We start from the raw sequence: 66,772 nt of genomic DNA on the forward strand, positions 1-66,772 counted from the left end.
GTTGATGATTTGTGTTTTCTCAGCCCGACTACAAGATGATCATTTTCATCGATTGTGTGAAGGGACCGGCATTGGGTGGGTCGATTTTCTCTGTTATTTTCTCTTTTCTGTTTAATTGATTTCCACTCTGACCCCTGTCACTTCCCTTCTCCTTGCCTGGGGTTCTGTTCGAGCCCCCGTGTTCCGGCGGCCTGGGGCAGTGAGGGTCTCCGAGGCTGCCCCACAGCTGCCCGGGGCTCTGTCCTCTGTGCTCTGTGCTCGGTCTTTTGTTTCACTTCGAGAGCTTTCCGAGAATTCCATCTGCACGGTTCTTCTGCAGTGTCTAACTTGCTGTTAATCCTCTCGGTGTGATTTTCATCCCGGAGACGATAACGTCCACCTGTGGAAGTTGGATGGGGTCTGTTCCACAGTTTCTAAACCTCAGCGGATGCAAACCCCCCTACGCCTTCTTGAACCTGCCGAAATACAGTCACGAAAATAGCGCCCGTGCCCCTGTCCTCTGATGTCACCGCCGGCACCGTTTCTGGGCCTGTTTTGGTTGGTGGGTCTTCCCCCCTCCTCCGCCCGGGGTCTGCTCCGCGAGGGTGCAGTAGCCGGAGACTGGCTGTCACGCGTCGGGGCTTGGGCAGGCAACTCTGCGTCCCATGAACGTGCGCGAGCGGGCCTCGTCCTGGGGCGCGTGTGGCTTCCGGCGCAGAGTCCGGGCTGCGTCGCGCTCCGCCGGGCAGGGCACGCCCGAGTTCCTGGGCCTTCCTGCCGCCCGTGCACCGAGGCGCCTTCCTTCTGGGCGGTGGGGCGCATGCGCCCCAGCACCTGAGGCTTCCTTAACCGTGGGAACGCACAGCACGTCAGACCTGCTTCTGCTCGCCACGCGCACGGCTCAGGCGTGCGAGGCCCGAGCGCGTGGTTGTGTTCCCGTCACCGCCGTCCGTTTCCGGAGCTTTTTCTGCCGTGCAAAGCGGAGGCTCTGCCCCTGTCACTCCGTACGCATCTGGTCTCCGGGCCTCTGGCCCCCACCCCCTGCTTCCTGCCCGGGGGTTCGTTGTCTCCGCAGAGGCCTCCGGTGCGGGGAGTCTCGTACGGTGTCTGCCCTCAGGGCCTGGCTCGCTTCTCTCAGCTGGTGTCCTGAGGTTCCTCCACGCGGTCGCGGGTGTCAGAAGGCCCTTCCTGTTCAAGGCTGAGTCACGTTCCCTGGTGTGGGGGGTCCACGGTTTGTGTGTCCGTCGTCCACTGCGGACACCCGGGTCGCTTCTGCCTCTGGCTGCTGTGGGCGACGCCACCATGGCCCTGGGTGTGCCCGTGCCCGGCAGCGCCCAAAGCAGCCTGAGTTGCTTCCCCCCTTGGGGGCCCCATCGGGAGCATTCTCCCTCCATGTCTACAAGACCTGCACCCAGCTACTGGCCGGGGGCGCCCCTTCGGAGAGGCTCCAGAGCCCTGGCCCAGGGTAGCTCTCCTCTCTCTGGCACTCTGCCCCGCAGCCCCAGGCAGTTTGGTGTCCCTGGGATCCCAGTGTGTCTCCTCTGCCCAGGACACCCGAGAGCGCCCCTGGCACCCCTCCCTGAGCCAGCCTGCGCCTCTCCCCCGGGCGGTGGGCTGGGGCTCGCCATGCCGGTGTCCATGCTCGCAGGGGTCCCGGCCCCGTCCTGCCCACGCTGCAGCCTGGGAACTGCCGGCTCGTGGGTCTTGTCCGGTTTCCACGTTCCGTCGGTGGGAGTGTGGGTCTGGCCCCTGCCGGCCTGGTGTCCATTCTCCACAGTGGACAGTTGAGACTCCCCTGCCACGTTCCCTCCCCGGAGACGTTTCTCGGTGTCCCCGAGGCTCGCCAGTGTTGCTGTCCGCACCCCCCACCCTCTGGCGAGCCCTCACTCAGAGGGTGGCCCAGCCTCCTGGGGGCTCCGAGGGACCGCCGGGCTCGGGGTGGGCGGGTGGGCCTCCCTCTCGGCCCGCCGGGCGTCCAGGGGCAGGACCGGAAGCTCGCAGGGAGGCGGCCGCCTTCGGGAGTGGCTCCTCGGTGACGTCCAAGCGGCAGAGACAGCCCTGTCCCTTCTGAGGGGGCTTTCCCGGCACCCAGCCGCCTTCAGCCCCAGGCCGAATCTGACCCCAAGCCGCTCGCACCCCTGGCGCCCGCGCGGGGTCTCAGGAATGCACCTCCCTCGCGGGCCCGGGCAGCGCTCTGCCGCCCTCTCCGCAGGGTCTGGCTCACGCAGTCCCGCTCCTCCTCGTTCTCTCACAGACGCACAGGCCGGCCTCGCGCCCCTTCGGGCCGCCCTGGCTTCAGACCGCCGGTGCCCACGTGCGCGCCGCGGCGGCTCTCGGGCTTTGCGCTGGGCCTTTCCCCAGGAGTGGGTCCGAGGAGCGTGTTCACTGTCACGTACAGAACGACGCAAACGCCTTCTTTTAACGTGAGACTTGATTGTGCACCCGGTTTCAGAAGTCAGGGAATGACCAGGAAGCTTGCTGAGTGAGAAGCACCGCAGTCTCCGGCCCTGGGTGTTCCCAGCCCAGGTCAGCGCGTGCCGCCACGGCCCCCCTCGGGCCCCGCCCTCTCCGGCCCGCCCTCTCTGGCTCCGCCCTCTCCGGCCCCGCCCCTCTCGGGCCCCGCCCCTCTCTGGCTCGGCGTCTTAATAAAAATAAACTGTTGCCGTGTTGTTGTTGTTTTTTTAAAGATTTCATTTATTTATTTTTAGAGAGGGAAGGGAGGGAGATAGAGAGAGAGAGAGAGAGAGAGAGAGAGAAACATCAATGTGCAGTTGCTGGGGGCCGTGGCCTGCAACCCAGGCATGTGCCCTGACTGGGAATCAAACCTGCGACACGTTGGTTCCCAGCCCGCGCTCAATACACTGAGCTACGCCAGCCAGGGGCGTGTTTTAAAACGTGATAGTTTTCTAACACTTGTGAGTAACTCCACGCTCCTCGAAGGGAGTTCAGATCTCAATGTGTTGAAAGACACAAAGGAGCCCCTCTCCTCCCACTCCTCCCCGAAGGCCCCACCCCATCTGCACCTCCTCAGGGCTTACCTGACACCCCTGAACCTCCGTCCAGCCCCCGCCTGGGACCTGCCCCCAGTCTCCCTCCTGGGCTGGGGCCCCTTTTCTTGGCCCCATGCCCTCTTTGTCCTTGGTCTGTTTCCTTGTTCTGGGGAGCCTGCCTGCCGGGCACTTGGGGAAGGGAACAGGCCTTGCCATCGGTGTGCGCTCCACTCGGACGCTCAGGTGGCGGTCCCGCTGGGCATGGGGCCCTCGCCAGGGGACCAGTGCCCTCGGCCCCGGGGCCTTCGCTCCACTGGCCTCTGTCGCTATAGTGGTTCTGCTCAAGATTGGCGACATCTGCTCTTTGCTTGTCAAGTCACCCCTGAGCAGCAGTGTCTCCTGTTTGCTCCTGGTCTCGGTTTGAAGTTTCACAACGACACTGTTTAAAAACTCCTGCCAGACAGTGACCCTGGCTGGTGTGGCTCACTGGAGTGAGTGCTGACCTGTGACCCAAAGGGTCGCCGGTTCGAATCCCAGTCAGGGCACATGCCTGGGGTTCATGCGTGGTCCCCAGGAGGGGGCGTGTGAGAGGCAGCCACCCACTGAGGTTTCCATCCCCCTCTCCCTTCCCCTCTCTCTAAAAATAAACACGTGAAATCTTTGAAAAACTTTCCAGTGACAGGCACTGAAGATCCCGTCATTACTTGTCGTTATTTATTTTTTTTGTGCACGATTTCCTCACTCACACTTTTTTCACTCTTTCCCCAGAAGTCCTATCATTCCGACATTGAACTTCCCACCCTAACCCTGTAATTCTCTCCGTCTCCCTCTTACTTTCTTTCCCCTCTGCTTTCTGGAAGATTCCCTTGACTTCTTCATCTTTCAACCCTTCTTTATAATTTTATTTTATATTTTCACATTCCAAGTGTTTTTCTTATGGTTCTCTGGATTGCATCAGTACCCGAGATCATAGAACTCAGCATCTTCTGTCCTTTTTCTGTGGGACCTCCATGGCCACGCGCGAGGCGAGAGTGGGCGGGGAGGCCAGCCCCTGCGGGGCCGCGGGGCTGGAGGGGCTGCAGGTGAGCGGCTGCTCCGGGCGTGGTCCGCGGCGCCGCCGGCCCCACCCCCGCAGCCCGTCCTCATTCTTGCGGGGACCCGGCATCACTGGGACCCCTCTCTGCGTGGCGCAGCGGCAATGCTGCGTGAGGAACACTGACACCCAGGGGCACGCGTGCTGATATCCACAAAGCCTCCTGCGCGCCCGGCTTCGGTCTGTGCAGACCCCGAGCTGAGCCGGACCCCGCCCTGCCCTGGAGGGGGGTGGGCGTGTTTTGAGTGGAAACCCGCCCAGAAGGCTCCTTGGGAGGCCCGGAGGCCGTTTCTGGGGCGGTGATGCAGCTGCCCTGAAGGCTTGTCCAGAGGTTCCCGGATCAGCCCTGCAGGCGAGGGGCCGGGGACTCCGCAGCAGGGGCGCCGCGTGCCCTCTGCCCGCTGCAGGCCTGCCCTCAAGCTGGAGGCTGGGCGGGGTCTGGGACGTGAGGGCGCAGCGGGGGCGGCGAGAGAAAGGGGGAAGCAAGCCAGGCCTGTGGGGTGCGCTAGGGAGGCCACCCGGCTGGCAGGGGCCTTTTGGCACTCCCGGGGGTCTAGGGCAAGCCCCGCCCCGCTCAGCACCTCAGTTTCCCTGTCTGCCCCGAGGGAGACTGAGCCAGGTGATCGCAAATACTTTTCCTTTGACCGTGGCCACGGCGCGCCACCTGCTGGCCATAGTTGGAAGTGTCCGCGTTCCAGACCGCTCCCCAGAGTCCTGGCTCACGCGTCTGACCCCAGGCGGTCGGGGAGGAGGGGTCTGCTCCTGCTACCTGCCTGTCCACCCCCCTGCCCGGCCGCCTGGCCGCCTGCCTTCCTTACACGTTCACTGGCACCCAGGGGCGCTCGGCCCGAGCAGGGCTCACAGGACCGGGCCACGTGCGGCAGGACGCGGCTCGGAGCCTTCCCGGAAGGGGCGGCGCCACTCGGACCTGGACTTGGGGAGCTGGCCGGCTGTGGGGGAGGGGTCTAGGCAGGGGGGACACGCCACTTGTAAGGGCTTGGGTGTGGGGGGCCTGGGCAGGAGTTCAGGCAGCGGGACCCTCTCGTGGGAGGGGGCGGGGGGCCGAGTGCCCGGGGAGCAGGGGCGCTCACTGGGGGCCTCATGGGCTGGCTGAGGGGCTGTGGCTTTAGGCTCAGAGGTTCTACTGGGGGCCGGGCCCCGCAGGCTGGACCAGTGAAGGGGTGTGGGGGGAACCCAGGGCCGTGCAGTTTCCTTCTCGGCATCCGGGAAGACACAGAGAAAGCAGGAACACCTCCATGTGGTCCAGGACGTGTCCTCGGGCGGGCCAGCTGCCTGACCTGGGCGGGGCCGGCAGGGCCTGGTCGAGTCACCCCAGGGTCAGGGCCTGGCGTGGTGGCCCTGCCCGGCGGGTGGGAGGGAGGAGCCAGCACAGAGACCTGGGCTGGGAAGGGGTGCAGTCAGGGGGCAGGGGGCAGAGGGCAGGGGCCCCTGCAGTGGGAGCCCACACAGGAGTGTCAGGGACACACGTGCCTGGGTGCACGGTGCCTTTCCTTCTTTGACTAGTGCCCGGGGTGCCTGCCCTGCGTCTGGGGACCAGCTGGTGCTCTGACGGGGTGACCGGCAGCGGACAAGAGGGAGAGGGAGCGTGAGGAGAGTCCCTGAGGGGCCCCAGGGAGGAGGCCGAAAGCCTGAAGTGGGGGTGGGGGGTGGGGAGAGGTCTGGGGACCACTGCAGGGGGTGCGTGGCATGTAGGTAGGGCGGTGGGTTGGCTTCACTGAGGGGGTCTTCGGGAGGAAGAGGAGGGAGCAGACGTCGTGGGTGTCTGGGAGCGGCACCCTGCAGAGGGGCTGCTGGGCAGGTTCAGGGGCACCAAGGAGGCTGCGTGGCCGGAGCCCGGCGAGGCAGGCGGTCAGGCCGCCGTGCCCAGCCTGGGGCTCCCCCTCTCGGGGGCCCCCGCACAGGGCCGGGAAGAGCGGGGGACGGACCTCACTGCCTCCTCAGGTTCCGCCCTGGCTGCAGCTCGGACCCCAGAGTGGGGGCGGGGTGGGGGGTCGACGTTGGAGGCCCGGCTCCCAGGCGGGGCTGCTCCAGGAAGCAGGCTGCTGGCTGAGATGGGTGTGAGCCAAGCAGGCTGTGCAGAGAGCCCGACTCTGGACACACAGCACGAGGCTGGGCACCGGAGGTGCTGATGCATGGAACCGGTGAGGGGGTGGGGGGGTGGTGACAGCGAGCAGGAGCCAGGACGGCTGGCTCCAGGGCGACCGAGCAAGCAAGCAGAGGAAGGACCCTTCCGGGCTTGGTCCCACCAGCTGAGGAGGGAGGGCAGGGGCGCTGGCCGAGGTGCTGAAACCACGGTGCCTGCGGCGCTGGAGAACTCTGGGCCTTGGGGCTGCTCCTGGACTGGGGGTGGGCAGAGGGCAGGAGGGCTGGCTTGGTGACTGGCCCGTGGAGGGACGGTCTGCCCCTTAGCCTCTCTCTCCACTTGACGAGCCCTGACCCCGCTGCTGGCTGTGGGGCCGCTCCGCCCTCTGCAGCAGCGGCCCAGTGGCCAGCCCTGCGGCCGAGGGGGTGGGGACACTGCAGAGCGGAGTGGTCACCAGCACAGACTCGACGCAGATGCCCGGGGTGAATTCTGGCAAGTCACGCCACCCCTCTGTGCCTCAGTTTCCTCATCAGTAAAATGGGGATCATGCAGTACCCCTCCTGGCGTGGTTGTGAGGGTGAAGTGAATTCTGTCCAGTGGGTGAAGCAGAGCCTGGTCCATAGTAAATACTCGTGGTTGCTGCCCTGGCAGATGGGCCCCCGCCCCCAGCAGCAGAGACCCCTGAAGAATGATGGGTGCAGGGGCAGCACCCCCCCCCCCCAGCTGAAGCCTGCCTTCAGAGCCAGGGCAAGGGGGCAGCCAGAGCGAGGGGCACCGCCCGGGATCAGGGGGGGCTTCCCTCCCAGACAGACTGGGCTCCTGGGCGCCCTGCCCCCGCCCAGCCCCAGCCCACCCTGGGAGTGGTGTGACCGGGCGGCCTGAGGACCTGACCAGACCCGAGGAGGTGTGGGCAGCCCCACCCCCAGGAGCTGAGAGCAGGGTCTCGTCCCCTCCCACCCTTGGAGAGGAGGGGACGTCTGCCCCACGCTGGCTGTGGTCCTAGTGGGCAGGCCACTTGGGCACCCCGAGCCTTCCTTACCGCTTATGGGGAGCCCCACAACAGGCAAAGCCACCCGGGAGGATGGGACGCAGAAGTGAAACTCCCCCCTGAGCCCACCCCTCTGCTCCCCAGAGGCGGCAGCCCGCACCTGTCTCCCTGCAGCCCCTCGGAAAGGTCTGGGCCTTCTGGGAACTGCTGTCCCCGGCCTGGTGTCTGGGGAGACTTTCCAGGAGCCCCCCGTTTGTGACCTGGGTCCACCGTCACCGAGGACGGAGTGTGAGGGTTGGTTGTCCATTTCCCTCGTGGCCCACTCTCCGCCCTCACAGCAGTGACCGCTGCCTGGGGCTCACCTCCCACCTGCGCTGTGGCCCATGCTCAGGGCGCCTTCCTGGCTCCCCAGTTTGCTGGCTGGAAGGATGGGCCCCTTCCTGGGGGGGGGGGCTGGCCGGGGCAGGCCCAGGAGGGACTGGACTGTATGTGGGGTGTGCACGCGTGTGGGGTTCCCACTGTCCCCAGCAGGTGGGGGTGACATGGTGTCATAAGGACTCGGGTCTCCCTATGCCTGGGGCAGGGAAGCTGACCACTCCGGCCCAGTGCCCCCCCTCCTGAAACACCACCCCCCACTCTGGGTCTGATTGGAAGCGGAGTCCAGCGATTAATCCTGCCTGAGCCGCACTCGGTGCACGGGCTCTGCGGTGCTCCCTTGGCCTAGATTTCCCCGGGGACAGCACTGACCGCCGCCGTGGGCCTGGAAGATTAAACGTGAAAAAATCTCCACCATGACTTTAATCAACCTGCCGAGACGGCCGGCGGCCTGCACCCAGGAGGGCTTGGTCCGCCTGAGGAAGCCCCTCCCCGACGCTCCGGGGCCTGGGGGAGAGGAGGGAGGGTCAGGACAGAGCTCTAGGGGTGCCTGTGGTGCAGGAGGAGGGCGTGGGGGTCTCCAGGTGCGCCTCCTGGAGCCTAGCTCCTCCCAGTGCGGCCGCGGGGGCCCGGAGGAGAGGGCCGAAAAGGGACAGGGAAAGGGAGGGACTGCGGGGACTCTGGGCTCCCCTTATGGCTTGACTGACCTCTGGCCCAGGCCGGCAGCAGCCACGGGGCAGGGAGGGGCAGTTCCGCTCGGGGTCTCTCCTAACCTGAGGTCTGCGTGGGGACCCTGTGGCCCGCAGACGTGTTTGTTAAGGGGCGGGGGCAGGGGGCAGGTGGGTGGAGACAATTCTTCCTGCAGCCGCTTGGGGGAGTCAGGAGAGGAGCCCGGTGAGTGGGGGCGGGCGGGGAAGTCCCCTGGTCCTTCCCAGGGGACAGAGAGGCGCAGGGCTGGTCCCCACCCTGGCACCCCAGCCAAGCCATCACGTCCTGCCGTCTGCTCACGGCGCCTGCAGCGCTGACCTCCAGGCCGCCCTTCTCCAGTCTTCTCCTCGCCTTGCCGCCTACCTTCTATGGCCCGTTCAAGGCCCCTTTCCCCTGGGCAGTGTTGCCTGACACCCCCTTAACTCCCCAAACCTCCCCCGCAGGACTCGGTTATTTAAGGCGACCCTGACTGTCTGTTCCACTCTCCACAGGCAGGGGGCGCCCGCCAGCACCGGAGACCGGGGGCCGCGCACAGCAGGAGCGCGGGATCCGGGTCTGAGTTTGCATCCGGGAAGAGCGCCCCCGCCCCAGATTCCCACCGAGATTTGGCCGCGCCGGGAGACTAGCCCGAATCCTCCAGCCGCGGGGAGTTACTGGAGCGACCGGAAGGAGTCCGGGGCGGGGGCAGAGAAGGCTGCGAGTGGCGGTAGAATAGGGGTTTTGGAGTGGTGGCGCATAGAGGGGCAGAGGGCCCCTGCGAAGCTCTGGGGTCCTGGCGGGGGGAGGTTTGGGGGTCCATAGGCTGAGGCTGGGGCGTGGGATGGGGGCTAGCGAGGAGCGCCCTGGAGCATGGGCAGAATGTGGAGCTCAAGGTCACTGTGCTCTGTACACGTGTTCAGGGACTGGGACCCCAAAGCTCAGAGTCCCCTGGACCGATTGCAGGGGAGGGGCTGCGATATGGCCCCTGTCCGTAGAGGTTTCTCGGAGTCCAGCTCAGCGGCTCAGCGCCCTCTCCGTGTCTCCGGGCCAGAGCACCAGGCAGAGCAGGCGGGGCAGGGGAGTGCCGACCCGCAGTGAGTGGGGCCCTCGTCCCCTTCCGCCGCACCTCCTCCCCCCCGCGTGTCGGGGTGTCTGGCTCGCCGCCGGAGCGGAGGGGGCGCTGTCGGCGCAGACGGGCGGGGCCGGAGCGCGGGAGCGCGCGGCGCACAGCGAGCGCAGGTGCCGCGGGCACGGGCCGCCGAGGACTGGGGGCCTGGCGGGCAGCCGTGCGGGGCGCGGCGGCGGCGGGCACGCGGCCAGTGAGCGCGCGGGCGGGGAGGCGGCGGTGGCGGCGGAGGAGCTCGGAGCCGCTCCCCGCTCTTCCATGGCGCTGCCCGGGTCGCCCGAGCCGCCCCACGGCGCGCCCCGCAAGGCGCCCAGCCTGCTGGAGATGGGGGCGCTCTGCCTGGATTCGGAGATCATCCTGGGCTTCACCAGCCACCTCCTGCGGCGGCGAGCAAAGGTGAGGGCCGGGCGGCGGGACCCAGCTGGTGGCAGAGGCGCTGTCCCGCGACTTTGCGGCGCGTCTCCTGCAGCTCAGGGTGCCGCGCCGGGAAGGAAGAGCAGGTTCTGAGCAGAGTCCCGCAGCCCAGGCCGTAGACTCTCTGGCTCACTTCACCCAAGCGTGCTGTTCCATCTCCTTCTCCCCTAAAGGCTGCGTCCTGAGCTGGAGGCACTCAGCCTGGGCCGAGAGAGCAGCGCAGAGACCCCGGGTCCCACCGCGCGCCTTGTGGGGTGGGCGAGGCAAGAAGTCGAGGTCTCGTGGCTGAGCCCAAGCCCCTGAGGTGACTCCAGTTCCCGTGCCTGCAGGGCTGTGCCCCGGCCCCCTTTAGGGACCCGGGTGTGTGGTGTGAGCGTGTGCTCTCCGAAGTGTCGCAGTGGTGGGGACTACCTAAGTTTCCGGTGTGGCTGGCCCTGGGCGTAAGACCATGGCTCCGCGCCGCGTTTCTGGGAGTGCATGTGGTAGTGAGTGTGTGTGTGGCAGAGTGCCGCGATCCGGGACCCAGTGTGTGCATGTGTGCGTTCCTGTGTGTGGCCCAAAGCAGTTGAGGGGCTGGGACAAGTGCTGTCTGCAGGCCGTGGGGGGAGGCGGCGTGGGTGGCGTCCCGGGGTACCTAGACCCAGAGTGGGGCTGACACGCCCGTGGTCCTCCCGGAGGCTGCGATGAGACAGGATATGGGAAGTGCTTCCCGCCCTCGTGTGGGGTGGAAAGGGGCTGGAGGCTGGGGGACTGCAGAGTGAGACTGGGGAGCCCTTGCCCACTTTATACCCCTAACCCCGCCACGTCGCCGGTCAGAAACGACTCGGAAAGCCAAGGGCAGACGGTCCACCCCTCTTTTGTGGGGAGCGCGTACATGGGTGGGGAGGACCTTCCAAGTAAAAGGGAGCTGAGCAAAGAAGGTAGTTTGGAGGGGCTCGGGAGGGGCGGGGAGCGATTCGAATCTGTGTGGGGGCCTCGTGTGGGTGCGCGGAGGGAGCCGCAGGTTGCGCTCTCCGCCTGGACCACAGCCCACCAGCGGGTCCTGCTCTGGCTCGGCTCCTTCTGGTCCTCGGGGCGCTCCTCCTCGCCTGGGACGCGTGGCGCCAGCTCTCTCTCCAGGCTCCTGGTGCGCGGTGGCCAGCAGGGGTCGCTCGCGTCACGGGAAGGCGGGCGGCCGCGCCCGCCCAGCCTGACCCCGGTTTCGGGCTGACCGGGAGTAAAGATCCAGAATCACCCGCTGCCTTGGTTAGCTGCGACACTTAGGGCTGGGCTGGAGCGGGAGCAACTGGTCGCCGGAGGGGGGGTGGGGCGACCTCCCAGCCGGAGACAAACAGGCAATTAATTCCGGAGCTAAGTTCCCATCTGCCAGGCCGGCTGACAACAGGTCCCGCGCACACCCCCGGGGCCAGCCGCGCCGGCTTCTCCCGCTTCCTGGGCCCAGAGCGCGCACACCCACCTTCGCGCACACGCGCGGTTGCAGACACTCGTGCCGCCTGCAGACACGCCTAGACACAGATCCACGGCCAGGGGCACTGCACGGTCCCGGGCCAGACCGCGGAGTCGCTCAACAAGCGCGACAGTTATACCCAAAGGGTGGTCAGAGACATGCCGAATGCACTGGATTTGTAGGGAAAAGCGGCTGGGAGTTCGGGGGCTGGGCTTCGGCCCTTCCTCGTCCCCGCCACGTTGTGGGGCGTTGGGCGAGACCTTCCCCGCCGGGGCCTCAGTTTCTCGTCTGTGAAGTGAAAAGTGGATTGGTGCCTCCCAGGAGACGCGCAGACCCCAGTGTCCCGGCACAAGAGCAGGAAGGCGCATGCGCGAGAGCGCACCTTGTTTTAAAGCGGGCCCCCTGCGCCCCTCCCTGGGGCTGTGACTCGCCTAACAAGTTGGGGTCCTTGGAGTGGGAGGGGCCGCGCCGCTGGGCTGGATCCCTTCCCCCAAGCACCGCAGAGAGGAGGGCTGGGGTGGGACGGTCCCCTGGCGCCCCGCCCCCACCGGCCCGGGCCCCGCCCCGCCTCCCGAACGCGCTGGCCGCCGCCTGCGCGCGCTCTGTCACTCGTCCGCTCGCGTCTCCAACTTCGGGGCGGACGGTGGGGCCATGGGGGCGCGCCCGGGCTGTATCACGTAGCCGCAGCGCCCTCGGACCGCCCGTGCGGCCCCAAGCTCCCGCCCGGCCCTTCCTGCGTCTCGGCCATGGGCAGCCACGGCGCCCCCGTGTGCGCGGCGCACCCCGCGGTATGCGCTGTCGGGCCCAGAAAGGGAGCTGGGCGGCGGGAGCCGCGGGACGGGGCCCTGAAGGCCGAGACGGTTGAGGGGTGCGCGGCGCCCCCTAGGGGCCGGGCCTGGGGGGAGCACGGGGGCAGCCGGTCCTCCGGCCGGGAGGGACTTGAGCCGAACCTCCCTGGATTGCAGGAGAGGGCGGGCAGCAGGTCCTCGCCCAGCGCTCCTAACTTTCTGGAGTGCGCCAACTCCGGGGCCGTGACCAGTTGAGGTCTGGAGCCCCCGGTGCTGGGCCTCGGGATGGTGCCGCAGCGGCTTAGGCTCACTGTCCTCTTCTGCACCCACTTCCCGCAGGTGGCCGAGGGCGGCCTGGCCCGGGAGCCGCTGCAGCTCCTGGAGGTACCGCCCCGCAAGAGGCTGCCTGTCGGGCCTGAGCAGGACCCTTGTGGCAGCCGCCCTGCTCCCGAGGGCGCCAGGGCAGGCGCAGAACAGGGCCACTCCGCCGGCGGAGGCAGCTGGTGCCGCCACTGCCACACGAGGCTCGCGGAGCTCAAGCGACAGGCTTGGAAGCTGGTCAGCGGGTCCGGGACACCGCTCCGGGTAAGTGACCTTTCCCCGGGCCGGGCCCTCGGGGCAGGGTCCGTGTTGGGACTCGGCAGACCTTGGGTCCCCGAGGGAGGTGAGGTTTCACTGAGTGGCTTTGGCCAGTCCCTTCGCCTCTCCGGGCCTCAGTTTCCCCACCTGTAACTGTGTATGAGTTGGGGTGGGGTGGGGGGCTGGAGAGAGGTTGGGGGGCGTTTCTGCGCGAGCTGCGGAAGTCCCGCAGCTGGACCCGCGGTCTGTGTTCCGGGGGGGAGGGAGAGAGGGAGGTCCGCGGCGGGGACCCCACCCAGGGCAGGACAGTGCCTGTCCTGCGGGAGGCCAGGGTTACTTGGTCTGTTGTTGCCCTTGGGCCACCTGGGCCTCCAGCCAGGTGTCTGGAAATTGCACTGCTGTGGCAGGAGGGCTCGGAGACCGGAGGGCGGGCCTGCTGCTGTGGGGGAGGTCGTGGCCCCGCCCACCCCCTCCTAGCTTCATGGAGAAGAGCGAGGCACAGCCGGCCCAGATCTGCCACTGCAGGCGGTGGCCACCCAGCTGGGGGTTGCGCGGCGGGGACCCTGGGCTCCCCTGGCTTCCCTCCCAGCCTCCAAGGTGTTCGCCAGGGCGGGGGCCCTGCAGCCCCGGGCTGGCCCGGGCCTGGGGAGGAGCCGGGGCCATTGTTGAGGGAACAATGTGCCTGGAAGCCGGGAGGCCAGGGGGGCGGGGTCTGCAGAGGAAGCCCTTCCCGCCCGACCTCCAGCCTTTCTGCAATGTTCCTGGAAGTCCGAGTGATCCCCACGGGATCTAAATATAGCTCTCCAGGGAGGCCCTGCGGCCTGAGCGTGTGGGGGACCCTGGACTCCGGGGTCCCACCGCTCCCCGCCTGGAGCAGGAGGGCTGGCGGGAGTCTGGTTTCTGCCCTGGGCACTCCTGGGGGCAAAGGGAGGGGACCCGGGCCTGTCCTGGGGTGTGGCTGGACCCTCCTGCCCTGCCCACTGTCCACCCAGCCCTGCCCCCACCCACCCACCCAGGTCTGGTCCAGGAGACACCAGGCCCTCGGGCCCTCAGGAGGGTGTGCCTGGGGACGGACTCTCCGGGGCCTGTCAGCTGCAGGCCGTCCGGCTGCCCCACCGGGCGGGACTGAGGTCAGAGAGAGGAGGGACTCGGGTGGCTGAGCTGGGCTCCGCCTGGTGGCGCCGGGCAGTGTGGCCGGCCGGGTGCAGGGGGCAGGGGATCCCGATGGAGGAGAGAGCTGCAGGTCACACCAGTCGCTGGTGAATTCCAGGGTCCCTCCAGGGGGGTCTGGCAGGCTCTTGCTGCAGACAGCTCATCAGGGAAGCCGGGGACCACTCCCCTCCCTCCTCCCCTGGCCACTCCTGAGTCTGACCCTGGGCATCCGCTTCCCCTGCCTCCCCTGGCGCCCCGGGGCCGAGCAGCCCAGCAGGCCTGGGGTCCCCGGCGGGGTCCCCGCTTCGCAGCCCCTCCCCCGCTGCTTCCACCTTCCGCGGGCGTGGCCGCTGGGGCTGGGCCGGGGCGCTGTCCAGGCTGCAGGGCGCTGTGCCGGGGAGGGAGGCCCACACACACTGTCTGTCTCAGGAGGTGGAAACAGAGCCGTGGGGACTCGGGGGGTTGGACCCGCCACCCCGGGACCTTGGCAGGCGTCCTGGCCGGCCTGCGGCCTGCCCCTGAGCTGCCTTCTGGGAGGCAGGGAGGCAGCGTCGGGCCTCACGCAGCTGCTGCTTCTGCCTTTGGCTTGGGAGGGGGGAGGGGGGAGGGCTCCATGGGGCAGCGGGGGTGGGGCTGCTGTTCTGGGGGCTCCCTCGGGGTCTTGTCCTGTTCTCGTCAGGAGGTGAGTTTCGGGAGGGCAGGCACCTCACGGTTCGTAGGGAAGAGTGCCTGCGTTTTCTCCCTTGGACCCGGGGGCTCGCTGGGCGCGGAGGCTGGGGTGGGGGTGGAGCTGGGGCCTCCTGCCAGCAGACAGGGTCCCTGCAGCGGGGCCCTGGGCAGGCCCGCTGAGAGCCAGGCCTCAGGGGCCACGGCTGTAACAGTCCTTCGGTGGCCGAGGGCAGGGCGGGGCGGGGCGGGGGGCTGTCCAGTGGCCTGCATGCGAGGCCACGCCACCCTGCGCCCGCCCCTCCCTGCCTCGGTCTCCCCTCTGGGCAGCGCGGGCGACCGAGGTCCCAGCCCAGGGCCCGGTTCACATCGGGGTCGTGCCCTCCCCCTTTCTGAGCCCTGCTGCCCTGGCGTGGGGGCAGGGGCCTGTACTCTCCCCCCACCCCCAGTGTGGGGTCTGGGACACCAGTCCTTCCTGAGCTGAGCAGGACAGTGAGCGCGGAGGGGACACCCAGGCTGAGGGCCCCCCCGGGGCCGCCCACTGTGCCACCCTCTGCCCTTGCCAGGGTCCAGCGACTGACTTAGGGCCCCCGTAAGGGCTGCAGCCAGGCCCCCTTGACCAGCCTCTCGTGGCCTCCACGGGCCGCCGCTGTGGGTCCTGCAGCAGACACCCGCCCCCCTGGAGCCCCGGCCACTGGGGGCGATGCTGCCGGTGCCTGCCCTCAGCTCTCCACACCTCTGGCAAATCTCTGCCGGTCCGTGCGGGGGCCAGAGCCAGGCCTTCCCCTTCAGCCGCACCTGAGCGCCCAGCTTAGCTCCTCCCCTGCCCTGCAGAGCCAGCAGACCCTCTCACGGAGCCCCGGCCCGGCCCCTGGCCCCGCCCCGCCCCGCTGGCTCAAGGGCCCCGTTCTCTCCCCTTTTCCTGTGACGGTACTTCATCACAGGTGCCCCTTTCGCAGGCGCCCAGGCCCCTGACCCTTCCATGCGCATCTGGCAGGACCTCGGCCCGGGCCAGCTGGTGCCCAGCGCGCTGGCGCCTGTGCGGCTGACCACGGCGGGGGGGGCGCAGGCCCCGCTGACCTGCCGCACCACGAGTTCTCAGCACAGGGCTCCGACGGCGCCCACCTCTTCCAGGGTGCCCGCCCTCCCTCCCATCCCACCCCGACCCCCTTCGGGCGGCCCTTCCCGGCCGTTTTCACTGGCCTCGGCCACTGCGTGGGGTCGGCGTCCAGTGTCCTGCCCCCACCGACGTTTGTGGGCGACGCACTGCCCAGGCTTCCCCTCCCGGGCCCGCTGTGTCCCCCGGGCCGCTGCGCTGATCCCAGCTCCCCCGCCCTCAGAGGGGGTAGCCTCGAGGAGAATGGCCGTCCCTGCTCCCTGGCAGCAGTGGGGGAGGGGTTCCTGCTGGGGGTCTGGTCCAGCGGCCACCGGGTGTGTCCACTTCCCCAGAGACCCGTGACACTGTGACATTCGACTTTCTTCCGAGGCGTCAATACAGGTGCTGAATTGATTAGCTGCCCTCCCTCCACCCGGGGGCGGGGGGAAGTGATCAATTCTCATCTGGCTCTTGCAGACCTCTGGCCCCCACACAGGGTCTTGTCCTCCCCGCCCCTTCGACGGCCCCGCCCACCGTGAGGCCCAAGCATTTGCTCCCAGGCCCCACCCCGTGGGACAAGGCAGTGGGGCCTTGTCCAGTGCACGCGGCGATGTGGCCAGCCCTGGGGCTGGAGGCCTGCGGGCCCTCTGCCTGCCTCTGGGGCCTGGCTGGGGGGTGGCGGTCCCCCAGGGAGCCTTCCCGGCCCTCAGTGTCCACAGCTCTGGGGTGTGCTGGTCCTGGCTCCGTCTCGTGGCCCAGGCTGGCGGGGCTCAGCACAGCTGGTGGGGCCGTGTGTGGCCTGGGGCCCGAGTCCCTGGGGCCCGAGCGCCACCAGCTCCGGGGACCCCCACCCCGGCGGCAGGGCCAGGGCGGCTGGCCGCCTTGGAGCTCCTCAGCCGTCCCCCAGCTGGGCCAGGTGCAAAGGCAGCCAGGGAGGTGTGACTGGGGCGGGCACGCCCTGGGGCTGGCTGCTGGGCAGCCTCCCAGCTGGCAGGGGCCCCGATGACTCAGCTGGGAAGGGACCTGTCACCTGCTGGGCTTCCAGGCTCCTGGCCGCTCCGGGCACCAAACCCAGCTGGGGAGAGAGGCGGCCCCTCGTGGCCGGGCCTCCCCCTCAACCTCGGGGGCCTCAGCCGGCCCTCCCCCGCCTCCCGAGGTGGGCGAGGTGGGCGAGGTGGGCGAGGTGGACGGCAGACTAGCCAGCGCCCTTTGTCCCCTGCGTCTAGTGATGGAGTGACGGCCTCTCGGGCTCACCTGACGTCTGTGCCGTTCCGGTTCCAGGCCTGGGAGCGGGGGGTGGGGGGTGGGACCCAGCAGGAGGGGCCTCTGGGCCTGGTCCAAGCAGAGCGGGGCGTGAGGGCCGCCCGCTGGTGCCGTAGCAGCTCCTGTTCTGGCTGCAGGAGCCCTGAGCAGGGCGGGGCCCGCGCTGTGACCCACTGGCCTCGCTGCCCCTCGGTGGAGAGGCGGGGGCCAGGGAGCGGGGGCGGGGGGCGAGGGGGTGGGGGGTTGAGGGCGTTGGCCTGGGCCCCTCTCAGGCCTGTCCCCAGTCGCCCCCCCCCCCCGCCCGCCAGTGTCCTGCAAGGGCCCCACACTCAGGAGCCTTTTCTGAAATAGCGAAGCCTCGTCCCCAGTGTCCTCCGCCGGCCGGTGGGCAGGCTCGAGGCTCCCTGCTCCTCCGGGTGCGTGGGTCTTCCTCTCACGTCTCTGAGCACCCGGCTCTGTCTTCGGTTCACGCTGTGCGTTCCCGGGAGCCCCCGAGCCGGCTCTGGGCGGGGAGGGCGGGCATCGGTCTGTGAGCGGGGTGGGAAGCGGCCGTGGGGCCCCCGTCGGCGCATCTGGCCATGAGCTCCTCTCCCGGCAGGGCAAGGCCGTGGCCGTCGGGGCTGGGCCGCCCCTTGTCAGGCTCCGGGCACAGTAGGGCTGCATGGCCGAGCTCCCGTGGGCCCCTGAGTGCCCTGCGATCGAGGGTCCCCCCTCCCCTGCAGGTGACCGAGTGGCTGGTGAGAGGATCCCCCTGGGCTCAGGGGTGGTGCCTGGCCGCCGCCCCGAGGCCCGGCCCCTCCTCCTCGGGGCCTCGAGCCCCCCATCTGTGAGCAGGGACCTCCGGCTGACCCAGCCGCTTCCCTGCTCCCCCGGGGCAGGGGCACTCCCCCTGCAGGCCTCACGTGCTGTGACTGGGCCCCACGGGGTGGGGGGCCAGGCGGCCTGAGGGCCGTCCTCGGGCTCCTGGTGCTCCGTGCCCGCTCTCAGGTGGCTGGCCTTGCACTGCCGCTCCAGTGCACCTCTGACCCTGGCCTCCAGGTGGAGCGCCTTGCGCCAGGCGCTGGCCCGGGCTCATGTCCTGCTGGGGCCGGCCCTTCCCTAAATGTCCTGCCCTGGGCCGCCGTGTTCCAGTCCTCCCCTCCCCCCGCCTCCCGAACCCCTCGCCAGCCCCCTAAACTCGGCCCGTTCCAAACCCGAGGGACTGCTGGGCAGCCATCTTGGCTTGGCCGGCTCCGTGGCTGCCCTGGTCTGTCCCTGGAGCCCCCTCTGCTCAGCGTCCCCCGTGCCTGTGCCTTCCCCACTTGGAGCCCCGGCTCTGCTGCCCGTGCTGTGCGGCCTGAGCCCAGCGCCTCTGCCTCTCTGAGCCTCCGTCTGGGAGGTGGGCAGGCTCACGGCAGCCAGCACGTGAGGTGGCCCCGTGGTGGGGGGGGGCGTCTGTGGCGGCGGTGGCCCTGGCACTCTGAGGGGCTTGTCCAGCCAGCCCAGGGCCCGCCGGTGCCTGGGGGTGCCTGGCAGTGGCGAGTCTGGGTGTCGGGTCTGGGGTGGTGCCAGGGGCCCATCCTGCCCAGCGTCTGTCTTCTCTGCTGGGTGACCGGTGTCCTCCCACCCTGGCGGGGGGGCCTGCTGTAGCCCATAGTCCCATGAGGAGGCTGAGGTCCCCCCTGGGGGGCCGCAGCCCACACCCGTGGAGCTGGACTGAAGTGTGTCTGGGTGAGTCCCAGCCCCCTGAAGCGAGCCCAGCCCCCTCTGAGTGGTGGGTGCCCTGTTGGAGCCTCCTCCCTGCCACCCCCTCCCAGCCAGGGCCGTCCTGCGGGCTGGCCTTTGGTCCCCCCGGGGGCCCTCCAGGGGCACTGGGCCCAGGACAGGGAGGCCATTGAGGAGAGGAGGTCTCAGGGAGCTGGTGTCTGCCCCGAGCTGCCCAGCTGGCTGGCTGGCGCCTGGCACGGGCCCTGGGGGCCGGCGCTGGTCGGTGCCGGGTGGGCTGTGCCCGCACCCCCCACCCCCTCCACCGACAGAGGGGGGGCCCGAGTCAGTGGGAGCCCTCAGGCCCGAGGGGCCGGAATGGTCTCCAGGGCTCCGGCTGGTGGACGAGGGGCTCTGACCGCGGGTCCTAAGGTCCTCCTGTGCGACCAGAGGGCCCGGGAGGGGGTGGGGCCTTGGGCTGGGTGTCCAGGCCCCGGCAGCCGAGGGGCCCGCCACAGCCTGGCGGTTTCCAGGCTGGAAAACTGTGCCCTGACCCCCGGCCTCCCCGACCCACCGCCCCGTCCCGCCAGGCCGCACGCGACAGCACTGAGCGTCCCCGGTCCCGACGGCAGAGCCGGGGGGCGGCGCCCGGGGCCCTTCCGGGACCTGTTGCCGACTCCGGAAGCAGCGGCCGCTCAGGGTCACCGCCTGCATGCTCCGTGGGGGGGGGGGGGGGGGGGGAGGGAGCCCTGGGCTCGGGCATCCCCACCCAATGGCACCCCCAGTGGTGCCCGAGCCTCTCTCTAAAGACGGACTGACGGGGGCCCAGGGAGGGTCGTCTCAGCCCTCAGTCTTGGGGCTTCCCTAGAAGTTGGGGAGCAGACTGGTCCTGGCCCTCCTGCAGTGGCCGCCCCTGGGGGGGTCTGGTCCGCTCCTGTCCGGCCGCAGGGCCGGGCCCAGGGGGCCTGGGCTGGGGGAGGGTCTCCGGGCGGAGCTGCCAGGCGGCTGGTCCTGGTAAAGCCCTTTGGGGCCCCCAGCTCGGGGACAATGGAAGGGCTGGTTAAGGCAGCTTGGAGACCCCAGAAACGCCATGAAGAACGGGGCGCCGCTTTCAGGGTGGGGGCTGGCTGAAACCCGGGGGGCGTGCCGGGCGGCGGCGGGCAGTACTGAATTGAACCAAATTAAGAAAAACGTTTTCCAAGTGCGAGTCAAATATCTGTTCAATTGGCCCATGAAGAAGAGATTAAAAGTAACATTTTGCAGCCGTGTAGTTACTGTCTTTCGAAGGTGCTGGGCTGGGGGGGGGGGCAGAGGTGGGCAACTGGGCCAGGTGGGGCTGGGCTCTCAGGACCCACTGTAGCTGAGGCCAGGCCTGTGACCCCAGGGGGCCGGGACTTGTGCACTGCCCCTCCCCCCACCGTGGCTGGGAGGGACCAGGCCCCCTGCCTCCCCAGTGGGCCGTGCCGGGGCCCAGAGAGCCCGTGGGTGGTGTGGGAGACGCCGTCTGCCCCTCGCCCACCCTAGGTGGGGCCAGTGCCAGCCCCTGGGAGAAAGTCCCCCGCCCTGGGGCCCCGGGAGCTGGGCCGGGGTGCTGGGCGGAGAGCCCCACTCCAGGTCTGTCCAGCCCACAGGTTGCTGGTGCCCCGGCTGGTGGCTCGGAGAGACCCCTGTGCAGTGAGGACCCCGTGCCACCCGGGGGCCTGCTCCGGCCGTGCTGCCGGCCTGCTGAGGGCCCAGGTGGGGCTCTCCGTCTCACTGGGGTCTCGGGCAGGCCCCTCCTCTCTGGCCCCTGCTGTGTTGGGTGTGTGGGGGGGGTTCTCCCAGAGTGGGGCCTCCTGCGGCCTGTGGAGCAGGACCCAGTGCCCGGGGGGCTGGCTGTCAGGGAGGAGGGCGGGGGGCTGCGAGCACGGAGCCGGAGCGGTGGCTCCTGGAGCAGGTGACCGGGCAGCCCTGGGCTCGTCTTTCCTCAACAGGGAGCTGGGGGGCTTGGATGATCAGTGCCCCAGGCCCGGGTGGCCGGGCCTCCCTGGCAGCTGCTGTCTGGATTCCTGAGGACACAGCTGGGGGCGGGGGGGCTGCACTGGTTTCCTGCCCCTCCCCGCAGCCCCTGAGCCCACGGCTGTGCTGGGTGCCGGGGTCTGGTGCGCCCCGGGCCGGCCCCTCCTCCCGCCCCCTCCGGTGCGGCCCTGCTGGGGGCCGGGGCGCCCCAGAGGTCTGCGGTCCCCAGAGGCGTGCAGAGGCCCCAGAACAATGGGCCGTGGGGGCTGGGGCCCGGCGGGGGCAGGGTCCCCGCCCTCTGAGCGGTGGCTCTGGCGGACACTTCCTTCCCGGCGCGGGCGGGCCACCATGCACGGCCTCCCGCTGAGTGGAAACTCCGGAGTAATCAGAGCTGGGGCCTGGAAACGGGGCGGGCGGGAGGACGGGCGTCTGGACTCCATCTGCAGCCTGCCTGCCGGCCCCGTGGGGGTTCCCGGGGCCCTTCCAGGGCCTGCCCCCCCACCCCCACCCCGTAGGCCCACCGAGAGAGGGGGTGTTTGCTGACCGGGGCCAGGCCGCTGGGCTCGGCAGAGACACAGGGTAGGGTGTGGGGGGTGCGGGGGTGGTCCAGCCCTCGCCTGAGGAAGCCCAGGCCTCCCCCGGAGAGGCCCCCATCGTCTGCCTGGCCTGCCTGGATGTGGATGGGGGGTGGGGCAGGCCCTCGGCTCGTGCTGCCCGGAGCGTGGGGCCGTGCTGGGGCCGTGGGCACGAGAGGGACCGCCAGCCCAAGCCTGGCCGACGGTGGCCCCTCGCAGCAAGGCCGCCCTGCCGCAGCGGTCACCCACGTGCACCTTCCCAGGCACCTGTGGCCCCTGGTCGGCTGCCCCCGGGCCGGCCTGGGGAACCGGGGTGGGTGCCTGAGATCCGCCTCCTCCTCCGAGAAGTGGCTGTGTAGGGGGCTTGGGGGGCCCTGGGCCCTCGGTGGGCAGCTGGGCAGCTGGACCCCAGCAGGCCGACTCTTGGGTGGTACGTCCAGTGGTGAGCAGGCGGCCGGGGGGAGGGGGAGGGAGGGCCTGGCTCTGCTCATCTGCCTCGGGTTCAGGCTGGGGGCAGGGGCGGTGGGGGGGCGGCCAGGCGGCCAGCTGGCTGGCATGCAGGCGCAGGCCTGCATGTGTGGTCAGCTCTGCTGGGGTCCCCAGCGAGTCCCGGGTGGTCGGGGCTGCAGCCTGCTGGGCCGGTGACCCTCCAGGGCGCCTCTGGCCGCTGCGGGGCTGCCCTGGCGGGCGGCCAAGGGAGGGGCAGGGGACGGGCCCTGCAGTGAGGCTCCTGCTGAGCCGTGGCTGCCCCCCCTTCCAGGGCCGTCCCTTCCTCCGGGAAGCCCCCTCTGCCTTCGGGGCCAGGCGGGGCCTCCTCCAGGCTCCCAGCTCCTGCTCTCGCCCTCTCCGGACACCAGGCTCCCAGGTGGGGAGCCCTGGGGTCCCCCAGAGCAGGGCGGGCGCCGGGCCGCAGGGGCAGCCACCTGTCAGCGCGGCCCCTGCGCCCTGTCCGGGCCTGAGGTTGGTGGAGTGTGGGGGGCCCCGAGCCGAGCCTCCCGCCTCTGGTGGCCCGGGGCCTGCCCGGTCACACGGCAGAGTCCAGGCACAGGCGCTGACCGCAGCTTCTCAGAGGGAGGGCCAGGGTCTCCTGCCGCCCAGCCCGCCTCAGCCGGGCGCCCGGGGCGGCTCTCCTCTGGGGCCCTGGGGTGCTGGGCGGACCCACCCGGTGGGAGGCGGGATCTGGCTCTGCTCCTCAGCTGCCCCACCCCAGTCCTCCGGTCCCCCAACCCCCCGAGCACCCCGCCTCCCACCAGCCCCCAACACCAGCCTCACTGTGTGCGGCCTGGCTGTCGGGCAGCGCGCGGCTGTCTGGTCGGCCGGAGCGAGCGCGGCGATGGCGGCGGGGAGGTGGGCGGAGTTGGGGTCGCAGTGGCCCCGCCGTCAGCTCCGAGAACCGCTCTCCTGCCTGGCACGTGCGGATGGGACCTCGGGGGCCCCTGAATCCGGGCCGTGCGGCTCTGGTGCGGGTGGGGAGGAGTGGGCGGCGGGTCCCGGCGTCCAGGCTCTGACCGCCTCTGTCCCTTGCTCCCCCAGGACCCCTGCCTGTCCTCGCTGCTGCTGGACCAGCTCCCGGCGTCCGGCCCTGCACCCTCCTGCCGCCCGGAGGGTGAGCGCCGCTGCGAGGTCTGCGCGGCCCACCTGCACCGGCTCACGCGGGAGGCCCTGCGGCTGCTGCAGGCGCCCGCCGGCCGGGAAGACCCCGACGCCCGGCCTGGAGGCCCCGGGGCCCCGGAGAGCCCGCGGGACGTGCCGGTGGAGCTGGGCCCAGGCCGGGAGGCAGCCGGGCCAGGTGGCGCCGGATGGGCGGAAGGTGCTGGCCTGGCCCTCGGGGCCCAGCGTCCAGGTGTCGGTGGCGCCCGCCGGCCTGGGCGGGGTGCTGAGCACGGTCACCATCCAGGCCCAGCAGTGCCTGGAGGGCGTGTGGAGCGTCTCCAGGGTTGGCGGCCTCCTGCCCGCCTCCTGCCTGGTGAGTGCCCTGGGTGGGCTGGCCGGGGCCCCTGGACGCCCGGGTGGGGTGTGGGCGGCTGTCCGAGCGGGTCCCCTCCTGGGGGTGCGTGTCCGCCTCTCACCGGCCGTGTGGGGGCTGTGGGCAGTGGGGGGAGCCCCCAGAGGGTCCTCAGGCCCACGCCCAGTTCTCTGCAAGGTCGCTGGTGGGCCGTGTCCTCTCGTGTCTCCCGGGGCACCGTGCCCACCCCAGGGCCACCCAGCGCCAGCAGCTGTGGTCGGGTGGGGTGGTCTCTCCCATTTCCTGGGCCACTCGTGGCAGTGGGGTCCCGTGGGCTCCTGGGACAAGGTCAGGTCTTTGTCCTGGGGAGGTGGGGGCAAGGGGAGCACTTCCTGGTGAGGAGGATCCCGGTGGCCCCTCCCCCTCCGAGCTCTCCTGCCCGCTGGGCCGGGCTGCCCCCCAGGGGGACCCAGGCTGCCCTGCCTGCAGAGTGCTCCCCCGCCGAGGCCCCCCCGGCCCAGCAGATGGTGACCACAGCATGGCCTCTGTGGGGCCAGCCCTGGGCACCAGTGGGTGCTCTGGGTGCTGTGGGTACCACGGGCCAGGGCCCTGAGCCGGCCTCAGCCCCACCGTCCAGGGCGAAGCCAGCTCCGGAGGGGGAGCTTTTGCTTGTGGGGGCCTCTCCCCAGTGTCTGCTGTGTTTCCCCGTCTGCCATCTAGGAGGAGGGGTGCCAGGATGGGTGTCAGGGGAGGGGCTTTCCTGGGACCCTGGGACGATATGGTGGGGAGACAGCTCGGAAGAGCTGGACGGCTCCCTGGAGGAGGCGGTACGGACCTGGACCCGCAGGGAGGTGGCGGGGATGGTGTGCCTGGGCGGGGCACAGTGGGGACGGCGGAGGCCCCTGGAGAGAGGCTGAGGCTCCCAGCCTGGGGCGGGGCCACGGGCACGTCTTGCAGGGCCTCGAATGCCAGGTGGGAAGGGGCGGGGGGGGGTACACGGGGGGCAGGCCGTTGGCCGGGTGGCCCTGCAGGGGACCCCCACGCTGTAACACCGGGGGGGTTAAGGCTGCCTCTCCGTTTTGTGGGCGGCTGACGGTGTTCGAGTGGCCGGGAATGGATTTGTAATTAGGCAGCAGCCCTGGAGATCGATGGGGAGATTATTAGAGCCGTGAGCAGAACGCCAGACTCAGGCGATGATTTCCCCCGGACCAGCGCACCGATCGTTAGCGGCCGCCCTGGAGTGTCAGAACGGTGGGCGTCTCAGGCCGCAGAATCAAACATGCTGCAGGGACGCGCCGCGAGTCTCCGACGGCCCACCAGCGGCCCTGGGCCCGTGGTCTCCGGGCTACTGGGGGCCTGGGCCTTGGCGGCCCGCCTGGTCCAGGTCAGGGAGAGGAGGGGCGGGAGGGGCAGGGGCGCCGCGGGAGGGCGCTGCCCTGCCTGGGAGGTGGCCTGCGGAGGCGAGACCCGGATCCCAGTGCCTGGTGGGGTCCGCCCCTGCAGCAGCTGGGAGTCGGCGCTGTGGCCTGCCGGCGTCGTGCTGCGGGCTGGCCATGGGGTGGGGCAGCCCTCGGCCAGCCCCGGCCCTGGTCGAGATGCAGCCCGGTTCCCGAGACGCAGAGGGCGGCCCTTCCGGGGCATTCCACATCCCGAGCACCCCGGGAGCCCTCCCGGCTGTGGGGCCGCCCAGCAGGACAGCCGGGCCCTGCCCTCCAGACTAGGTCAGGTGCCGGCAGGAGCCGGGCTCCGGCCTGCAGCCCACAGGGCTGCCCTGGGGGCACCGGGCAGTGGCCATGGGACCCCCGCAGGTCCCCTGCCTGGTCCGTTTCCCTGGGACATGGCCCTGAGCCGCAGCGTGCCTCTCCCACGCCAACAGAGGGCCAGTCTGATGCTCATTTGACGCCCAGATGTCCGGGGATCGGGGCCCTGGCCTCCTGGCCCCACAGTGGGCTGGAGGGGCTCAGGCTGGGGCGTCTGGTGTGGGGCCGGTGACAGCCTTCCCTGCGAGTCCTGCGGGCACAGGCCTGGCCCTGCCTGGAAGGGAAGGGGGGAGGGCTTCCTGGAGGGGGTGCTGCCTGCCACCTTGACATGCACAGTGGGAGGCGAGGTCCTTTTGGTGGGGGCCCAAGGCTCTTTCCTCTGTCCTGAGGTCCGGTGGCGCAGGCTTGGGGGTGCTGCTCCCGCTGTCCCCTCCCCGTGAGCCTGGGCAGTGCCCCCGGTGGGTGCCCACCCTGCCTCAGGAGCGTGGCTGGGGTGGTGGGGGATGGGTGGTGCTGTGCTTGGGTTCTGGCCGTGTCTCTAACTCGACCCATGGCTGCCGCCCCCTGCGGGCCTCAGTTTACCCACCGTGGAGTGGAGTGGGGACAGGATGGCCCCCCTCCGGGGTGAGGCTGCAGCAGAGCTGCTTCTGTGATGGGGTGGGGTGGGGCACCTGCAGGGGGCAGGGCCTCCCCAGCTGGGGGCCTCCGGGTGGCCAGGGGGTGCTCGGAGGGGCGGCCGGCTCTGCCTCCCTGGGCCCTGGGGCCTGGCACATGCCTGCCCGGCACTGCCATCCGGGCCCCCCGGGGGGCTGAGGCTGCGTCTGCAAGAGGCCACCGGGCTGCCCCCTTGCCCCTTCCCCTCTGCTTCCCCTGCCCCCATCCTGGCACAAAATAGTCCCTCGCAGTGTCTGTCCTGATTTGCGCTGATTCTCGCTGCCCCTCCTGCCCCAGAATCCGGCCCCCGGGGACTGCAGGCCTGGAGGGTCCCTAGGAGATGGGTGGCTGTGCTGTGGCCCCCCTCCACCCCTGCTGTGGGCACCCGTGCGACTGGGGGCGTGGGCCCAGCAGACACCTCTGCCAGGCAGGCCCCCCGGAATGCCCCTCACGCTCTCCTCTCGCTTTTCTTTCGTTGCTGCCCCGGCACCTCCATCCCATTTTCTGTTTGGCCACCTGCCCGCCGCTCACCCCCGTCTCCCGTCCCCATGTCGTGGTCATCCCCCCGCTGCTGCCCCCACCCTCGGCTTCTTCTGGCGCGGGTCTGCTTCTGGCAGGAGTGCGCAGCGGCCGTCCCGGTGGCCGGAGCCGCGGCTCGGCAGCGCGTGGGACGGCGGAGCCGAGGCGCGTGCGGGACGCCCAGCACAGGTCAGTGTGGGGGCTCAGCCGCAGGCTCCCGGGGCGGCCGGCGCTGCCGCCGCTGCAGGCGGAGGTGCCCGCCGGAGCTGGCGGGCGGCGGGGCCCGGCGGGGCGCGGGGCCGTGGGTGGGGCGCAGCCCTCCCCGCCGGCAGCAGGCCTGGCCGGACGCGGATCCGCTGGCCCTGCTGCCCCGGGGCTGGTCGGGGCCGGCGTGGGCGGTGGGCTGCGCGCAGCGGGTCTCAGCCACGCCCCGTGCTGCTCCGCAGTGCAGGCCCCGGCGGTGACGTCGACGTGACGTCACTGGAAGTTCCCCCTGCTCCGCTCCGCGGGACGGAGGGGCGGAGGACGTCGCAGGGAGCGCGTGTTGGGTGTGAAAAGGGGACTCGCTTCCGGGTCTCGTTGCCCAGGTCTAGGCCGGGCTGACCCTCCTTCCAGAACGTTCCCCGCGAGCTGTGCCCCGCTCTGCTCCCTCAGCGCCACGCCCCTCGGTGCGGGGCCCACCTCCCGGCCCGGCTGGCTCTGTCTCGGGCCTGTGCACCCCCCCCCAGGCCCCGTGCCCCCGCGGGCATGTTTACGGGACACCGGCGTGTGCCGGGCTCGGGGACCCTGCCCCACCCTGCCCTCGGCGCCGGAGAAGGCGGGTGGAACGGGCGACGCGGGGCGGGGGGGGGGGGCTGATGCGTCGAGCACGTTGCTCTGGGTGAAACGGGGGAGCCACGAGGGGCCAGAGGGCCCAGGGGAGAGGGGCCCCGGGCAGGGCTCCTGGGGCCAGTTCCGGGCAGGCCTGCAGGAGGGGGCGGGGCTCCAGGGTCCCCACCCTGTGGGCGGAGGCCAGGCCGGGTGCTCCCAGTGAGGGCCTGGGCTGCTACCTGCCTTCCCGAAGCCTGGAGGGCCCCCCGGTGCCCTGGGGGGCCCGGTGGGGGTGCTTGGCTTCCACCCAGCCGAAGGTTAGGGGGGTGTCTGTGAATAGTCCTTCGCAGACATGTGTTATCTGTGTCTCGGGAGGGGTCTGGAAGCAGATGCTGACCACAGGCTGGGGGGGGGGCCTGCACCACGGTGAGGAGTGGTGCTGCCCTGAGGTGCAGGGCCTACTTCCGGAACATTCCTCCTGGGGCCTGTGTGTCGTAACCTGAGGAAGTGCCCCTGGGCCATGCCACGGGGCCAGCCCGGAGGAGGCCGGACCCTCCAGGGCGGGGCTGCCCCCTGGGCTCCTCACTGAGGGCATCCGGGGTGGTGGTTGTCGCCAGTACCGGGGGCCGGCCCGTGGTGCCTGGGGAGGTGGGGAGGCTGGGCCCAGGGCCCTTCGGAGCGGGCACGGGGCTGGGCGTGGCCGGGGGGGGCCTGGGGTCCGAGGCCCAGACGGGGGCCGTGCGGCGGCCGGCCTGCGGCTCGCTGGCGCCATCCAGAGCGTATAATCGCATTTGCGCTGCATCACCAGGCCGCCCTCCTCTCTGGGGTTCACTTTAGCTGATTAGTGGGAGATGCCGGCGTAGCGTTCCAGACGCGGGAACATCATACGTTACCATACGCGGGGCAGTCAGCGCTCGTGACAAGTATTTATGGTGGTTTCTTCCCCTGATTATGTCTCTGGTCCTCCCGGAGGGACGGCCCGGGGCCGGGGGGCAAGGGGTCCCTGTCCATCTGTCCTGACCAGCCACTGCGTTGCTGGAACTGGAGGGGGGCTGGGGATGCAGAGTCCCCCCGAGCAGGCATTCCTTCCCCCCAGGGCAGAGCGCCCTGCCCCCAGCTGCAGGGTCCTCTGCGCACACGGCCCCCGAGGGGGGGGGTGTGCTGGGCTGGGGGGCACAGCGGGTGCCTGTGCGTCCCTCACGTGGCTCCCTCCCCACTGCAGGCAGAAGCGGCGGTGGCTGCGGTGGCGGTGGCCGACACGGTGCCGAGATGGCCCTCCCGCCCTGGGCCCCGACGGCGTGTCCAAGATGTGGGGCCGCGGCGGGGCCTGCACGGCGGCCCTGGTCTCCCCGGCCCCGGGCTCCTCGGCCGGGGGCTCCCCCGGCCCGTCGGCCGCAGCCTCCTTCTTCATCAGGTACGTGTCCCCGGGCCTCCGAGCAGGGCCCTGCGCCGGGTTGGGCGCAGCCTGGCGAGAACGACTGGTGGGGGGGCACCTGGCTCCTGGCCCTGTGGCACCCCCCCCCCGCCCGAGAGCCATGACCTTGCTGCCGCCGAGTGGGTAGAAGGAGGGCTGTGGGGGCCGTGCCGGGCTCCAGGGCACCCCGCTGACGGCAGGATGGATCCAGCAGAGGCCTCGCGCCCCAAGAGTGGTGTGCGGCCTGAGAGACTGGGTTCACGCTGAGTTTTTGCCCCTTTCAACAAGCTGTGCAGCCTTGGGCAGGTCTCACAACCTCTCTGTTCCGGCCTCGGTCCCCTCGAGTGTCCGGTAGCGCTCTCCTGAGAACCGCTGTGAGGTGCTGACGCCTGCGGCCCCGAGAGCAGGCTGGACAGCCTGAGGAGGCTCAGCTGGGGTGTCCTGGGGCCTGTCCTGGGGTCTGTCCTGGGCCAGCTGCAGCTGCAGCCATGGAGGGAGGCTGGCCACGGAGGGAGGCGGCCACGGGCCTGGGCGGCTCCCCGCAGTTGGGTGGGGGAGGGGTGGGGGTGGAGCAGGGGGCATCCTGAGGGCAGGCCACGCTCAGGCCCCACCGCCGCCCTCCCCACCCAGCCGGTGCTGGCCCCTTGCACGGCCCGCCAGCAGCAGAGCGGGGTCCCAGCGCCAGGCCCGGGCTCTGGGGGTGAGGGGTGACCGGAGTCCAGGGTCTGCTCTCTGGGTCCCCAGGACGTTGGGCTGTGGCCCTGCAGGCACCAGGTCCTCGGGATGTCAGCTGGGGAGGTCGTTCGGGGTGGGGGGGGCACTGTGTGAGCCGGGGCTTGGCGGTGGCGGCCAGCGTCCTGCCCGAGGACCGCAGGGCAGCGTGGCACTACGAAGCTGAGACGGCGGCCCAGCCCCTGGGCGCCGACAGGTTTGTCTGAGAACCGTGCCCGGCGGCCGGGCTGGCGCCCTGCAGGGGCCAGGGGGCCTCGTGGCCTGACCGGGGGTGATGGGTGGGGCGTGTGCGGGGGCGTCGTCGGGTGCAGGGGCGTCGTCGGGTGCAGGGCTGGTGAGCGGGGTGCAGGCAGGGCCGCTGCCCCCAGTGGGTGCTGCGGTTCTGGCTGGGATCTGGTTTCGGGGCCGGGGCAGGGCCTGTCTGGGCGGCCTCGGAGCCCGGTGCTAGGGGTGGGGGGGGCGGCAAGGCCGAGGCTGCCCGACTGTCCCCACCTGAGACCCTCTGCAAGCCCAGTGTGCGGGGGCCCCAGGCTCGGGGGGGGGGGGGCCGCCCCGCCTCGGCGGCAGCCCTGTGGCCCCGCAGGGCAAGCACGCCTTTTGTCTGGAGCCCGGCAAGGCTGCGCTGGCCTTGGGAAGTTGCCATAGAAACGGGCACGCGGGCCAGGCCTGGGAGGCAGGTTCCCCGGGAGTCCGCCGGGAGGGCGATGCCGGCTGCTGTTCCTTCCAGCCTGTTGGACGCCCCGAGTCTCAGCCGCTTCTCCAAGGGCCGTGGGCCCAGTGCGGGGAAGGGGGGGGGAAGGGGGGCAGGGGTGCCCAGCCAGGAATGCCGTGGGGCCCCAGCCCCCGCCTGACATGGGCCCTGGGCCGACGGGTGACATGGGGTGCTCTGCAGCTGCCCCTTCCCGTGTTCCGGGGGGGGCTGTGGCTCCGAGAGGAAACGGGATTGTCCAGAGCCCCCAGGAGACCTGGGGCTGTGGGGACCCCCCGGAGTGCCCCGAGGCACCCCCCCCCGTTGTGCTCGGTGACCCCCTGGTGGGGGAGGGGGCTGGGGAGGGGGCTGCCGGCTGCGGGCGGGGCCGTGAAGCAAGTGCTGCCCTTGGTGCTGGGCTCCACGAGGTGGGCTCTGAGGGGTGAGTAGGAGTCTGCCGGGGGTGGCAGAGCGGTGTGCGGTTAGGCGTTCGGGTTCCCTGCTGGCCCTCCCCGCGGGGATGCCAAGGAGGGGAGTGTTCCCTGGGTGCCTCCGCACTGGGGGCCTCACGGGCACCCTCGGGGGCCAGAGCCCAGGAGGGGGGCGGCACCCCGTGTGCACCCGTCGGCCGGGTCTGGCCGGGAGCCCTGTGCTCGGCGGCCACAGACACGCCTGAGGGTGCGGTGCTCCGGCCCCGAGCAGAGTCCTGGAGGGGACGGCCCGGTGGGCCAGGAGGCGGAGACTGCATTTTCTCCAGAGGCCCTGGGGACCTTGACCTCCCCTTTCCTGGCTCCCCCTGCCCCCACCACCCACCATCTGGGTGTTTCCTGCTCGTGCAGCCAGCCGCACCTCCTCCCAGATGCCTCCCTTAGCGCGCACTGCCGCCTGCCCGCCCCTCTGGGCCTTTCTGGGGGTCCTCGCCCTGTGCCTGGACGCCCTAGCAGGTGTGGGGGTGGGGGTGGGAGTCTTTTGGGGCACCGGGGCACCAGCTGTTTTTGTAGGCCCCCTCCTTGCCTCAGCGCAGCCTCAGCGCAGCCTCAGCGGGCCCCTCCCCGGGGTCCGCCTGGACGCCCAGCCCTCGGACGCAGGCCTGGCCCCCAGCCGAGGTCCAGAGCCGGGGTGGGTGCTGCCCAGAGGCGCGTGGGCAGCTCTGGCTGGGCACCCAGGGCAGGAGGCACCCCTCCCCTGTGAGGTGGGGCTGAGGGTGCCCCCTGCCTCTGGGTGACACGGGAAATGCCAGTGGTGGTGAGCCCCGGCTCAGGGATGCTGGGGCCCAGTCCCCGGCTTCAGGGGTCCGTGGCCCCCTAGCGACTCCGAAGCCCCGAGTCCCCTGAGGCTGTCAGGGCCGGGGTGGCAGCCCCGGGTGGACCCAGGAGGGTGTGTCGGGCAGGCCGGGCCCACCAGCCTCGTTGCCGCGGGGTTCGGGAGCCCTGGCCCAGCCCCGCGGAGCCCACGAGTCTGAACAGGCCCGTGTCTGCTCGGGGCCATCAGGGCCGGCGCCTGGACGCCCCGTCTGGTTCTGGGACAGGCCGTGTCTCTGTGTGTGAAGAGTCAAACGCGTCTTTTTCCATCTCCACGAATCAGAGCCCGGGAACGGCCGCTGGGATTGATGAGAAGCGCCGGGGGGCGGCCTGGGAGCCTGCTTGGGCGGTCACCCGCAGTCCCGTCTTCCCGGTCCCGTCTTGCCTGGCTGGGCAAGCTCCTGTCCTCCAGAGTCCCTGCTGGGGCAGGGGGGCAGTTCAGGGGGTCCGGGGAGGGGGGGCGGGGCCGTGTGAACCAGGGCCTCAGGGCGGTGGGGGGGCCACGGGGTCTGGGGAAGCCCCGCGTGGGGCATCAGGGCAGGCTTCCTGGAGGAGGTGTTCTCTGAGAGCGAGGAGGGCTCTGTGTGCAGGTGAGCCCCTGCTTTTCCGCCTGTTCTCTTCGGAGGCAGACCCTCAGGCCAGCGGGTGCTCCACCTGCGTGTCTCTCCTCCCGGCACGCCGCACCCCTGCAGGTCCCGCCTCGGACCCGCCTCCCCAGCACACAGTGGGCATCCGGGGGCCCCAGAATAGCACTGTGTGGCCTTTTGGTTTCTGGGAGGCCTGGTGTCGGTGCCACCTCCACCCCCACCCCCACTGCTCAGAAACCGGGTCTGTGCCCCCAGGAGGCTGGGGCCCTCTAGGGCAGCACCGGCCTGCCCACCCCAGGTTCCCCAGAAGCCCCACCAGGCCGGGCCGGAAACTCAGAGGCCGCACGGCGCCAGGAGGCTGGTGGGTCTGCCCCAGCGCCCAGGGGCCTGGGTTCCGCCGTCACAGGGCACAGTGCCGGTGCTGGGCCTGCGAACCTGGGGTCGTGCCTATGAGTCACGCCCGTTGGGCGAGCCCGTGGGAGTGGGGACCCGGGGGCTGGCCTGGCCGGCCTCCTGGGCTGGGTGCACGTCGGGACAGGGCTGGGAGCAGAGGGCACCCGGAGTTAGAACGTCAGACCTCGGGGCGGAGACTCCTGGCCGGTGACATCCCAGGCCCTGGGGCCAGCCTGACCTCAGAGGACTGGGCCGGAGTCTGCCCGGGCGCGACCTGGGCGTGCCCAGCGCCCTCCGAGGCCTCCCCTGCGCTCCCGGGGCGTGGCCCGCCCTCTGGTCTTGGCCTCTGCAGAAAGGAGGCTCCAAACGGTGACACTTGGCACCCTCCCCCTGCCGCCCCGAGCCCCCCCATCATCCCTGGCCCCTGTGCCCTGAGGCTTGGGGGTGTGGGTTCAGGATGCTTCGCCTTCCACAGCCTTGGGGTCCCTGTCTGACCCTGTGCGGCTTGGGGGGCAGGAAGCCGGCTTTGGGGCTGGGGGCACACCTCCACCGTGGCCGCTGCTGACTCCTCCTGCAGACCCGAGGCTGAGCCGACCGCCGCCCCCCAGCTCCGGCTGGGCGCCCCCAAACCCCGGGACCAGGCCCTGCTTCTGGCTCGCAGGCGGGGCTCCTCGACCTTTGCAGGCCAAGGTCAGGCCCAGGCCCCTCCCCCTTCCCCAGCCGCCCCACCCCATCCAGGGAGGCGCCCCCCACCCTGCCCTGCCAGCTCGCCTGCTCTGGTGTCCCCTGAGCGGAGCCCCGCAGGGCGGCCCCTCCGCCATCCTCCAAGTCTGGCCGTGCCCCTCCCCCCGGGGATCGGCGGGAGGCTCGGTGAAGCCCACGGTGGCGGCGGGGGGGCCCGGGCAGGCTCTGAGACCACGGCCTGGCCTCCTCCGTCCCGCCCCGCCCTGCCCTGCTGGCTGCCCCCACCCCCGCTGTCACACATTACACATCACACGTCATAGGTCACACGTCATACCAAGGCCGAGTCCGGCCCTGCCCATCTCGTCCCGGAGCTGGCCATGCCAGGGCGTGGCCCCCGCTGCAGAGTGGGCAGCAGAGGGGGACGGGTGGGGACAAGGGGCTCTTCTGCGCGGGGGGCGCAGGCAGGCACCGGGCGGGCATCTGCTCGTGGCTGAGGGTGCCCCGTGTTGTCTGGGCCCCTCCTGGGTGCTGGCTTGTGGGGTTCGCTCCGGGGACCGCGCCCCACCTGTCTGCCCGGCCCCAGCGGTGCCGCCACTGTGGTTCTGTTAGGGTCCGCTCCAGGCCGTAGATTACATTTATTCTCCACGGCGACGCCTCACCAGGGGGAGAGCCGCCGTCCCTGGGGTCCCGTAAAGGACGCGGACCGTTAAGGATGAGAGGAGTTACATAAAACACGGCAGTAGATCTCCCCGTGTGGCGGGCCAGCCCTCCCGTGGCCCTGGCAGGGGGCAGTGTGGGCGCAGGACTGGGCGGCGGGCCCTTCGAGGGGTGCAGGGGACATGGGGGACCCGGCCAGCAGGTTCTCTTCCCCCTCCCCCGGGCTGAGCTCCCTTCCTCCAGCCCTCCTGTGGCGGGGTTGGGGGGCTGCCCCCGTGTGGAGGTGCTTTGCAGGCACTGGCCTGTCGCGGCCACGCCGGGGCCTCTGGTGGTCACCTCAGTCAGCCCGTGTCCCGGGCGGGGACGTGGTGGCACCGAGTGAGCATGCCCGGGTCCTACAGCCTGTGAGAGGCTGCCCTGTCCTGCTCCCCACAGGGGCTGCGGGGTTGGGGACCCGAGGGAGGCGCTCGGTGCCTGTCTGTCCCCCAGCCGCCACCGCTGGGGCCCCCTCCTCCTCCCCGGGGGAGGCAGGACTCTGGGGACAGGGGCAGGGACAGCGCTGAGCCCCCGTCCGCCCTCCCCCCGCCCCCTCCCCAGGGCCGTCCAGAAGCTCAGCCTGGCCTCCAAGCGCAAGAAGCCCCCCCCGCCGCCGGCCCCTGCCGGCCGGGGCACCTCCACCTACCCCACGGACTTCAGCGGGGCCCTGCAGCTGTGGCCGCCCCCCGGGCCCCCCTGCCTGCTCAGGGCCGCCTCCAAGGCCAAGGATAACCCCGGCGGTGTTGCAAAGGTAGGCCTGGCCCTGACTGGGGGACGGCCCCTCCGGGGTGGGGGGACGAGGCCAGGGTGTTTGAGCAGGTGCAGGGAGGGGGTGCACGAGACAGAAGACCCCTGCTCCCTTCCCCGGGTCGGGCGAGGTGGTCAGCGGGGGTGCAGGTGGGGAGACTGGGCCCAGCCAACCGTGGTGGCTCAAGGTGGCCTCGGGGAGCCTGGGAGCCTGGGGTGGGGGTCCCGGGGCTGTGTGCTGGTCTCAGTGAGGGCAGGACAGCCAGGGGGCTTCCTGGGACCAGGGGTTGGGGTCTGACCCCAGAACCCCGCTCTGCCCCACCTCTGTTGGCACGCCGCCCTCAGGCGGGGCCAGGGGCAGGGGTGGGACCCTCAGCTCTCGGGAGAGCAGGCAGACCCCAGCCCAGGCCGCCGCGGGAAGAGGGGGAACGGGTGTCGGTTCAGATGGGGACACCGAGGCCCACAGGGACGGAGGGCCTCGCCCAGTCCGGGGACAGACTGGCTGGGCCCCGGCCACCCTGGCTCTGGCCCTCGCCCCTGCAGCCTGTGGCTGAGGCTGAGCTTTATCCTCGCCCCCGACTGGGCGCTGGTATCGGCGCCGAAACCCGGGTCAGGGCCCTGGGTGGGTGCGGCCCACGATGGCTTCTTGGTGGTGCCCCCGGGAGCTTGCTGCGGGGGAACCTCCCCTGGGCCCGGGCCAGAGGGGGAAGCTGCCCACTGGACAGGGCAGCTGGCTCTGGGGAGCGGCCGTCAGCAGCTCCGGGCCTGGCTTTGACCTTGGCCCGGTCCCTTGGCCTGTCGGGGGCGTCGGGGCTCTACCTGCAGGCGGGTGGGGGCAGGGGTGGGCTGGTGCCTGGGGCGGGCGGCCGGGGGGCTCTGCCCTGTGGCCCACATGCGGGGTCTTTCTCCTCCTGGGGCCGGGCCCCCACCCGGGGCGGGTGCTGCCTTCTCTGTGGGTGGCTCTCCCTCCACCCGGGGCGCCCACCCAGGGCCCCGCCCTGCCTGCGGCGGGCGCCGACCTCACGGGCAGGACGCCTCCCGAGAGGCGTGTTGTGTGGTCGCAGAGAGGACGCGAGGTCACGCCCGGTTTCTGACGCGAAGGTGCTGCCCGGGGTAATTCCTCGTCCATCCTGGCGTCTTCAAAGACCCCCGTGCAGGGGGCCGGGCGCCCCTCCCCCCATGCCTGGGCCACCCTGTGGGAGTGGAAGCCCTTTTCTCATGCAAAGTATGTCTCTTCCTAACCAGCAGCTGTTCAGTGGGGCTTTGTGGCATCTGCACATGAATGGGGGGGCGGGGGGGGGGGGGGGGGGGGGTTGGGCTGCGCTGAGATCGTCTCGTTCAAAGACGCTCGTCTCCCCGAGGCCACGGCAGGACCCTCCCGGACAAGGGTCTGTGCGTTCAGCAGGCAGGGCCACAAGTGGCGCACGGGTGGGCCGGCTGGTGACATTCCCGCGGCGCCCCCGCTGCCCCCGCCCACCCAGGGCAGCGGCTCTCCCTGCCAGCAGCTCCCAGTCTGGCGTCTGCAGGGGCCCCTCGGCCGCTCAAGGGGCCGAGCGTTCGTGCTGAAAACAGTCGCCCCGAATGAGTGGCCAGCACGCTCACCGTGAGCTCGGCCACGGTGTTTGGAAGTGGAGTGGTTTGGCTGGGGCGTCGGGGAGAAGAGGATGCATTCTGGGTGGGGGGAGCCGGCCGGGTGGGGGGCACGGTCGGGAAGTGCCCTGTGGCCCCCCCCCCCCCAGGACGGACAGGCCCCTGCCTCGCAGGCCACCCGGTGGGGGGCGGATGCGCCCCGTGGCACGCTGCCCACGGTGAACCCGTCCTGCGGGTGTGATGTTCCTGCCACTCACAACTCAGTCTGTGAGACCCCACGGCTCCCAGCCAGGTCACGGGGTTCACAGGGTCGTGGAGGAGTCGGGGCCGGACAGAGGGACCGAGCCCAGAGCCGCTGCTGCCCCCGGAGGGGCCCTGGCTCGGGGTTCTCCTGGTGCAGCTTTGGGGCATCTGGGTTCCCGGGGCCCACCCGCTGCCTCCTGTCCTCTCGGCCGCAGGCAGCGGGGCTGGACTGGCCTCCAGGAAGCTGAATCTGAGGCGGGGGGTGGGGGGGAGACAGGTTTCTGGGCCTGTGTCTGTGTTTCGTGGGAGTGGGAGCAGAGGCTGCCCGGCCACCTGCCAGCGGAGCTCAGACCCGCCTCCTGCCGGGCTCCGCCTCTCCCCGCACCCCTGCCCGGCCTCCCAGTCCCCGCACCCCGGCCCTGCCCACCGGACGCCGCAGGCTCCTCCCCTCCAGCAGGACTGAGTTCCCTTGTCCCCCTCAGCGTGTGGTTCTGGTCCCTGCAGCCCAGGGCCCGCCGGCACTAGGGGTTGGGGAGGCTCTGTCCTGGGGTGCCAGGCCCCGGCCTGGTCCCCTCTGGGGCCTCCGTTTCCAGGGCCCCTGCCGCCCCCCGCTCCCGCCCCCGAGCCGGGCTGCATGCGGTGGCGGCTGCACTGTGGCCCTGAGCACCCCTCTACCACTGGGGGTCCGGTCCCAGCCCCAGTCCGGGGCCGCCCCTCCCCCAGCCCAGCTGCACTGGGTTCCCTGCCCTGGAGGGGCCCAGGGTGGGCAGGGGGGCCTTCCTTTGGGGGTCTGGCTGCACCCTCTGTTGGCCTCGCGCCCCTCCTCGCCCTGCCGCCGGGTTTGGGTGTGGGGCTTCAGGAGACCGCTCCAGCTGGGCGGCCCCAGCAGGACGGTCGACCCCTCTGACCGCATTTCCTGGGGGCAGTGGACCTGGGGGAGGGGTGGCCGTGTGGCCGCTCCACCTGGGAAGCTGGCAGAGCTGTGACTGCTCTGGAATGTTCCATGCCTCTGGTGTCCACTCCCTGTGGGGTCTCCCAGCTCTGCATCAGAGCCAGCGAGGGGATGTGGCCGAGCCCCACCCGAGGGCAGGTGGGGACACTCAGGTGAGGTCCCCACGCCCCCGTCCGCTGGGCGTCCAGAGTCTGCCTGACCCCCGCCGGCCTGGCCTGGCCTGTCCGGTGCTGACCCGCCCTGCACCGGACGCCTTTCCTCCTGGCTCCCCGTCTGCCGGCCCTGCCGACCTCACAGGGGGGCCCTCTGGCCTGGAGCAGGGGCGTGGGCGGCCGCGTCCCCTCAGGTGGACGCCCAGCCCAGGCCCGGCCTGCTGCCCCGGCCCCCGCTCAGACGCCTGCCCCCGCCCGCCTCCAGGTGAAGGTCATGCTGCGCGTCTGGCCCGCCCAGGGGGCCCCGCGCTCGGCCGAATCGTCACCGTCCTTCCTGAAGGTGGACCCACGGAAGAAGCAGGTGACCCTGTACGACCCGGCCACGGGGCCCCCGGGCAGCGCAGGTTCCCGGCTTGCGGCCGCCGCCGCGGTCCCGAGGACGTTTGCCTTCGACGCCGTCTTCCCCCCGGACTCGGAGCAGGTGAGGGTGCGGGGCCCTGGGGGCAGTGGGGGGGCCTGGGGGCAGTGGGGGGCCCTGGGGGCAGTGGGGGGGCCCTGGGGGCAGTGGGGGGGCTGGGGCGGTGCAGCCCTGGGGCGGGGGGGCAGGGAGAGCGCGCCTGGGAGTCTCCCCCCCCCCCCCGCATCCTCCTCCGCCCCACCCGTGGGGAGACTGCTCGGGCCCCAGCCTGGTTCTCAGGTCGCGTCTGGGGGGGCAGAGGGGCTCCCCGCCCCAGGGCTGCGCTGGCTCCGGGAGGCTCCCGGGGTCTCGTGGAAGCGGGGCCCCCGCGGGTGCCGTGCTCTAGGCCCCGCGGCATCTGTGACGGCAGTGTGACTCGTGTGTGCGCTGCACGTGCCTGTCCACGTGTGTCTGGCTGGTTCATGCGTGTGTTGGGCCCATCCGTGTCCTGCCCGCATGTGTTCCATGTGCATGTAGAGGTCTCTGTGTCCTTGGTCCTGGCCACCCTGTGAGCTGACCTGGTCACCCCTCCTTGACCCTGGTGCCGCCCGGCTCTGCCCCTCCCCCAGGCCGAGGTCTGCTCGGGGACGGTGGCCGATGTCCTGCAGTCGGTGGTCAGTGGGGCTGACGGCTGCATTTTCTCCTTCGGCCCCACGAGCCTTGGTGAGTGCCCCCCGTGGTCCGCTCTGCAGCTCCTGGGCCCCGAGTCTGGGTGGGCAGGGGACGTGGGCGAGTCCCCCCCCACCCCGGGCAGTGGGTGGGCAGCGGAAGCCCTGCCGGCCGTGGGCCGGGGCCAGGAGCAGGTTGGAGCAGGCCACCGGGGTCTCAGTGGCCCCGGGGTGGCCCTGAGCGCCCTGGGCAGGGCCAGCAAGGCGGCTGCCGGGTCAGGGGCTCTGCCGCCGGGTGTGGGGAGCGCGGGGGCCTGACGCCCCGCGGCCCCCAGGGAAGTCGCACACCATGATCGGGAAGGACGGCTCGCCCCAGAGCCTGGGCGTTGTGCCCTGCGCCATCTCCTGGCTCTTCCGGCTCATCGGGCAGCTCCGGGACCGGACCGGCGCCCGCTTCTCCGTGCGCGTCTCGGCCGTGGAGGCGTGCGGCCGGGACCAGCCCCTGCGAGACCTGCTGGCCGAGGTGGCCGCCGCCGGCCTCCAGGACGCCCGGTCTCCCGGGGTGTACCTGCGGGAGGACCCCGTCTGTGGGACGCAGGTATGCCCACACCTCCGCCAGGCCACCCCGTGGGGAGAGCGGGGGCTGACGCATCGGGGGCTGGCGTGTCCAGGGGCTGGCGTGTCGGGGGCTGGCGTGTCCAGGGGCTGGCGTGTCCAGGGGCTGGCGTGTCCGGGGGCTGGCGTGTCCGGGGCTGCGTGGTGGCTGGGGCGGCGGCGGGGGCTGCGTCTCGGCCCCGAGCACCGAGCCGCCGCTGTCCCCTCGGGTCTGTGCCCGGCTGCAGGCCCAGAGCGAGCTGCGGGCGCCCACGGCCGAGAGGGCGGCCTTGTACCTGGACGCGGCCCTGGCGGCCCGCAGCGCCGGCCGGGCCGGCTGCCCCGAGGACGCCCGGGGCGGCTCCCACATGCTCTTCACGCTGCACGTGTACCAGTACCGCGTGGAGAAGTGCGGCAAGGGGGGAAGTAGGTGTCCTGGGGCCCGCGGGGCGGGGGCGGGGCCGGGGTCCGGGGGCGAAGCCTCACCCGCCGGCCCTGCGCTTCCAGTGTCCGGAGGCCGCAGCCGCCTGCACCTCCTGGACCTGGGCGGCTGCGAGGGGGCGCCCGGCGGCCCCCCGGGCCTGTCCCTGCCGGCCTTGGGCAGTGTCATCCTGGCCCTGCTCAGCGGAGCCAAGCACGTGCCCCACAGGTGAGCGGCGGGCTCCTCCGTGGGCCGGGTGGTCTCGGGGGAACCGGCAGGTGCGGGTCGGCCAGGTCCCGTGTCCCCCCCCCCCACCAGCTCTTCCTTCCCCCCTCCCCCGCCACCTGCGGGGCCTGGCCGAGGGTGAGGCGGGGGCTGGGTCTGGGGCGGGGCCTGCTGCCGCCCTGCAGCCCAGCCTCCCACCCCGGCCCCGCCCCCAGGGACCACGGGCTCACCCTGCTGCTGCGGGAGGCCCTGGCCGGCGCCGCCTGCCACGCCACCATGATCGCCCACGTCTCCGACGCGCCCGCCCGCCACGCCGAGACGCTCAGCACCCTGCAGCTGGCCGCCCGGGTGCACCGCCTGTGCAGGAAGAAGGCCAAGGTGGGTCCCCTCCTCCGCCGGGGGCCCAGGGGCTCGTGGCCTCCCGGGCCTCTGCCCCGTGTGTGTGTGTGGGCGGGGGGGGCGCCTGGACTCCCGGGGCCCTGCGCCCACCGGGCCCCGCCCAGAGCAAGCGGGCAGCCGTGTCCCGAGGCTGCCCGCTGACCCAGCAGGACTGGAGCGGCTCACGGGGGCCTCTCGGTGGCCTGGCCCCCTGGGTGGGGGGTCAGGGCAGCTTGGTGGGGCCCCCGGGGCCGGCCGTGTCCGCGGAAGCTGCTGAGCGCGTCCGGCTGGCTGTGCTTTTGTGCCTGCGACCTCTGGTCTCGCCCCAGCGCTCGGTGGGACCGGGCTGGGGGCTGGGGCTGGGGGCCGCGGACATGTCGACCTCCGCTGGGGTGTGGGTGCAGCTGAGGGTGCTGGGGGGGCGGGCGGGGCAGCGGGCGGGACCGGCACTCACCCCCCTCCCCCGCCTGCCCCCCCGCCAGTGCGCCTCCAGCTCCTCCGGCGGCGACAGCTCCTGCGAGGAAGGCCGTGCCCGCCCCGCCGCCGCCCTGCCGCCCTTCCACCCCCGCTCCGGGGCCCGCCTGGCCCCTCGCGCGCCCCGAGACCCCGACTACTCGTCCAGCAGCGAGCAGTCCTGCGACACGGTCGTCTACGTGGGGCCCGGCGGCGCGGCGCTGTCCGACCGCGAGCTCACGGACGGCGAGGGCCCGCCCGAGTCCGTGCCCATCGTGCCCGCGCTGAGCCGCCGCCGGCCCTCGGGGGGCCCGCGGGACGCGGACCACTTCCGCTGCAGCACCTTCGCGGAGCTGCAGGAGCGGCTGGACTGCATCGACGGCAGCGAGGGCCCCCCGGGGCCCCGGCCGGCCCCGCCCGCGGCGGCAGGAGGCCCTCGCCGCCCGAGGCCACGGCCCCCAGGGTGGCCACGGACGCCCCGCTGGCTGTCGGCACCTTTCACGGCGGCCCCGGCCCAGACGCCCACCGTGGCGCCCCGGAGCCGGACAGCGGCACGGGACCCGAGCTGCTGGGGCCCAACAAGGCCCCCGGGGGCGGCGGCAGGAGGCCGCTGCCCAGCCCAGCCCCTCCGCCCCCCGGGCAGCTGGATGGGGGTCGAGCCCCCGCTGAGCCTGGGGGCGGGGGTGACGACGGTGTGGTCCGGACGCCCCTGGCGGGCACGAGCGGGCAGGGGGGCCGCCCTCGGGTGTCGGCGAGGGGCCGTCTGGAGCGGGGCCTGCTGACCACCACGGTGACGCTGCAGCAGCCGGTGGAGCTGAACGGCGAGGACGAGCTGGTGTTCACAGTGGTGGAGGAGCTGGCCCTGGGGGCGCGCCCCGCCAGCCTGGGCAGCCTGGGCAGCCTGGGCAGCGACTGCTCGCTGCGGGCCCTGGCCTCGGGCTCTCGGCCCGTGAGCATCATCAGCAGCATCAACGACGAGTTCGACGCCTACACCTGCCCGGCCGCCGGCCCCTCCCCAGGCCCCGGGCTCCACGAGGTCGGCGTCTGTTCCGCCGACGGCCTTGGCCCCACGCCGCAGCCATGCCCACGGGCCAGCCCGGACCCTTGCCACCCTGGCTCCCCCGCAGGGCCCAGCCCTCCAGGGCCCCCCGATCCTGGACAGCTCCCCGGGGCACGACCCACCGGGCAGCCCTGGCCCCGAGGCTGCGGCAGCCACCGCCCGAGTGGACAGGGAGCCCCCGGCCCCGCCCCGCGCGGCGCAGCCCCCGTGCAGACGATCCACTCCAGCCTCCCCCGGAAACCCCGGACTACCCCGGCGGCTGGCGGCTCGGGCGGTCCCCGCCTGGCCCTGAGCCCGCCTGGCCCCGGGGGGCAGTTCGAGGACCCCTGGCTGCTCCGGGCAGATGGCCGCGGCCCCCTCCAGGTGCCCTCTGGCAGCAGGACCGCCAGCCCCGCCCCGATGCTGGCCTGTGCCCGGAGGGTGGTGGACGGCTGTGAGGTGGCAGCCAGGGCAGCCCACCGGCCGGAGGCTGTGGCTCAGATCCCGCCGCTGCGGAGGGGGGCCACCACACTGGGGGTGACCACGTTGGCCGCACCCTGCGGGGACGTCCCCAGCGGAGCCGGGGGCCTGCGTGGGCAGCCCGAAGGCCGCCCCAGCGGCAAGAGGGGTGTGGTTCCCAGGGGGGCTCTGTTCCTGAGGCCCGGCGGGTCGGCGCCCCCGGCCCCGCCCGTGCGCAAGTCCAGCTTGGAGCACAAGGCCAGCCCGGCGGTGCCCGCGCCTCCCCCGGCCGGGGGTCCAGCCTGGCCTGGGGCTGCTGCCCTCTTCCCCGGGGAGGAGGAGGCCAGGCCCAGCGGCCGGGCCGACCACTCTGTCTCCAAGGCCACGTCCAGCCTGAAGGCCCGAGCTGGCAAGGCAGAGGCCGCGTGCCGGCCCTGCCACCCAGGGGTCTCTGGAGCGGTGCGAGGGGCCGGCCCACGGCAGGGCAGGGCCAGGGATGCTGCTGCTGGGAGGCCTGTCCGGGCTGTGCCTCGGTTGGGTGTGCCCCCCTCCAGCCCTGCACCCGGGCCCGCTCCTGCCTGCCGGGGCAGCCCCGCCAGGGCCGTGGGGGCCCCCAAGCCCCCAGCCGGTGGGGGCAAGGGCCGCAGCCTGGCGGGCGGTGGGTCAAGGGCTCCAGGGGCTTCTGCAAAGCCTCCGGCCCCCGTGGCAGGCCGGACCCCAGGCGGCCCCGCGGCTGGTCCCAGGGCGGCGCCGCGGGCCAGCCCTGGCGTCGGGGCCAAGGTCAGCCGGGGCACCATCATGGGCACCAAGCAGGCGCTGCGGGCCGCCCACAGCCGCGTGCACGAGCTGGCGGCCGGGGGCGCCCCGGGCAGAGGCGGCCCCTCCTGGGGCTCGGCCGACTCGGACAGCGGCAACGACAGTGGCGTGACCACGGGCGCCCCGCTGCCCTCGCCCTACAGCAAGGTGACGGCCCCGCGGCGCCCCCAGCGCTGCAGCAGCGGCCACGGCAGCGACAACAGCAGCGTGCTGAGCGGGGAGCTGCCCCCGGCCATGGGCCGCACGGCGCTGTTCTACCACAGCGGCGGCAGCAGCGGCTACGAGAGCCTGATGCGCGACAGCGAGGCCACCGGCAGCACCTCCTCCGCCCCCGACTCCATGAGCGACAGCGGGGCCGCCTCCCCGGGCTCCCGCTGCCCGCAGCCTCAAGTCCCCCAAGAGGAGGGCCGCAGGTGGGTGGGGCCGCAGGTGCCTGGCGGCTGGGCGTGACCTCGGTCGGCGCTGGGTGTGCGCACCCCTCCAGGGCTCACGACGCCCTTGGTGCACCCCTCTCTGCCCGAGAGGCTGGTCCTCGTCCCCTCAGTGGGGGCTGGTCGGGGCCGGCTGCTCCTGTCACCCCAGCAGGCCTGGGGACCCGAGAGAGGGCCTGGGTTAGGGGCCGGGGCCGGCTGCCTGGAGGCCCCCTGACTTCATCCCCTGGACCCCCGTCTCTGGGGACCGGGGTGGGTGGGCTCGTCCCTCATGCTGTGCATGGTTGTGGTGGGGGGACCCGGCCATCGGCTGATGTGCAGGAGGGGCCGGCACGCTCTGGGGGTGGGACGGCGGGCGGGGAGATGGGGGCCCCGCCGAGGAGTCTGCCCCGGGGCCTCGGGAGCCCAGCAGGGGGCAGTGAGTGAGGACGCAGGGCGGCCGCCAGGGGCTGGACGTGGGGGTCCGTGGGCTCTCCCCCGTCGGGACCCTGTCACCCAGCGCCCGGCTCTGCCCAGGTCTTCAGCGGAGACGGCTGATCCCAGCCCCACTGCCCGACGCGGCCGCGCTGGGCCGCAAGCCCGGCCTCCCCGGGCAGTGGGTGGACCTGCCCCCGCCGCCGGGGGCCTCGCTGAAGGAGCCCTTCGAGATCAAGGTGTACGAGATCGACGACGTGCAGCGGCTGCAGCGGCTCCGCCTGCCGCCCCGGGGGGAGCTGGAGGTCAGGGGCGGGGCCCGAGGTGGGGGGGGCCCCGGCAGGGCAGGGGGTGCCCAGGGAGGTGGCCGAGCAGACCCCGAGCTCACCCTCCCCTCTCGTCCACAGCCCCCCCAGGACGTGGAGAAGGTAGGGACTGGCCCCGCCCCCGCGGTGACCTGGTGCCCTCCTTGGGCAGGGAGTGGGTGGCTGGGGAGGTCCCGGGGCCACCCCTGTTCCCTGTTCCCTGGGGTCCCACTGGGGGGAGTTCCCACCACCGTGCCCACCCATCGGGGCCCTGGCAGGGAGGTCGGGAGTACCTCCTGGCGCAGCAGCCGCCTGTGGGGCCCCGGGGCCCGCTCCTGCCCACCTTCGAGCCCCCCTGAGTGCCTGCCCAGGCCTGGAGGGCGGAGGGGCTCCCGGGCAAGGCCAGGGGTGGCGGGAGCCGCTGGGAGCCCACCTGCCGTCCCCCGCCCCAGGGCCTGGTGTGTGCCAGCGTGAAGGTGCGGCTGGCGGAGCGCCGGCAGCAGAAGCTGCGGGACGTGTGGGCCAAGCGGGAGCTCCTCTGCGCGGAGCTGGCCGCCACGCAGGGCCGGCTGATGCTGGAGCCGGGCCGCTGGGCGGCGCAGTGTGAGTGCCCCGCCCGCAGGCCCCCGCCCCACCCCCTCGCCCGCCGTGCGCCCCAAGCCCTGGCTCCAGGCCGCCGGGCCTGACCGGCGGCCTCTGTCCCTCCCCAGTCGAGGTGGACCCCGCGCTGGAGCCCGAGTCCGCGGAGTACCTGGCAGCCCTGGAGCAGGCGACGGCCGCCCTGGAGCAGCACGTGAACCTGTGCAAGGCCCACGTCATGATGGTCACCTGCTTCGACATCAGCGCGGCCACCCCGGCCGCCGCCCCGGGGCCGCAGGAGGTGGACGTCTGAGGCCCGGCCCAGGACTCGGGGCGGGGGTGTGTGGGGCGTGAGGGCGGCGTGTGGGATGGACGGCGGATGTGTTGGGGGCTGGAGTAACGTGGGCGCAGAGGCCCCGGCGGAGGGCGGGCGCCGGGAGTCGGTGGGACAGGAGGGAGCAGCGTGGACGCGGGGTGAGTGCGCGGGAGGCGAGGCGACGGCCCCCACCCGGAGAGCGACGCAAGTGCCTTTGACCTGGACGAGGACGCCTCTTCCTTGTAGTTTGGTGCTGAGAACTCGAGCCACCAGCAGCCAGAGGCCCGGAGCCCTGGCCTGGGGGCGGCCGCAGCCGTGGGGGAGGGGCCGGCTGCGTTTCGTGGGGTCCGGTCGTCTTTACAGCAGGTCCCAGCAGCTGCGGCCGGGCCCCCCGCCCCTTCCCGCATCCAGGATGGTTTTCCTGGGCGCTGGGTCCCCCTGGCGGGGCCGCCCAAACGGTCTCCGAACCCGCGCTCCGCAGCGCTGCCCGCGGCAGAGCGTGCAGGCGGGTCCTGGACCTGCTGGGCCCCCGAGGACACGGGAGGGCGGAGCCCGGGGCGGGGCCAAGCCTCACGGCGGCTCCCTCCGCGGCGGGAACTCTTACCAAAACCACAAGCAGGAAACAGAAACCGACACACACAGAGGGGGGAGGGCTTTTTTGCAGGTCCCGCGGGGTTTGTATTTTTGTACTATTTTGCCTACGAGCGCGGCGTTTGCAGCGGGAGTTTGAAGACAGACGATCTATGTTTTTACGGTTTTCTACGGAAGGCGTCCCTCAGGCCGGGCTCTTTCTGGGGGACTCCCGGGGCGGGGCGGGCGGGGACGGGCCGAGGATGCCGGTGCGCGGCGTTCCCGTCACGGCGGGCTGTTTTCCGGCCGCTGTGCGTTTTTCGGGGCGCGTCTGCGTGTTTGTACACACGTGCGGGCGACATCTCGTTTGTGAATAAACGGTGCAAAGACTGTTGAGTGGCTCCGAGTGGCCTGGCGCTCTGCCCTCCTCCGAGGGTCCTGGGGGAGGGGCGGGTCCGTGCGCCCTCGGGGACCCTCGGCCCCCCCTGCGCCCCCGACTGCCCTTGCAGGAGGTGGGTGCGCGCACGCTGCAGACACATCAGGCTTCGGACCCCAGAGCCAGCAGGAGCCCACCCCGCACAGCTGGCCCCTGCTGGGGGCGGGGGCCCTGTTCTGCGTCCACTGCGGAGTCTCCGGGCCCTTCGGCCGGCCCGCTGGGGCCACCGTCCCTGGTGTCCCTCACCTGGCGTGGGGGCGGCCTCCCGGTCTCTGATGGCTGCTGCGGGCCCTGGTGCTCGGCGGGACCCGGTGGCACCGCTCGGCTTCTCCGAAAGTCCGAGTCTCTGCCCCCTGCCCCACCCGGGCACCCTCCCTGCCCTGCCGTCCCCCGGCCTCAAGCTGCTCTGACCGTGGGCCTGGCCCTGGGCACCCCGGTGCTGCCCACACCCTGTCTGGGTCCTGGCCCCCGGGCTCCAGGCACCTCAGGCACCCCCAGCCCCTGTGCCTGGGACTCCCCTTCCAGGCAGTGAGGGTGGGAACACCCTTTGGTGGTCCTGCAGTCCCTCCACCTGGCATGCCACGCCCTTCGTGGTCGAGCCCATCCCCCACCTCGAGGGGGCGCCGGGGGGTGGGGCGAGGTCTGAGTTGGCACTGCACCCCCATGTGGGGCGCAGGGCTGGGTCCAGCGGTGGCTTCAGTGCAGAAGGAGGAAGGGAGGAAGGAAGTAGGAAGGGAGGGAGGAGGGAGGGAAGGGGAGAGGGACCGAGTCTCTCCAGGGGGCTCCCAGCCTGGGGCGGAAGCAGCTCCGAGACCCACTGCGCCCAGCCTTCACACGTCCTCCCTGGACGCTCCCTGTGGCCTCAGATGGGCCTGGTGGCCCTGGGTCCCTGGGGCTCAGGCCACGGACCCACCAGTGCCGTGCCGTCCGCCCCAGGCTGCCACCTCCCTCTGCCACCGATGGTGCTGGGGCCCCCGGTCTGTGGGGCACGGCAGCTCATCTCTGGCCAGACCCTCACGCCCCCAGCTGCCCCCCCTTGCCGTTCTGAGGCCGGACGCCACCCCTGCCACCGGACGTGGGAGTTGGGTGGGTGGGTGGGGCTCGGGGTGGGATGGGGAGACGGACCCTATCCCAGGGGCCAGGGGAAGGGGACCCGGCCTCTGCGGGGAGGGCGTGGGGAGCCCACGTGGTCCCGCCGGCTGGGACCCAGGAGCTGCTCTGTCCCGGCCCAGGGCTCCCCCACCACCTGCTCCGTCCTCGGGCACCGGGGGTGCAGGGGCCCGGCTGGGGCCGTGCAGGAGGCTGTGGAGGCCCGCCGTGAGCCCGGCTCCGCTGTGAGGGCTGCAACCTGGCTCCCAGCGAGCCTGCACCGCCTCACTGGGCCGCGTGGGGGGTGGCGTGGGGGCCAGCTGGGTGGTCTCTTCCTTCACAGGGAACACCCCCTGCCCCCTCCTGGGCCCCTCAATCAGTCCCTGACGGGACCCAGAGCCTGCCCCTGCTGGGGGGCCCTCTTCAGCGCTGTCCTAGCCGGGCCGCTCCCGGCAGACGCCGGCGGATCCCGGCCAGACCAGTGGAGCTCACTCCCCGCCGATCCTGGGAGGCTGGGGGGAGGGGCGGCGTCGTGCCTGCTTTCCTGGACGGGAGCCCTGGGCCGCAGTGGTGGCCAGGAGCCTTGCTGCCTTTTGTCTGGGACATCAAAGCCCTCAGCCCCATGGGGCTGGGGCCCCTCGGGGAGCAGCTCGGAAGGCCCAGGACCTGGGCACCTGGGCCTTGGATGGGAGGTGCCGGAGCCCAGCTGTGGGCTGGGAGGGACCCGGCTGTCCCACGTGGGGCCTCCCGCTGGCGAGGGTCTGCGGGAAGAGACCCAGAGCGGCTCTGTGGGGCCCCTTCTCCTTGGAGGATGGGCAGACTCAGAGCTCCTGGGGGTCCCGCTGGGGGCCAGGGTCAGCCCAGGCCCGGGGGCAGGAGCGGGAGCCAGGGCCTGGGAGCCAGTGGGAGGAGGCTGGGGTGCCTTCCCAGGGCGGTGCAGGGACGGGGTCCACCCTGGCTCAGGCAGTGTCTCTCTCAGCCGGCCTGCTCCTCGGCAAGGTGCCCCCCCGACTCAGTCTGCGGGCCTGGCCGCCCCTGCCCTGCGCCCTGGGAGGCCTTGTGGGGAGGTAGGGCCCGGCGGGGGTCAGGCTGGGCAGGGTGAGCGGGGACAGGGCACATGGGGCCCAGCAGGCGGCTAGGAACAGGCAGGCCTAGAGTGGCCCCACCGGCCGGCTCCCAGGGGCCCACCCCTCCTGGGTCCCGAGTCCCGGCTGCTCCTTCCCTGGCCGTCTCGGGGTGAAGGGACCTGGTGACCTCCCCCCCCCCCGCCTGGGATGTCAGGGCCCTGGGGAGCAGCATGGAGCTCTCTGAGTAGGTGGTGGGGCCCGCCCCTCCGGAGGTCACTGCCAGGCAGGCGGCGGAGGGGCCTGCAGCCACGAGCGTGGAGGGTGACGTTCGTGCAGTGTGGAGACCCTGGTGTCGGAGCCCGGGCACAGAGCGGGTGGGCCTGGCAGGCAGCCTGGGGCCCCCGGGGCCTGGTCCACGCCGGCTCCCTCCGGCGCCGGCCTGGCGAAGCCGGCGCGGGCCTTGTCCTCTCCTGACCCCTGACTCCTAGGAAGTGGGCCCAGGTCCCATCAGCTCCTCCCTGGGGCTCCCCGGGCCTGAGCCCCGCAGGTGTGGGGGGAGGGGCGGCCTGGGGAGGCCCAGGTGAAGGGTCCTAAACAGACAGAGGGGCCAGCACCAGTGCCCACCCGCCCTGCCCCCCCCCCCCCCCCCCCCCGCCCAGGACCCCTGGCATTTCCTTGAGGTCTGGGGCAGGGGACCTAGGGGGGCAGGGGCCTCGTTCCCTCCTCTGTCCCAGCCCCAGTCCCCCCCCCCCCCGCCCGTGCCCCTGGGAGTGCTGTCCTGCTGTCCCAGGGCCCCTGCCCCACTGGCCCCAGGGGAGTCTGGGGCCCTCCGTGGGACCTCCCTGCGGCCCTGGGGCAGGGGTGGGGGAGCGCTGGATCAGGGCTGGAGACCCCGCTCCTGGACGAAGCCCCTGACCCCACCCTGCCCTGGCGTGGGCCCCAGGGGCCCTGGAGCAGGGCTGGGCCCCGGAGCCCGCGCCCAGCAAACAGGAAGCTGGAGGGGGACTGCTCCTCCAGACATTGTGCGGCCCGCCGGGACCCGGGCCCTGCTTCCACACAGGAAGGGGCGGGCGGGGCCCCCTGGCCGGCCAGGAAGCGCTTCCTCTGGCTGGGCCGGCCGAGGGGGGTGGGGTGGGGGTCTGGCAGCCCTGGAGTCCCTGCACCCCCACTCTGTGTCGTGGCTGGGGACACTGAGGCCCAGGCGGGGGACAGTCTCCGCACCAGACGGGACGGGGCCGCCGTGTGTCCCCTCCCCAGAGTCCCTTGTGGTCTGGCGCCGGGGCGAGCGGGAGCACGGGGTCGGGTGAGGTCTCCGGGCGGGGCCTGCTGGGAGGGGCGGGGGCAGAGGTGGGAGCCCGTGGGGAGGGGGCCAGCAGAGGGTCCCCCGCCAGCGCCCTCCTGACCAGGCTGAGCCCACCCGGGCCCTCCAGGGCCTTCTCCACACAGGCCGGCTCCTGGAGTGGCTCTCGGAGCCCTGGGGCACTCGTCCTGTTCCCCCTCCCCTCCCCCCCCCCCCCCCGCCTTCCGAGACGCCCCCACCCAGAGAAAAGCGGAATCTCGGCCCCAGGCAGCCATTCCTCAGAGCCTCTGGAGAGCCACCGACGGTTCAGGTGGACGGGAAGCGTGTGAATGCCGTGCGGGGGGTCCCCGAGCACCGGCAGCCGGTGCCCCGGCCGCAGTCTCCCGTGAGTGTGGGCCTCGGCCTGTGGTGGGTCGGAGAGCCAGTGTCGCCCAGGCTGTGTCCCCGTGTCCCCTCGGCCTGGCCGCTGGCCGGGGTCTCGCCCGGGCCGGCCCCGCCTCCCATGGCCACTGTCCCCGACGCAGGCACGGACTCCTGGGCGGCGGCGGCAGCGGCTCTGCAGCGGGCTGCACTCTGAACCCCGGGGCTGCGTTGCTGTGGCCGCGGGGGACCCTTGCCGCTGGCTGGAGCCCAGCTACAGCCCTCGTCCGGCACGGAGGTGCCCACCCAGGGCGGCCCAGCCCAGCAGGGGCACCCTCCTCCCAGCCCGCGGCAGCCCTGATCCTGCCGGCCTGGCCCAGCCTCTCTGCGGGCTGTGTCCGCGGCTGCTCCCCGTCCTCCGGGCTCCCACTGGACATCGCACTGGACATCGCACCGCCCCGAGCCTGGGCCTTCAGCCCTGGCGAGTGTGGCCTGAGGGCAGCCGGCCTGGCCTGTCCTGGGCCCCCTGAGCCTGGGGGGCCCCTGGGATGGGGACTCCTCCCACCTCTGAGCATCCCCCCCCGGAGGCTGGGGGACTGAGGCCGAGGGGGTCCCCTCGTGGTCACAGGACCTCATGCTGACTGCGGGGTGGTGTGTGTGCCGGGGAGGTGGCCGCAGTCCTGACAATGTCTCAGTCGCTGCCAGCACTGACCGGGCGGCCTGGCCCAGCCCCGGGGCCGGAGGAGCGGTGGTGACATCTGTCCCAAGAAGCCGAGGGGCGGCTCCACAGTGAGGTCACCCCGTGCCTGCCTCCACGTTGCCGTCACTTGGGAGACGTTAGGTCAGCTGGGGCGTGCCACCTGCCCCCGAGGGCAGCTGGGCCCCCTCCTGTACTCCCCGCCGCCCGGCTGTCTCCAGGGACTGGCCGTCCGCCCCAGCCCCAGCGGCTCCCGCTTTCCCCCGCCAGCCGGGAAGACACGGCCCAGGTTAATAACGTGCTTCACCTGCCTCTGGAGCAGTGCCCCCTCCTGCTCAGGGAGCCCTGCGAAGCTGGGGGCGGGGACCAGGGTTCCAGGGGCAGGGGGCCGGGCTGGACCCCTGGGGGTGGGTCCTGTGCCTGGTTCCCCACCCCCGCTGCGGACGGAGGCTCAGCCTGGCTGCCTCCGCCTGGGCCCCAGACCTGGGGCCGGGCCACTCTGGTCCTGAGTAAATCTCTCCTGCTCCCCGCACGGCGCCGAGGCCGGGCCGTATTTCTTGCTGCCTCCGTGGCAGGGGCAGAGCGGCCCTCCTGGCAGAGGGGGATGACGCTCTAAATCCAGCGCCAGCACTGATTTGTGGGCCTGCCCGTGCCGGCGCCGGGCTTGCTGGCATCTTTATGACGCCGGCTGCGCCTCGGCCGCTCCCGGCATGGGCTGGGAGTGATGATCTACGGCCGGCCCACCTGCCCGCCCGCCCGCCCGGCCCACTGCCGCTGGGAGCCAGGCCCGACTCAGGACAGGGCTTCTGTTGCTCCGGGAGCCTTGAGGTGTATGTGGCTTCAGGGGGGAGCTTTCACGGGACACAGTCATCGTGAGGGCTTCCCGAACCCCGTGTCCAGTGCTGGGCTGGGCTTGGCCTGAGGGGCACAGGTGAGGGAGAGCCAGGCTTCCTGAGTGTGGGCAGGTGACGCCTGTCGGCTGCAGCAGGCGGGCTCCGGGGCGCTGGCCTGTGGGCGTCCCACACTGTGCTGTTTTTTTCTTTTTCAAATGTTTAGGGAGGGAGGAAGAGAGGGAGAGAAACACCAATGTGTGGTTGCCTCTCTCACGCCCCCTACTGGGGACCTGGCCTGAGACCCAGGCCTGTGCCCTGACTGGGAATTGAACCGGCAACCCTTTGGTTTGCAGGCTGGCACTCAATCCACTGAGCCACACCAGCCAGGGCTCACACTGTGCTTCTGAAAGCAGCTGCTTGGCTCCGGCTCCGGACTGCCTAGGTTCGAATCCCGGCTCTGCCCTCTCACTCGGGAAGGTGTGGCGCCGAGGTGCCTGGGCGGGCTTGGCCTCCGCTCCAGCTCAGGGCTGCCTCACGCCCCTGCCCCTGCCGGGCGTGCAGGCGCCTGAATGCTGAGGGTCAAGGCTCAGCCAGTCCCAGGGCGGCCCGGGTCAGGAGTCAGGGGTCAGGGCCCGGTGTGGCCAGAGGGCCGGGCGGGAGGATGGCGCACCGGGGCTAATTTACTGTGCACGACGTTGGTCTGCGGGAGGCTCAGTCCCGGGGAAGATGGGAGCCAGGCCTGCGGCTTGCTGACTGAACCACGGAGGACAGACCTCGGCAGGAAGTACGCCTCCCCCAGAAGGCCAGGCTCCTGACTCGGGGCACACTTGCACACACACATGCACACACACCATGCACACCCCCACATTAATGTGTGTTCACACATGCACACACGTGTCCTGGCCCTGTGTCCCCAGGGCAGCTCCGTACCTGAAGCTGGGCCGGCCAGAGCACCTGGGCCCTGGGTCAGGGAGCCACTGGGGCTGCAGCCTGAGATGCAGGGGGGCCAGGTGCAGGGGGGCAGGAAGGGGGAGAGGCGGGGGGAGAGAGCTCCCCCCGCCCCTCCCCCTCCAGGAAATCCCCTGGGCCCCAGTCTGGCCTAGGCCCCTGCCCCACCCTCCTGCCTGACTCTGGGGCTGCCCTGGGTGTCTCCCAGGGCCTGGAGAGGGCTGGGACCACCTCCTGTGCTGTGAGGAGCGTGAGGGGGGCCCCCACTTGTGAGCTCAGAGATGGCAGCTCGCCCAGATGTCAGGCTCTTGGTGCCAATGTATGGGGCGTGAAGGTGGCGTGGGGGCAGGGCGCTTAGATGTGCAAATGGGCCCGCAGCCCCCCGCCCCGTGCCAGGCTGCAGGGTGGCCCAGCCCCCCCCACACACACACTGAGGAAATGGCGGACTGGGGTGCTGTCCCCACTGCAGGGAGGGTGGCCCCCTGCTGCCCCTCCTGGAGTCTGGGACCCGCCCCTCTCCCTTCTCCTGTCCGGGAGTCCCTCAGCGCCCCACCCCCACCCCAGGTGTCCCTGTTCTGTCCCTTCGGTGGCCCTCTTCCCTCCACACTCTCCCTCAGGACCGCCTCCTTCCTGCTGGTGATTCAGGCCCACTCGGGACGCTGGGGCTCCCACACCCCAGATCTGTGGCTCCATTGGCACCTCCTTCAGGCCTGTGGACTCCCCAGGCCTGTGGGGTCAAAGCCAGGGCCCCCTCCTTCCTGCACACCCTCCTCTCACTGTGAGGTCCTCCCCCACGATCCCCCTCCCCCCACCGACTGGGCCCCGCCCCCAGGCGCTCAACCTCTCTGTCCTGGGGAGGGGAGAGTGGGAGGGGCGTCTCTTCCCTCCCCAGACCCCACCTGCTCTTTCCCGCTGGTTTTGGGCCAGCGCTGTCTGCTGAGCTGCGTCCTGACCTGGGCCAGCACGATGCCGTGGCAACGGCCGTGTCTCTGTGTCTCCCACGGGCCACCCTGTGTGGTGTGGACCCCCCACCCGTGGACGGGCCTGGCCACAGCCCAGACCGGCGTCCAGGGCAGGAGGAGCCCAGCTTCGGAGGCTGGCGAATCAGGAGGCTGGACCGTGGGGCCGCCAGCCGAGTTCGGGGCCTTGCGTGGACTGAGGGGCTTCTGGTGGCCCAGGGGACACGGGCGGCTGGAGGTGGACACTGTGGGCGGGGCCAGGGAATCTGTCCTTCACTCGGCTGGCCGGGAGGTGTGCAGGCGGGGGCTGTGCCGGGAGCCGCCCCTCCCGGCCCCCAAGCGCTAGTGGCCCAGCTTGCGGGGGCTCCCGGGGGCTGTTGTGAAGCACGTTTGTCCTGAAATGCCGCACGGGCAGCCCCCTTCCGCCCCCTTCCGGGCGCGACAGGCCGAGGGGGCCCCGCCCGAGGTGCTTGCTGGAGGGGTGTCTGACCAGTGAGTAAAACTGCCCTCGTTTGCCCCAGGGTGAGAGACGGTGCATCAGTGGCCCGGACTCCATCTTCTTCTGTCCAGCTTCCGGGATGGCGGCCGCGGTGTGGGCGGCGGACCCTCCGGGGCGGGCCTGCAGGGGCCCAGGGCGCTGGGGAGTCCCCGGGGCGGAGGGAGCCTGGGGTGTGCTCCAGTGTGACGTGTGTGCGAGCCCTTGGCAGCGGCGAGTTTATGGCAGACCGTGTGTTTGTGTGTGTGTGGTTCCCTCCAGGCCGTCTCTGCCCATCCCTTGTCCTTTGGCGTGACGGGGGCAGCCCCCAGGGCCCCTTTATGGGCACCCGACCCGGACAGGCTGCCTGCCCCCCCAGCCTGCCTTTGCCCGTCCCCACGAGGCCAGGGGCCCCCGCCGGGCACCCTGGGAGGGGTGGGCGTCTGGCGAGAGCGTCCTCTGTGCAGCTGTGAGGGGCGTGTCATGGGGGGTGGACAGCACCCATGGCTCTGACTCCCGGGGTCACACAGGCCCCCGCCTGCCCGGAGTCGGGTACCTGGAGGGCGAGCAAGGTGGGGGAGATGTCCTGCTGCCGCCGACCCCAGGGGCGTGGGGCACCAAGGGGAACCAGAGCCACAGGAGGGGGCAGGGCCGCGCCAGGGGCGGCTGCAGGCGTGGCCACCCCCGCCCTGGCCGGGCCTCCCTGTCCAGGCGGACGGCTCGGGCTGGGGCGCTGGCCGGGCGGCCTGGTTCGGCTCTGCCTCCACCGCGCTGGGAGGGCCTTGGGCCTCCCGTCCTCCCAAGGCGGAGGGAGAGCGGGGCCGCTGTCCCCAGGGCTGCCTGCCACCTGTTGGTTCGTTCGTTCCCGCGCTCGACCCCGGAACCAGCACGGGCGTGACCCTTGCCCCCCTGGGGCCACGCCCCCGCCCCGGGCCCCGCCCACCCAGCCGCCCTCGCGTCCTCTCGCCGCGTCTGCCGACACCCAGCCGGACTCGATTGCTGCCTCCACGCCCGGCTCTGCGCCCTGCACTCTGCCGCCCACTCTCCTCTCCCCACCTGTCCGTGCAGCCCTTGGCTCAGGAGCCTTCCGTCCTCCCGTCCTTCTGTCCTTCCGTCCTCCCGTCACCCACCTGCCGACTCACTCCCCCGTCCGCGTATTCATCCACCCGTTCACCCCGCACCCCGCTCCCGTCTTACCCGACGGCACTTAGGGCTACTTGGCGCTGGGGTCGGACTCGGGGCTGGGCTGGGCTCGGGTGCCAGGCGTCCCGGCCCCTGGAGCCCCTCAGCCCGCGGGAGGAGCGTCTGTGGGGAGGGTGCTCGCGGGGTCCGCGTGGACCGCAAGGTGCTCGGGCCTCCGGTCCTCACGGAGCGGGGCTGGGCTCCGCCCCCGCCCCCACCCCCGCACGGCAGGGGGGAGCAGGCAGGGGTGAGTCCCCAGCGGGCGGTGACTGTGGCTTCCCGTGCCGTCGGCTGAGGCTGCATTTGAGGGGGTCCCGGCTTGCATCCCACCCCGCCGCCCGGCAGGGAGGGTTCGGAGAGGCCCTTAGGAGCCGGGAGTCGAGCGGAGAGGGATGACGGTGCCGGAGCACACTCAGGGAGCCGGGCCGGGCGCCACCCTCCGCCCAGAAGGCCAGGAGCCGGCTGCCACTTTCCGTTCAGAGCAGATGTCCCTGGTCCCCGAAGGAGCCTGTCGCGGTGGCTGAGGGCCGGGCTCCCCGCCAGGCCTCCAGGGCCTGGCACCGTTTGAGCCTCCCGTGCGTGGAGGCCGGGTGCTCGCAGCGGCCGGGTCAGTGGCGGAGGGGGCACCGGCGAGGGCAGCCCTGGGCCCGGCCCTGCCGCCTGGTGTGTGACCTGGGAGGGTCCCCCCGCCTCCCTGAGCCCCGCCCCCCGTTTGCTCACCCCTCCCGTGGGTGGGGGGCGACCCCGAGTTTGCGTGCACACAGACCCGGGCTCCCCGGAGCCGACTCTGTGCATGTGTGTGTGTGGGGGGGGGTCCCCGGGGGCTCAGGGGCACTCCAGAGGTGAGGCTCAGAGAGCTGTACTGGGGCCTCAGGCGCTGGCGGCCGCCCTCCGGCCTGCGGGACCGGACTGCGTGGGCGGGGCCGGCCAGGGCCAGGCGTCCGGGTGCGGGGCGGTGGGGCGCAGTGGCCTGGCCCAGGCTGAGCTGGCTGGGGCGCCGGCCGCCCGCGCGGCCCTGCGGAGGAGGGGCGGGAGCCCGGCGCCATCTGTCTCCCGGTGATTTGTTAGGGAGCCGCTGCCGTGTAACGGGTCCTGAATCACGTCCGGGTGTCACGCGCGCGCCGTGAACAGACTTCTTCCTAAATCATCTTCTGTGATCGCCAGCGGCTCGGCGGTGGGGGCCTGTGCCCACCCCCAGCGGCCGCGGTGTGTGGCGGCGGCGCCGCGTCCATTATCCGGGCGCGGCCCACCTCCGCGCCGCCCCCCGCGGACACCCACGGCCCGGCCCCTCGGCAAACATTGATTTTGACCCAAATTGATGTCTCCCCCTTAACGCTATTATAATGAGGGATAAAAATCCAATTGCCTCCACCGAAACACAATCGTTCTTCGGCGCGTCCCTCATCGATCTTTCTGTCCCCAGGTTTTACCATAAATTATTCTATTCAATTAAGTAAACTCGCACATAATGGCATTTCGCAAACTGAATAATTTATTGACTGTGTTTGGCAAAAGGCTGGTTTGGGGTGGGCTGGGGGAGGGGGATTTGTCTGCGCAGAGGCGGGGGGGGGGGGGGGGGGGGGTTGCCTCTGTCTCTGCTCCCCCTCCCCCAGGGGCTCCAGGGGGGTGGGGGGCGGAGCATGGAGCACGGAGGGGGAGGAGGCTTTGCGGGGGTGGGTTTCTGGAGGTGGGGGGGCAGTGGGGGGGAGGGGCAGTTTGGGCCCAGGGCCTGGGGCGGGGTCCTGGCCTGTCCGCCTCGCTGGATGGTGCCCAGACCGGCCAGCTCAGAGGGCAGATGGGTGCGCCATGTGCCGGAGGCTGGGAGTCGGGGATCGTGGTGCCGGCAGGGTGGGCCGTCCCCGTGCCTCTGTCCGTGGCCTGTGCACATGGCCCCGGCGTCTCTCCGTCCAAACCTCCTCTCCTCAGGCGGCCTGCCCAGGGGCTGGGGTCCCAGCTCTGCTGGCCCCCGGGGCTGTCTCCGCCTACTCCCCTCCTTGAGATGGAATTAGGGTCCCCCCTCGAGAGCACAATCCAGAGGAGGGTGTGGAAGGGCCCTGAGGTGCAGAAAGTGCTGGAAGGCATGGAGGAAGGGTGTGGTGGGGGGCAGCACCCCCATGTGGTTGGTGGGTGGGGGGTGGGGCTGGTTGGGGGTGCATAGAGGGAGGGGCAGGGTGGTGCCGTGGCCCTTCTGGGGGGTGCCTTCCCTGCCCCCCTTTTCTACCAGGAGAGTCCAGCCCCACGAGACAGGCCACCTGAGGCCAGAGCGGACAGGGACCTGCTGAACCCGGGTCTTGGACCAGGTCCCCGCCGCAGCCGGTCCTGCAGCCCTGCCTTTGTCCTCCTGGGTGGGGGATCGTTAGGGTTAATTGCCTCTGGACCAGCCCTGCCCAGGTCCTCCGCGAGGCTGCTGGTGCTGATTACAGACATGATGTGCCTGGGCTGGTGGGCTTTGGTGAGGAGGGGGCTGCCCTCGGCCGCCCCACACAGATGGAGCCCCCGCAGTGAGCAGTGTGCTGGGGGGACCTGCCGCCCATGGGAGGGGCGAATGGGCCGAGTGAGTGCGTGCGTGACGCGGCATGCCCTGGGGGGAGATCCCACCTGGGTTGTGGGCGGGGGGTGGGGGAGAGAGGGCGGCCTCCCGTGTCCGGTCTCAGCATCTTGCGGGGCACTGGCCTCAAGGTCCCGAGCACCGAGAACCCTGAATGCGCTGGGAGTCCTCGGCCCTTGGGACGTTTGGTGGTGGGGGGAGGGGCAGCTCCAGCCCTGGACCCCGTGCGCCCCGTGCCCAGGCGGCCGAGGGCTGGGGGAGTCGGCGAGCTCCCCGAGTGCACGTGCGGGAGGCACACTGCGCGCCATAGGCCGCTCGGGCTGACAGATGTTGGTGAGACGCTGATTACGCAAACACTGGGCCCCGGGAGCCGTGCTTCTCCCAGCCGCAAACAAGTGCCGGGAGTGAGGCTGCCCCCTGGGGCCTGCGCACCGCCCGCTGCCCCGCCCCCCGCTGTTCCCAGACACGCCGGCCCCCGAGGGGCGGGGGGGGCAGGTGGCCCTTCCGGGCCTGTGTGTGGCCCCAGCCAGAAGGGCCCCGCCCTGTCTTTCCTGTCGTCCACCTGCTGCAGGGAGAGACGCCCCCGTGGCCCCCGGCTCTGCTGCGGGGCCGCCCGGGGCCGGGCGAGGGCCCACGTCTCACTGCGTGAGGACGCAGCCTGGGTCCTGGGAGGCAGGACCACAGGGGGCTCAGGGGCCCAGGACGCGGACCGTCTGCCGCCTCTTCTGTGTTGGTTGGGTTTTCCGCAAGGGCCTCGAGCTGTGCAGAAGCAGACAAACACAACGTAAAATGTCCAAGTGTGAGGAGTCGCACCCCAGTATTGGGTTTGCAGACGCTTCTGTCTCTGACGCCCAGGAACACGGCCGCAGGTGCAGGGCCGGCGGGGAGGCCCCCAGGCCCCAGTGGGGAGCCGCGGCCCCAAGCCCCACCCCCGGCCTCTGGCCCGGAGCCGCAGGTGGGCGACGGATGGGCATGGGGCGTCATGAGGGGCAGGGCAGTGACAGGGCTGGAAGGGGCATCTGCTGACCCTCGGGGCGCTCTGCCCCCCGGCCCTGCTGACCCTCAGGTCGGCTCGGGGACACCGTGCTGGGACGGCGTGTCTGCGATGGTGCATGAGCAGAACGGTGGGCCCGGATGCCTGCCACCCGGTGCTGAGCTCTGGTCCTGGCTGAGCCGGGCGAGTGCTGCTGCCACTGAGGCAGCCGCCCGGCCCTCCCTTTGTGGACTCGGTCACGCGGCCGCCACGGCCCCACGGATGCGGCTCCCGGCAGGCTGGGCTGGTCCCAAGGGCTTTGCAAGCGCAGACACGCCCCGTGTCCCCGGTGCAGGGGCGCAGGGACAAAGCTCAGGCTGCTCAGGGGTGGGGGACGCTCCCCGCACCCCACCTTCTGCCCTCCTCCAGGTACTGGCTGCGGGGGCAGACTCTTGGGGAGTGTTTGTTCGAGGTGGACAGAGTCTGCCTGGGGTGGAGCAGCCCTGGGTGGGGGTCACCTAGCCGGACCTGTCCCGGTGATGGTGAGGTGGGGGGAGCTAAGAGACACTCCTGGTTCTGAGCTGGCCTGGGTGCAAGGCCAGGGCCCAGCCTGGAGACCAGGGCTCAGGGAGGGGGCTCTGGGCAGGGACACCGGTGGAGGCAGAGGCCTGGGGGCAGTGGGCTTTGCGGGGTGATGACCTGGGAGTCAGGGGTCCGAGTCAGGCAGGGGCGGGGGGTTCGGGGAGCCCAGCCCGTGGGCAGAGCAAGGAGCCACAGATTCTGGGATTCTGTGTCCTCCCTCTGCAGCTCAGGAGAAGGGGCTCAGGGACCAGGGGCCAGACTGCAGCCGCCAGCTGGGGTGGGGCGGGCAGGCGGGCGTCAGCCGGGGCTACCTGGGGCAACAGGCACAGGGGCAGGTGGGGGCTGGCCCCCATGTCACAGACCCCCTGGGGGTGTGGCCAGCCCCCAGGTCCCCGTGCCAGCCTCCACACCCCAGCGGGCTTCGGCAGCGTTCCCAGCCGGTCGCTCTGGGCCTGGGGCTTGGGGGGCGGTCTCCAGAGAACCCCAGGATGGACTTCCAGGGCGAAAGATTAAGTCGTTCGCGGCCACCCAGCCCTGGCAAAGCCGTTAAGTGAATTTAACCGGGGGATCAATTGCCTAATAGCTTCCGGGCTGGCTGGTGGCGGGCGGCTCCTCTCCCCACACCCCCGCAGGGGCCCCTGGCTCCGTGTGGCTTTTGTTCCACGGGGGGGGGTGTCCCGGGGGGCAGAGCCCAGGAGGGGATTCGGGAGACCTCCTGGCCGGAAAGATCATTAGAGAAAAATGGGTCTTGGGACATCTTTTGGTTTTTCCATTAAATCCTGTTGGTTTCCATTTCACGAAATGGCTTTCTAATCCCATTTGACAGGCCTGTGAGCCCCAGATAACACCGGGACATTTGCATGGGGTGGGGGGGGCCGGGGGAGAACAGTGTGGAGCCGCAGGCCCCCCCCCCCCCAGCAAAGACAACGCTGGGCTCCGACGGCTCCCTTGCTCCCGGGTCTCCCTTCTCGTGCGGCGGCTTGAGTAGTCGCGAGGCCACGTGGGGCTGCCCTCCCCGCGGCACGCCCAGACGACTGCGGTGAGGGAGACGGCTGTGTCGGGCTGTCGCGGCCCTGCGAGAGGATCAGTCAAGCGTGCGGAGGGGGCCGGGCGGCCTTTGTCTGGCCGCGCGGGGCGTCGGGGCAGCAGCGGACGCAATTAACAGGTTAACGTCTCACGCTCTGCCCTCGGCGCCGGCCGCCCATAGCTCAGGGGCACCGTGTTTGGGGGTGTGTGGGCGACACGGCCCACCCAGCCTCCGGGCAGGGCAGGGGGCGCGGGGTCCCATCCTCCCCCACCCCATCCTGTCCCACCCCATCCTCCCCCTGCCCGTGGGGGGGGCCCTGCCGGGGGTGGGGGGTGGGGACACGTGCAGGCCTCACGGAGGGTCGGGGGAGGGGGCCGGCCCAGGGTGTGGACCCCGGGCCCTGTCTCATGTGCGCCCTGGAAGGCGGGGCGTCGACGGGGTGTTCTCAGAGGCCAAGCTGGTGGCCCCGAACTGGTGGTGGCATCTGCTGGCAGGTGGGGTGGGGAGCCCCCACGCTCCCCAGCTGCGCCCAGGCCTCGGGTAGCCGCGCCCTGCGCCCGCTGTGGGTCCCAGCCGCTGGTCCGCGCCTGGTCTGCACCCGCCTCGCCCTCCCCCTGGCGTCCTGGGGGCCCCATGTGGAGGCAGGTTGTCTGTTCCTGCTGGGGCTGGGCGCGGGGGCCTGGGACGGAGCTCCCACGGAGGGTCGGAGAAGGTTCTAGAAACAGGAAGGACGACGAGGGAAGAAGGCGCTTGGCAGAGAAGGTGCGCGTGAGCCCAGGGTCTCCTGCTCTCGGTTCCCTTCCCGGCCCCTCGGCAGCGGCTGGGACTCCTCCCCTCAGGGGCCCCCCGCGCCCCGAGCCCCGCCCACAGAGGGTCACCCAGGGGCCAGCGGTGCTGCGGCTGCAAGGGGCCCGGCTGGCCGGGTGCCTGGACCCACAGCAACCGCAGCGGGTCCGGGCGCTGGGTGCCCTGGGGGCCCTGGGGACACCGGGGGTGCTGGGGGCAGGGCTCTCCTCGGCCCCCAAAGAGGCTGCTGGGGCCACGGGACTCGGCAGGGGAAGCAGGTTCAGGGTCGGCTGGTGGCTGAACGGGCGGTGGGGCCGCGCCTGCCTCGGTTTCCCGGTCCCCCCTGTGAGGCCCGTGCGGGCGTCGCCCTGGGCGCTGGGCTGGCCCTCCGTGTCCAGGGTCAGAGAGCCCTCTGTCCGCGTCTGCCGGGCGCGTGTGGGGGCCCAGCCTGCTCCGTGGGGGGCCGGTGGGGGGCTGTGGGCAGTGGCGGTCCCGCCGGGTCAGGGGGCGGAGACTCTGAAGCCCAGCCCTCCCCAGCCCGGTGCCACCCCCTCGGAGGCCTAGGCGGGGCCCGGGGGGCGGGGCAGTGAGGCTGGAACTCCGTACCCTGTCCCCTGGAGAGCCGACCCGCCCAGCAGCCCGCCTGCCCGCCCCAGCCCGGTGGGGCCCCTGCCGGCCGCCCCCTCCCCCGTCCACGGCCCCACAGAGATGGGGGGGCCGCGAGCCTCCCGCGCCGACTGCAGCGATCTCCATAGAAACCCAACGAGGTCTAATTAGACACAAGCAAGCGCCTCCCGAGTGCACGTTAATTACCGCCCTGCCGAAACGGGTGTCAGGCCGGGGCTCCAGGGCTGCGGGCGCCTCTGCCTCCCAGCGGCCCCTGCGTCCCTGGCGCTGGCTGGCGCTGGCCCCGGCAGGACCTCAGACGCTCCCGGGGAGGGGCCCCCTTCTGCCCACAGGGGGAGGGCGAGCAGGGGTGGGGCCCTGGGGTGTGCAGAGCGGAGTCCCTAGGATTCTAGGAAGCAGGGTTTGCAGGGGCGCTGGGCAGGGACCCCAGGAAGTGCCAGGGCCAAGTGGCCGGGCACCTGAGGGGTGGGTCAGAGCCTGGCTGGCGGCCAGGTGGCCTAGCCTGCACGGGGCCAGAGGCCCGCGCTGTCCAGAGGCCGTCTCCTTCCTGCTGTGGGGTCTGCAGGGCCTCGCTCCAGAAATGACCCCCCTCAGTTCACTCCAGGGTCCCTTCCCTGCAGGCGGGTGCCCAGTCCCCAGGCCTGGGAGTGGTGGCCACAGTGATGCCTGCTGCCCCGGCCGGGGTCCCGGGAGGGCAGGCCCCAGGGAAGGCCGAGTGTGCTGTGCAGACAGGGCTCTGAAACTCAGGAGTGGCCCCTCCAGGGCACAGACCCCCGGCCCCGCCTCCCCGAGGTGTCTGGCCCGTGTGATGGGCTCACCAGCACCAGCGGTGGGGCCCCGTGGGCGCTGGCCCTGCGCTCGGGGGGCCATGACCCTGCCGCCCGTGTCTGGGGTCTGGGGCCTGGGGGGCTGTGCTCCCTGCCCAGCGGGGTCCCGCGGCCACGGCTGCTGGAGGGAATGACGGGTGGTTGGCGCCTGACTCACGGGCCGGGCGCCCGGCCTGGGGCGAGCCCTCGGCCAGGGCTGGGGGGACAGGAGAGTCGGGGGAGGGGGAGGGGCAGAGGGCTACTGCCCGCCTTCCCTGCTGCCCCTGCTGGGCTGCCTCTCGCACCCTGGAATGGGCTGGAGGAGGGCTGGCTGGCATGGCCCGCCCCCAGGGCGGGGACCTCAGGGAAAGGGGCACCGTGGGCTGCCAAAAGCTCCCCGTTGTCCTCCTGGGGCTCATGGGGCCGAGTCGGCTGTGGCACAGTGGGTGGAGGGGTCACTGCCCTCCCGGCCCCTGGGGGGCCCAGCTCTGCCTCGGAAGCCCCCTCCACTAGGCTGACCAGGGCTGGGGGCTGGGGGTGGGGATGGGAGGGAGGTGGGAATGGGGCCAGGTGTCCTGCCCACCAGCTTGGGTCAGTGATGGGGTCACTGCTAGGTCAGTGATGGCCAGGGAGGGGTGTGTGTGGGGGGCCCAGGCCACAGGCTGGGGGGGTGAGAGGGGGCATGCTGCCCACCTGCTCTCTGTCGCCCCCTGCCCCCCGTGGGCATCACTGCGTCTGGCCACTGAGCGGGGGCAAGAGCCAGGGCTCTCTGCAGGGTGGACCCCCGCCCCAGGGGTGCATGCAGCCCCCCACCCCCCCCAGGGCAGCACGCTCACTGGGGGGTGTCCAGCTGTGAGCAGTCACTCAGCCCCAGCCGCCCCTCCCTCCCAGCTGAGGGGCCGGGGGCCCTTTCCCCTACAGGAAGGACGTCCCGGTCCTCGACAGTCTGAGGGTGGCTGCCCCTTCCTCTTTAACTCTGCCCTTCGAGGCCGCGGTGCGCCGGGCCGTGGGGAGAGCGCGCGGGGTTCGGGGGGGGCAGAGCGGGCTCACGCTGTGGGCACGGGAAACAGCTGATCTCCGTACCGGTGGCTTGTTAAGGACGGACAACCGCGAACCCACTCATGCCGCCCCCCACCCCCACCGTGCATGTCGCCACTGAGCCTTGGACATTTGCTGGGCAAACCGCTTTAAGGAAAAAAAAAACAGTCAACCCTGGCTGGTGTGGCTCATGTGGATTGAGCACCAGCCTGCGAACCGAAAGGTTCCCGGTTCGATTCCCCACCCAGGCCCACGCCTGGGTTGTGAGCCAGGTCCCCAGTAGGGGGTGGGCAAGAAGCAACCACACATTGATGTTCTCTTTCTCCCTCCCTTGCCCTGTCTAAAAATAAAGTAAATAAAATCTTTAAAAAAAAAGTCAAATGTTTCCATTTAGAAAAAATAACGGTGAGACCAATGCCGGCAGCAAAGCCAGGATTCGGAGCCAGGTGGGTGGGGTCTGTGTCCCTGGGGGTGTCCAGGAGACAGAGGCCTGGGTGCCGCCCCGCCCCTCCCGCCGGGCCCGGCGGTCTGTGGCAGGACCCTCCCCTCCATGGCTGGGCCCGCCCTGGCCCCTCATTATCTCAGCCCTGCCTGGCAGGTCAATGCACAATTTGCATGGCGCTGCCCCCGCTCGCTTTTATCAATATTTAATGACAGGCTGCCGGACGCCCTCGGTGGCAAATCCGTCTGCCGCCCCTTCTAATGCGACAGCAACAGAGGTCTTGGCAGGTGCCGGAGCTCCCAGGTCACTGCCTCGCCACGGCCACGGCGGCCGGCGATTGGCCAGGCGGGCGTCGGGCCTGGAGTGCGGGAGCGGGGAGCGTGGCGATGAATTCTAACAAAGCAGCCGGCTGGTGGCGAGCACTTGGGGGCCTGCGACGGCTGGGCGGCTGCGGGCGGGCAGGCGGGCGGAGTGGGGGCTGGGCAGGGCTGGGAGCCGGCTGGGGCTGGAGAGGGCCCCCCCCACACGGGGGTGGGGGGCACGCGGTGGGAGGAGGGTCGCTGTGGCAGGTGGGCACGTTCTTTGGCCGGGCACCGCCCCCTGCCCCCCGCCCTGGCTGCACTCAAGGTCCCTTTGCAGGCTGCCCCACACGGGGACGTCCTGTGGTCCCCACCCCCGCCTCACAAACTCGGCCCCTCCCTGTGGCGTCCCTGTGCGACGGCCGGAGCTGGAGACCCAGGGCTGCGGGGGAGGGGGCTCTGGCCCCAGGACAAACGTCGGTGTCGGCATCACGCCGCGTCTGGGGCCCACAGGGCGCTGCCTGCCTCCTGGCTCCAGTGGGGTCAGCCCTTCGGGGTCCGGGAGCCCCTCCCTCGAGCCCTCCTCCCCCTGGTCCACTGCCCGGGCGCCCCTTGTTCTCAGACCCCCAGGAGGAAGTTGGGTGAAGCTGAGGCCCACAGTTCACGGCACCGACGGGTCTCCGAGGACTGGGGGAGCGGCTGCGCCCCAGGGGCCCAGGGGGGCTGCACGCCCCCCCTCCCCTCCAGGAGCGAAGGCCCCTGAGACGCGAGGTCACTTCCCAGAGAGCCCCGGAGGCCGTGGGCGCGCCGTCGGGCGCTCGTCTGCACAGGCTGAGGTCCCCTTCCTGGGCCTGGGCTGCGGGCCGACCCCGAGGGGGCCAGGCCTCCCGCCCCCTCCCGCCAGCACCCCCTGCCCCAGGGGAGGGGTGGAGGCCCGGTGAGGACAAGTCCCTGGCTCCGGGTCCGAGCTGTAGAGGCCCCCCGGTCGCCGAGTGCCCCAGCCCTGCCTTGACAGGGGCACGTCTGACCTGGAAGCGCTAGGATCTCGCCAGGCAGGAGGCAGGAGCAGGCCCAGGCAGGGGCCCACCCTGGGGCCCTGGGGCCCAGGTGTCCCGCCCACCCCCTTCCCACGGGGCCAGCCGGGGGGCACTTCAGGGAGGGGGTGGCGCACTGCGGCGGGGTCTGAGAAGCCGGAGGATTCTGCAGATGGCCGAGGGGGTCCCTGGTGAAATCACCTGTTCCCCAGACCCCCTCCCCCACCCCAGCCTGGGGAGGAGGACCCTGGAGGCCCCGGTCAGCCTGACCTTGCTGTGTGACCTTGAGCAAGGCTCCGACCTTCCCTGACCGAGTAGGGCTGAGGGGGGAAGTCACCTGACCTTCCCGATGGACGGCAGCACCTCTGCCCACCACCGTCCCGGCCGGGTTTCCCCCGGGACCAGGGCCCTGTGGGCGCTGTGGGTGCCGGGCAGACAGCTTCAGACGCCCCTCCCACACTCACCCTCCCTCTCCGAGCCTCCGTCTCCTCGCCTGGGCGCTGGGTCACTGCCCGTGATTCGGGGTCCACCGTGGGGTCACACAGGACCCTACCGAACTGCACGTCCCACCGGTGCGTCACCGACACCACCCTTGTCTTGGGTGGCTCAGGTGGTCATCTGCCTGCGGCCCCCGCACATCCTCCTGGGCGAGCCCCCTGGCGGGCCGCCCCGTTGGTACACGGCCCATGGGCAGGGGCCAGGCCTGGGGGTCCAGCCAGCCAGTGGAGACCACCCTTGGCCGGTTACTGTGTGCTGGCACCGGGCCAGTCCTCCAGTGTGTGAAGCCCCCACCCACCATAAGGACGGCGCTGTTTGCTCCTTTAGGGAGGATGAAACAGAGGTGGCTGGGTTACAGTTCCTGGTGGAAGTTCCTGCACCGAAACAGGCAGGGCTGGGACTCGAACCAGTTCTGTCTGCACCCGAGCCTGGGCTCTGCCCCTAGTGCTGCCCCGACCTGCCTGCACGGGGCCCCCGATGGCTGGAGGTCCTTGTTCTAGGACTTTGGGGGGCCCTCGGAGAGGTGGCGACCAGGCTGGGCCCACAGTGGTGCTGAGACAAGGCAGGGGCAGCAGCCCTGGGGGTGGACCACGGGGCCCTCGTCCATGGGCACAGCCACCGGCAGACCCTCTGTGAGGGGCTGTGGGGACCGGACAGCTAGCAGGGTGCCGGGGAGACACGGCAGACGCCCCCTCTGGGTGCCACCGTCCTGTGGCCTCCAGAGTGCCGCCTCGCACGGACCCCTGACTGTGGCCGCTGTGAGGCGGGGCCCGGCCACCCTCGCCCTGACCCTCAGCAGGAGCCCCCCGGCCTGGGCCTCGCTGCTCCGTTCGCTGCTCCCTGCCCGGCTGCCTGGGTGTAGTTCACCGGGCGCTGAGGGCTCCTGTCGAGCCCTCGGCCACAGTCAGAGTGGACCGTGCGGGGGGGCCCGTCCTCTGTCACTCTGGGGGGACAGTGGGACTCGGGGGTGGGGGCTGTCCTGGGACGGACCTCGGGCCTGCTGAAGGGGCATCGGCCCTGTCCCCTGTGGGCGTGTCCCTGCCCTGCGGGCTGGGGCCCCTGCCTTCTCTCCCACACTGGTGGGCTAGTCGCCCGACGCCTCCGTGGGGGGTGTCACAGGGCGGGCGGGGGGCCCCCCCGGCTGCGGGTTCTGCGGGGCTGTCACTCACCCTGCGCCCCCCCTGCTGGGAGGTGAGGGAGTTGGGGTCCCGGCTGCACGGTATGTGTGGTATCGGATGGACTTGCCGCTCACCACGGGGCCCGCCCATCCCCGAGCGTGCGGTGAGGTGCTCTGTGCAGGCCCGGGTGGGCGCCCGTCGGCCCCCAACCCCGTGGCGGCCTGCAGGGGGCACCTCTGGGTGCAGGGGGCTGCCCACCGAGCGCTGGCCTGCCAGCCCGGTCCCTGGGGCTGTGACAGTGTGTCCATCCGTGTGACGTTTGCCGTGTGACGTCTGCCGTGTGACAGGGCTGGGCGCCGTGTCCCCACGTGGACACGGATGAAGGCGGCCGTCCTGGGGGCGGCTGCGCGTGAGGCCGGTCGCAGGCCCTTCGAGTCCGTGGTCCGTGGGAGCCCAGGGTCCTGGCAGGCAGCCACGGCACAGGGGGCAGGGGACCCGCCCCAGGGGGCCTGGCCCGCGGCTCCTGGCTGCCTCTCCCTCGGCCCGTGCAGTGAAAGGTCGCGGCTTCGTGTCTCGGGGGCCCTTCCCCTCCGCCCCCCTGTGTGTCTGCGACCAGGGAGACGCCTTCTCGGAGCCGAATGGGGCTTTGTTCCCGGCCCGGAGACCTGGTCCTGGTGACCCCACGTGTGTGTGCGTCTCTGCTTACCCCCCAGGTC

General features: G+C 71.6%; 1 protein-coding gene across 1 annotated transcript; it reads left to right on the forward strand.

The window, feature by feature from the left end:
* The first annotated feature begins 11,793 nt into the window (after positions 1-11,793).
* KIF26A (kinesin family member 26A) lies at positions 11,794-44,980 on the forward strand. Its single transcript, XM_036014238.1, is given in 22 exon segments — positions 11,794-11,991; positions 12,331-12,576; positions 22,537-22,770; positions 22,772-22,969; positions 27,914-27,955; positions 27,957-28,105; positions 33,745-33,934; positions 37,133-37,348; positions 37,894-37,987; positions 38,268-38,530; positions 38,769-38,952; positions 39,034-39,175; positions 39,388-39,550; positions 40,033-40,396; positions 40,399-41,104; positions 41,106-41,251; positions 41,254-42,692; positions 42,694-42,730; positions 43,265-43,467; positions 43,570-43,590; positions 43,920-44,070; positions 44,178-44,980. Coding segments are annotated over 22 exon segments (5,412 nt in total). The 5' UTR covers positions 11,794-11,949; the 3' UTR covers positions 44,360-44,980.
* Positions 44,981-66,772: the final 21,792 nt, after the last annotated feature.

This window comes from Phyllostomus discolor, chromosome 1, assembly GCF_004126475.2.
Source record: "Phyllostomus discolor isolate MPI-MPIP mPhyDis1 chromosome 1, mPhyDis1.pri.v3, whole genome shotgun sequence".
NCBI lineage: Eukaryota > Metazoa > Chordata > Mammalia > Chiroptera > Phyllostomidae > Phyllostomus > Phyllostomus discolor.